This window comes from Hemitrygon akajei, chromosome 2 (assembly GCF_048418815.1).
Source record: "Hemitrygon akajei chromosome 2, sHemAka1.3, whole genome shotgun sequence".
In the NCBI taxonomy this organism is placed as follows: Eukaryota; Metazoa; Chordata; class Chondrichthyes; order Myliobatiformes; family Dasyatidae; genus Hemitrygon; species Hemitrygon akajei.
In genome coordinates this window covers 125,214,084-125,286,172 of record NC_133125.1, presented here as the reverse complement: position 1 = coordinate 125,286,172, position 72,089 = coordinate 125,214,084, and the positions used below count along the sequence as shown (strand labels likewise).

The window sequence follows — 72,089 nt, the reverse complement described above, 5'->3', positions numbered from 1 at the left end:
TACTGTAGGTATTCTTGTTGTCCAGGCTACCTGTGAATGATGCCCTAGTACTATAAGATGAGCTGTTGACCTGACAATCTACCTTGTTGTGATCTTGCACCCTGCTGTCTACCTGCACCACACTTTCTTTGTAACCATTAGACTTCATTCTGCATCCTGTCATTGTTTTACCTCAATACACTGTGCATTGAATTGATCTGAACAAAACAAGCTTTTCACTCCATATATGATAAGAATAAACCAATTGCAATTATATTTCTATATGTTCTATGTTACTTTCATTCCTTACCAATTCTTCAATAATTATGAATGCCAGAGATTTTTTAACAGTGAGTCTAGAGGTGGGATCTTAAATCTAGTCATTTTTTTTCTCTCTGTGTTGATCTGGCTGCTTGGTTTTAGTCACAACTAAATAACAGTATATCACACCATTGTAACAGTGAGTGGAAAGAGCCATACTAGATCAAGTGTAAGCAGCGAAAGCACCAGGCCTATGTTAGATCTGCGCTCTGTGTAGATAAATTCAAACAGGAGAGGGCCCTTGAGGATTTTCCATTCATCATGAATCATTCTAGAACATGGCTCACAGATAGTTAATTGTTTCATACACTTTATAAGAAGTAGACATGGTCAATAACTCCTAATAATGGAACAGAGACAGCTAAAGAATACTTTAAATACCTACCTTGGAGAACTTATAGCCCTCTCAAGAATGCTACAAGAAATATGAGCATGATTGAAAAAAATATCACGATTAGACTGCTTGCTGGTTTTCCAGCTTGGCTTCCATTTAACTGTTGCTCGGGTCTCTGTCAGTAACTTTGATTTATGAGTTTACTGACATTTTTAAGAGAAGAAAAGTGGTCATCTATAGAGGATCAATGTTGCTATGTAAATTACGGCCTTTCTTTTTCAGGACTATTTAGATCAGAACATAGAACAGTATTAGCACAGTGCAGACCCTTTGGCCTACAAGTTTTGCTGACTTTTTAACATACTCCAAGACCAATCTAAGAGACCAGAGAAGCAGGCCATTTGGCCTACCATTGCACTTATCCATCATTCGTTTGTTTTGTGTCATGTCATGTGACATAAGCAATCACGGTCTTTCCATGACCATGATTGTACTTGGCAAATTTTTCTACAGAAATGGTTTGCCATTGCCTTCTTCTGGGCAGTGTCTTTACAAGACTGGTGACCCTATCCTGTTGTTGCATGAATGAACTTAGCAGAGAAAAGTACTGGTAGCTATGAAGCAGCCTTTTTATTCATGAAAACAAGATACAGCAGGTATCATATGGAAATGCTTTTGGTGGCAAGGTCTGGCTGGCCCAATGTGGGTCTCAGTATTTTATGTGCTAAACATCAAAGGACACATATTTACAATGCATCTACAATGCTTTCTTTGGAACTACACACAAGCATTACACCTCCTGATTGGCACCCAGAGACATCTAAATGAATTTTAATCAGCATGGTCTGGCCTGTGATTCAAGGCTTTTAAGAACCTACTGTTCAGACCGCATCTTACATTAAATCTACAATCTACAGAATATTCAGATTCGAGAATTGGTGACTAAACCCCAAAATCAGTCTAACAGTCTCTCCTCTTGGCCCTCCAGGAAAATAAATTAGTACCAGGAAAGGCAAACTTTAGGGAAGATCTACTGAAACAGGGCAGCAGAAATCCTCTGCCCCAGAATTCCTCCACTCCTCCCCAATTATTTTATGTGTGTCTACATCTCACTTATCAACCTTAATGGGTACCTACAAAACGCTAAGTAGTGAGATTTTTCCAGAGGTTGGAACAGTAGTCTTTAGCAATGTGGCTTCGTTCGTATGCCTGTTGGCTCTTTCCCTGCTGGGCGATTGAAGCTTAATCACATTCCTTGTCTTCACCCCTTCATGCTCTGGTTGCTAAAACTCTCTCTTTCCAGGGATATGAGCAAGTTAAGTCCATTAGGCTCACAGACCTTCTTATTGATGTACAGGAAGGGGTTGGGGGTCATCGCCTTTTGAATAACTCCAAGGGCGTCTCCCTGGTAACTGCCCTTCCAGTCAATCACTGGCCCCAACCGCTGAAAGGGGCCAGGTCACTTGTATTCACTCCCTGTTCAGGCTGGAGGTGACTGCCTTGAAATGTTGTGTGCAATCTTCCTCAATCTGCCATGCTATCGAAGCTGTGGAACCTTAAATTCCTCCCCATCTATTTTCTCCAATATCCTTTCTAATCTATGCTATTCACCTAATCATCTAACTTCAGGAACCAGCCTTCATTACAAAGTACCATTACCATTATGCTTTACCATGCATGTCATGTGTTTCTGTCACACTCTCTGTGTCTTCTGCCTTTTCGTTTGCTGTGGGTGTGTTTCAATTAAATATAGTCGGGTCCGGTGTGGCCAGCTGGTGCTCATCTCTTAGGTTCTCTGTAATTATATGGTTACTGGGTACACTTGATCTCTTGCTCTGTCTCTGGAAGCAATAAGAAGGTGATTCAAACAGTTTAACCGGAGTTCAGTGTTGCCACTGGCTTCCTCATTGAGTCTGCATAGAGACACAAGTGTCACTTGTTAGAAGTATCATCTGTGGTCCTATCCATCTGGGGGCAAACCCTGCCCTTTCAGACAGCACCTTCACCATGACTTAGTCACCTGGCTGTGGGAGGACTATCTCCTTTCCCTTCGGCTCTCTCTGATCAGCAATGTGTTGCTGTTGCTTTGCTCCGTCCTTCGACGCTTTTTGGTTCCACAAGATGGTTACAAAGGTCTATCACATACTTTGTCATTCTATCCCTGTAAGCCCCAAGCTCGCCACAACCCGTTATTACCCTATAAGGGAGTCGCATTGCTCACTCCATCAATAATTCATAGGAGCTGAGACCAAGCATACGGGTTGGGGTTGCTCACAATCTCATCAGGATTCCTGATAATACATCAACCCATGTTTTTCCAGTCTCAGTTATAGTTTTGCCTAAAGCATTCTTTATTGTTCAGTTCATCCTTTCTACCATCTCTGAACTCTGAGGGTGGGAGTGTACTTGGAACCAATGTTGAATCTCTAACAGTCAGCCCATTTCCTTCCTCACTTTCCCTGTGAAAGGAGCTCCCTGATTTGAGCCCATCTGGACTGGGGTTTCCACCTTGGAAGGATTTCCTCAACTGGAATCTGTGCAACAGTGCTGGTGGTACAGTCTCTTGTTGGGAAATCCTTTACCCACCAGGTGAAGTGATCCATTATTACTAGACAGTAGTTTTTCATCCTGCTCTTTGGCAGGGTCTCTGTGAAGTCTATAAGACCATAAGACATAGGAGCAGGATGAAGCCATTCAGCCCATCGAGTCTGCTCTGCTATTCCATTATGGTTGATCTCAGATCCCATTCAACCCCATACACCTGGTTTCTCACCATATCCTTTGATGCCCTGACCCATCAGGGAATGATCAACTTTCACCTTAAATATATGCACGGACTTGGCCTCCACCGCAGTCTGTGGCAGAGCATTCCACAGATTTAGTACTCTCCGGATAAAAGAACAATTCCGCCTTACCTCTGTTCTAAAGGGTCACCCTTCAATAGTATCTGCCTAACACATGGTGGGGCTACCGAGACTCCATTCTCCCCATGGGTCCAGCTTCATCTGGTTCCTCCTTTGATCCCTTTCTCCTCCATTTCTCCTTCTCTTCTGCCTCTACCTCTTCATATAATTTTACTAAATTGGTTTTCGTAGTTTCTCCTAGCATATTGCAATTTCATCTGTCTCATGTTCATCTGCTGCCTTCTTCACACTGATGTTTCTCCACTCATTTCCTTTCGGCTCCTCACTCTCCCCTTTCTGCTGAACTTTTACTTTAATTACTGCTATCTCTGCTGGCCAACACAATACTTGTATTAGGTGCCCAAGCTAAAACCTTGCCCCTGTTGAGGTTGCAAATCCTCGTCGTACTCATGTCATCAGATAATTATGCACCACACGATCAGGGACACCAGTTCCACCAACTGAGCTGAGCAACCCCCTGGCAGTACTCCTGAAGCTAAATCTTCACCATGGCTCACCCTGTCTGTGCCTCCCTATCTATGTACCTCCGAGACCCATCTATAAAAATTTCCTCTGCTTCCTCTTCCAGTGGAGTTTCCTGCACACCGATATCTTCCTCCTGCTCCATTAGGTGGAAGAAGGCAGCATACACGAGGTTTAGGAAGCAAGGATCAGATGGGTCTATTGAGGAATATAGGGTAGCAAGAAAGGAGCTTAAGAAGGGGGCATGAGAAGGCCTTGGTGAGTAGGGTAAAGGAAAACCCCAAGGCATTCTTCAATTATGTGAAGAACAAAAGGATGACAGGAGTGAAGGTAGGATCGATTAGAGATAAAAGTGGGAAGATGTGCCTGGAGGCTGTGGAAGTGAGTGAGGTCCTCAATGAATACTTCTCTTCGGTATTCGCCACTGAGAGGGAACTTGATGACGGTGAGGACAATATGAGTGAGGTTGATGTTCTGGAGCATGTTAATATTAAGGGAGAGGAGGTGTTGGAGTTGTTAAAATACATTAGGACAGTTAAGTTCCCGGGGCCTGACGGAATATTCCCCAGGCTGCTCCACGAGGCAAGGGAAGAGATTGCTGAACCTCTGGCTAGGATCCTTATGTCCTCGTTGTCCACAGGAATGGTACTGGAGGATTGGAGGGAGGTGAATGTTGTCCCCTTGTTCAAAAAAGGTAGTAGGGATAGTCCAGGTAATTATAGACCAGTGAGCCTTATGTCTGTGGTGGGAAAGCTGTTGGAAAAGATTCTTAGAGATAGAATCTATGGGCATTTAGAGAATCATGGTCTGATCAGGGACAGTCAGCATGGCTTTGTGAAGGGCAGATCGTGCCTAACAAGCCTGATAGAGTTCTTTGAGGAAGTGACTAGGCATATAGATGAGGGTAGTGCAGTGGATGTGATCTACATGGATTATATTAAGGCATTTGACAAGGTTCCACATGGTAGGCTTATTCAGAAAGTCAGGAGGCATGGGATCCAGGGAAGTTTGGCCAGGTGGATTCAGAATTGGCTTGCCTGCAGAAGCCAGATAGTCCTGGTGGAGGGAGTACATTCAGATTGGAGGGTTGTGAATAGTGGTGTCCCACAAGGATCTGTTCTGGGACCTCTACGTTTTGTGATTTTTTATTAATGACCTGGATGTGGGGGTAGAAGGGTGGGTTGGCACATTTGCAGACGACACAAAGGTTGGTGGTGTTGTAGATAGTGTAGAGGATTGTCGAAGATTGCAGAGAGACATTGAAAGGATGTAGAAGTGGGCTGAGAAGTGGCAGTTGGAGTTCAACCCAAAGAAGTGTGAGGTGGTACACTTTGGAAGGACAAACTCCAAGGCAGAGTACAAAGTAAATGGCAGAATACTTGGTAGTGTGGAGGAGCAGAGGGATCTGGGGGTACATGTCCACAGATCCCTGAAAGTTGCCTCACAGGTAGATAGGGTAGTTAAGAAAGCTTATGGGGTGTTAGCTTTCATAAATCGAGGGATAGAGTTTAAGAGTCACGATGTAATGATGCAGCTCTATAAAATCCTAGTTAGGCCACACTTGGAGTACTGTGTCCAGTTCTGGTCGCCTCAGTATAAGAAGGATGTGGAAGCATTGGAAATGGTACAGAGGAGATTTACCAGGATGCTGCCTGGTTTAGAGAGTATGGATTATGATCAGAGATTAAGGGAGCTAGGGCTTTACTCTTTGGATATTATACGTTGGACCTGGAGGCTGGTGTGGTGGTAGGTGAGAACAAGGGGAACCCTATCCCGAGTGGGATGGTGGGCGGATGGGGTGAGGGCAGATGTGCGGGAAATGGGAAAGATGCATTTGAAAGCAGAGTTGATGGTGGAAGAAGGGAAACCCCTTTGTTTAAAAAAGGAAGACATCTCCTTCATCCTGGAATGAAAAGCCTCATCTTGAGAGCAGATTTGGTGGAGGCGGAGGAATTGAGAGAAGAGGATAGCATTTTTGCAAGAGATAGGGTGGGAAGAGGAATAGTCCAGGTAGCTGTGACAGTCTGTAGGCTTATAGTAGATATCAGTAGATAAGCCATCTCCAGAGATGGAGACAGAAAGATCAAGAAAGGGGAGGGAGGTGTCGGAAATAGACCAGGTAAATTTGAGGGCAGGGTGAAAGTTGGAGGCAAAGTTAATGAAGTCAACGAGCTCAGCATGCGTGCAGGAGGCAGCGCCAATGCAGTCGTCGATGTAGCGAAGGAAAAGAGGGGGATGGATACCCATATAGACTTGGAACGTGGACTGTTCCACATAGCCAACAAAAAGGCAGGCATAGCTGGGACCCATGTGGGTGCCCATGGCTACACCTTTGGTTTGGAGGAAGTGGGAGGAGCCAAAGGAGAAATTATTGAGAGTAAGAACTAATTCCGCTAGACGGAGGAGAGTGGTGGTAGAGGGGAATTGGTTAGGTCTGGAATCCAATAAGAAGCGGAGAGCTTTGAGACCTTCCTGGTGGGGGATGGAGATATACAGGGACTGGACATCCATAGTGAAAATAAGGCGGTGGGGGCCAGGGAACTTAAATTCTTTGAAAACATTCAAAGCGTGAGAAGTGTCACGAACATAGGTGGGAATGGAATGAACAAGGGGGGATAAAACAGTGTCAAAGGAGAAAGGAGTTCGGTGGGGCAGGAGCAAGTTGAGACAATGGGTCTACCTGGACTGGCAGGTTTGTGGATCTTGGGTAGGAGGTAGAAACGGGAAGTGCGGGGTGTGGGAACTATGAGGTTGGTGGCAGTGGATGGGAGATCCCCAGAGCTGATAAGGTTGGTGATGGTATAGGAGACAGTGGCCTGGTGCTCCTTAGTGGGGTCATAATCGAGGGGTAAATAAGAGGAGGTATCGGTGAGTTGTCGCTGTGCCTCGGCCAGGTAGAGGTTAGTACGCCAGACTACAACAGCGGCCCCCTTATCAGCAGGTTTTATAGTGAGGTTGGGATTGGTGTGGAGGGAGTGGAGAGCAGAGCATTCGGAAGGAGTGAGGTTGGAATTGGAACAAGGTGTGGTAAAGTCGAGACGGTTGATGTCCCATTGGCAATTAGCAAGAAAGAGATCCAGAGCAGGCAGAAGACCAGAGCGGGGTGTCCATGAAGAGAAGGAGGGTTGAAGATGGGAGAAAGGGTCATCGGAGGGAGTGGGAAAGTCCTTGCCAAAGAAGTAAGCTCGGAGACGGAGCCGGTGGATGAAGATATCAGTGTTGTGATGTATGCGGAACTCGTTGAGGTGTGGGTGAAAGGGGACAAAGCTGAGATCGACAGCCAGGGCCAATCCATGGTCATTGGAACCCGCATTGATGGTGCTGGAGTCCGAGTTTTGAATATGCCCTGGGTTGCTGGGGCAGCCGAGACCGACGGCGGGGGCTGTGATATGAAGCTCATGCCTGCTAGTGGTGGAGCCAGCAGGCTCTGGGGTCTGCAGATGGAAGATCTTGCGATCCTTGCAGGATGTGATAAAGTCAAAGAAACGGCGATTGCACGCATGGATCTGATGGAGGATGAAATAACGGACAGGTCCATTGCAAATGGAGAAAAAGGTGTCCCGGAGGCGTGGAAGGGATTGTGATCGGGACGCCAGGTACCTTCTCATGGCGGAGAGTGTCGCCCTCAGAGCTCGACGGGAGAAACAACGGGAGGCAGAGTCAATTAAATGTGAGTACCTGGGATCCTCAGAAGGTCCAAATTGAGAAGCTCGGAAACGGATCCTGAAGCCAACTGGAGTCAGTTGGTGGTGGAGACATGTTCCAAGGAAGGATATATGGCTGTAATAGCGGGTTTGGGTCAAAATATGATTGAAAAGTTGAAGGGCCGAAGAAATTATAGATGAGCAGCGAGAGAGGGTTTCACTGAACTCCCGTTGACGAGAAGATTTAAACTTCTTCAGTGTAGGCATCACTGGCAGAGGCTTTGCAGTAGTGAATTTAAAACACAAACACGAGGAAATCTGCAGATGCTGGAAATTCAAGCAACAACACACCAAATGCTGGTGGAACACAGCAGGCCAGGCAGCATCGATAGGGAGAAGCACAGTCGACGTTTTGGGCCGAGACCCTTCGTCAGGACTAACTGAAAGGAATTACTAACTGTAAGAGATTTGAAAGTAGGAGGGGGAAGGGGAAATGTGAAATGATAGGAGAAGACTGAAGGGGATGGGGTGAAGCTGAGAGCTGGAAAGGTGATTGGCAAAAGGAATACAGAGCTGGAGAAGGGAAAGGATCATGGGATAGGAGGTCAAGGGAGAAAGAAAGGGGGAGGGGAGCACCAGAGGGAGATGAAGAACAGGCAGAGTGATGGGCAGAGAGAGAGAAAAAAAAGAGGAGGGGGGAAAAAACTAAATATATCAGGGATGGGGAAAGAAGGGGAGGAGGGGCATTAACAGAAGTTAGAGAAGTTAATGTTCATGCCATCAGGTTGGAGGCTACCCAGCCAGTATATAAAGTGTTGTTCCTCCAACCTGAGTGTGGCTTCATCTTGACAGTAGAGGAGGCCATGGATAGACATATCAGAATGGGAATGGAATGAGGAATTACAATGTGTGGCCACTGGGAGATCCTGCTTTCTCTGGTGGACAGAGTGTAGGTGTTCAGCAAAACAGTCTCTCAGTCTGCGTTGGGTCTCACCAATATATAAAAGGCCACACCGGGAGCACTGGACACAGTATACCACACCAACCGACTCACAGGTGAAGTGTCGCCTCACATGGAAAGACTGTCTGGGGCCCTGAATAGTGGTGAAGGAGGAAGTGTAAGGGCAGGTGTAGCATTTGTTCCGCTTACAAGGATAAGCGGAAGGAGGGAGATCGGTGAGAAGGGATGGGGGGGATGAATGGACAAGGGAGTCGTGTAGGGAGAGGTCCCTGCGAAAAGCAGAAAGGGAGGGGAGGGAAAGATGTGCTTGGTAGTGGGATCCTGTTGGAGGTGATGGAAGTTTCAGAGAATTATACATTGGACCTGGAGGCTGGTGGGGTTTGTAGGTGAGAACAAGGGGAACCCTATCCCGAGTGGGATGGCGGGCGGATGGGATGAGGGCAGATGTGCGGGAAATGGGAGAGATGCATTTGAGAGCAGAGTTGATGGTGGAAGAAGGGAAACCCCTTTGTTTAAAAAAGGAAGACATCTCCTTCATCCTGGAATGAAAAGCCTCATCTTGAGAGCAGATTCGGCGGAGGCGGAGGAATTAAGAGAAGAGGATAGCATTTTTGCAAGAGATAGGGTGGGAAGAGGAATAGTCCAGGTAGCTGTGACAGTCTGTAGGCTTATAGTAGATATCAGTAGATAAGCCGTCTCCAGAGATGGAGACAGAAAGATCAAGAAAGGGGAGGGAGGTGTCGGAAATAGACCAGGTAAATTTGAGTGCAGGGTGTAAGTTTGAGGCAAAGTTAATGAAGTCAACGAGCTCAGCATGCGTGCAGGAAGCAGTGCCAATGCAGTCGTTGATGTAGCAAAGGAAAAGAGGGGGACGGATACCCGTATAGACTTGGAACATGGACCATTCCACAAAACCAACAAAAAGGCAGGCATAGCTGGGACCCATGTGGGTGTCCATCGCTTCAAATAAAGGGAAACAGTTCTCATTACAGGATCATTCTATATCAGGATTTAATACTTGCCGCCAATTATATAGGGCATTGTTGAGCAAATCATTTTTACATTGTAAATCTGATTTTAGATATCTTTTTGTAGCAGAGTTCCTGGTGGAAATTGGATAAGAAGTTACAAGAAGATAATTTGCAAAGCTGTGGGGAAACTGTGCCTGACTTGATTGTTTATAATGGGAAAGTATAATTTTAATGGGCTGATTGGCCTATTTTGTACCATTACAATGTAATTATTCTATCATTTTAACATCTCCACATCATTATGTCATAGCTGGCTCTCATGTAACACAAGTGAGCACTGCTCAAAATGGTGTTATAACCCCTCCAGTGAACAAGCCCCTCAAGTGGGTCTAGCCCCTATAAGCAGGCATCAATGGCAATTCAGGAATTCTGAATAATCAGCTTCACGTAAACATTTTCTTCTTCCCCAGTCTGTGAGGGACACTCCTATCAGCTGGAAAGTCAAAGGCAACAATAGAATCTTCCAATTATCTCTGAGCTGTTCCAACTTCCCAGCCCGACTGTGGAACATGGCCTGAAACATCACTGGTAGCCGAACCATTCAGTGCAGAATAGGCCCTTCTGGCATTTCAAGTGGTACCTGCCAGAAATCCCTTGACTTAATGCTAGCCTAATCTCAGGAGAATTTACAATGACCAATTAACCTACCAACCTCTACGTCTTTGGACTGTGGGAGGAAACTAGAGCACCCGGAGGAAACCCATGCAGTCATGGGATGAGCATACAAAAGCTCTTTACAGGTAACGGCAGGAATTAAACCCATGTCACTGGTACTGTACAGCATCGTGCTAACCACAATCTACTGTGCACATGAAAGATTGGAGCTGCAGTTCAGTTTCTTGTTCTTGAATGCTGGGGCACAGTAAGACTTCATTCTAAAACTTGCTATTCTTATCTCACAATATAAATCATAAATCCCTGCTGACACAAATTCTATGGAAAAAAAGTCCATGTAAGGTCAGCCAAAGATGTTATCTAAGGCTCGGTGCAACACGAGAGATATGATGATTATAGATGCTGCGATGCAATGGCCATATAAAGCAACTGAAAGTTATAGCATAGGAACAGACCCATCAGCCACTGACCATTGACCACCCATGTAGACTTACCCAACACTAACAATACTGTATTCTCCCCACATTCTTATCACTCGCTGCAAGTTTTACCACCAACCCACATGCACACTCAGAACAATTTATAAAAGTCAACTAGCCCACCAACCCACATGTAGGAGCCTTGCATCTGTTCTCCATCTGAATTGTATTCTGTGTTTCACATCCATTATGGTAATTAGTCACATGAGTGGGGGTGTGGTAAAAGTGAAGGGAATAAGTTTCGTCTTCATGCTTTGTTCATGGTTGTTTGTAGCAGCTTGAGACCAACGGATGTCATATCTTTTGCTGATCGCTTAAGAACGCTCAATATCATTCAGTTGCACTCAGCTTACACTTGGGTGTATTTAAGTTTCATTGCTTCAACACTGTATGTTTGTTAATTGCTAATAAAGGATAGAATAAATGATTCAACTTTTGGAGCAGTCATTGGGCTGTGCATGTCATGCAACTATAACAAATCAGGTATGGTTGCCGGCAGCAGCAATTGTTTTGGTTTAGGTTTGGTTTTGCCACTACACCACATATCTTTGGGATGTTGAAGGAACTGGGGTATATAGAAGAAATTCACATGGTTTCAGGCAAACTTGTAAACTCCTCACAGTCAGCACCTACAGTCAATTTGAAACCCGGATCGCTGGCATTTCACTGCAGTGGCTCTACTACCTGGGCCTCTGTGCTGCCTTAAGTTTGTTTTTGGCTTCAATGAACCATTTACCTGTAAATGATGCATTCGGAAATGGACTTGACAAGGAGTACAAATGAGAATGCTAGTTACTCTGAAACGAATTGGAGAGTTCATGGAAAATGTAGCCCAAGCACAAAATTGTTCCATTTTATTAATCAACTTCAGCATCCTCTCAATACATGTGTGAACCTTCCATTCCATGATTGAAACAAAAAATGCCAGAAACTGCCAGGTCAAACTGCATCTGTGGAAAAGCAAACAGAGTTAATAACAGAGTTAATAAGACCATAGGACCATAAGACGCAGGAGCATAGTAGGCTATTCGGCCCATCAAGTTTGCTCTGATTCGCTTTGGTGATTCTCTTTACCTCTCAACACCATTCTCCAGCCTTCTCCCTGTAACTTCAGAAACACAAGTTGATGATATAGGGTGTTTGTGCTACCTGATTTTATACATACAGTGCCTATAAAAAAAAATTCACCCCCCAGAAGTTTTCATGTTTTATTGTTTTACAACATTGAATCACAGTGGATTTAATTTGGCTTTTTTGACATTGATCAATAGGAAAAGACTCTTTTGTGTCAAAGTGAAAACAGGCCTCTACAAATGATTTAAATTAATTACAAATATAAAGCATTAATAATTGATTACATAAGTATTCACCCCCTTTAAAATGACACACCAAGTCATCAGTGATGCAGCTAATTGGCTTCAGAAGTTAAATGGACATTACCATGTGCAGTCAAGGTGTTTCAATTGATTGTAGTAAAAATACACCTGTATGTGGCAGGTCCAACTGCTGGTGAGTCAGTATCCTCATAAAAACTACACCAAGCCACTCTGCTAAAGGGTTATTGAAAATTACAAGTCAGGAGATGGATACAAGAAAATTTCCAAGTCACTGTATATCCCTTGGAGTACAGTTAAGTCAACCATCAAGAAATGGAAAGAATGTAGCACAGCTGTTAATTTGTCTAGAGCAGGCCTCCTCAAAAACTGAGTGACTATGCAAGAAGGGGCTAGTGAGGGATGCCACCAAGAGACTTCTGACAACTCAGGAGGAGCTACAAGCTTCAGTGGCTGAGATGGGAGAGACTGCACATACAGACTGTTGCCCGAGTGCTGCACCAGTCACAGGTTCACAGGAGAGTGGCAAAGGGAAAGCCACTGTTGAAAAGAAACTCACATGAAATCTTGGGTAGAGTTTTCCAGAAGGCATGTGGGAGATTCTGAAGTCAGCTGGAAGAAGGTTCTATGGTCTGGTGAAACCAAAATTGAGCCTTTTGGCCATCAAATTAAACACTATGTTCGGCTTAAGCCAAACACTGTACTTCATCAAATATACACCATTCTTATACTGAAGCGTGGTGATGGCTGCATCATGCTGAGGAGATGCTTTATTGCAGCAGACCCTGGAAGGCTTGTGAAGATAGAAGACAAAATAAATGCAGCAAAATGCAGAGATATCCTGAAGAAAAACCTGCAAGAGAAATGCAACTTGGGAGAAGATCTGTTTTCCAGCAAGACAATGATCCCAAGCATAATGCCAAAATTACCCAGGAATGGCTTAAAAATCAACAAAGTTAATGTCCTGGAGTGGACACGTCCGAACCTCAATCCAATTGAGAATTTGTGTCTGTACTTGAAAAGAGCTGTTCAGTCATGATCCCCATGCAGTCTGACAGAGTTTGAGCAGTATTGTAAAGAAGAATGGGGAAAATTTGCAGTGTCCAGATGTGCAAAGATGTAAATGCTGCCAAAGGCGTATCTGCTAAATACTGCCTTGAAGAGGGTGAATACTGTGTAATCAATTATTTTGCATTTTATATTTTTACTTTGGCATGAAAGAGTCTTCTCTGTTGATCAGTGTCAAAAAAGCCAAATTAAGTTCGCTGTGATTTAATGTTGTACAACAATAAAACATGAAAACTTCCAAGGCCATGTTGAATATTTTTTTATGGGCACTGTAGCCCTCCCAGTTTGTAATCTCAATCATAGAATTTAATCACTAGAGGAGATGAGTTGAAAGAAGCATTCCAGGCACCCACATTTGTGAGTCTTATCAATTAACTCACCAACCCATGTACCTTTGGGATGTTGAAGGAATTGGAGTACCTAGAAGAAACTTACATGGTCACAGGAAAAGCTGCACACAGTCAACATCTAAGGTCAAGATGAAACCCTGTGGCTCTATCACCTGTGCCTATATGCTGGCCCATTCTTGTTTTAGGTTGCAATTAATTATTTACCCATAAAAGATGCACCCAGAAATGAACTTGACCAAAAGTGCAAATGGAACTACAAGTTACTCTGAGAAGAACTGGAGAGCATGTAATGAATGTTACCCAAGCTCTGTGTGCAACTTTCAATATTTCCTCACTTTTCAATTTCTCTCAAAGGATCATCAACTTGAAACGTAACTCCTCCTGCAGATGTTGTCTGATCTGCTGAGTGCTTCCAACATATTCTGCTTTAATTTCAGGCTTCAAGCATCTGCAGTTTTACTTGTGATTTTCATATGGTAGTCCCTGATGGTAGTCATAAGAAGTTACCACTTGGTTCAAGAACATTTATTACCCTTCAATCATCAGGCTTCCAAAGCCGCGAAGATAACTTCACTCACCTCAACCTGAACTGACTCCACAACCTATAGGCTCACTTTGAAGCTCTCTACAACTCCACTCTACTCTTGATACCTCACGATGAGGCCACCCTCAAGAGAGAAGAGAAACTCCTTATACACCGACTGGGTAGCCTGCAACCTGATGGCATGAATATAGATTTCTCTTTCCAGTTAAACCACCCCCCTTTCCCCTCTTCTTCTATTCCCCACTCCGGCCTCTTACCTCTCCCCATCAGCCTATCACCTTCCCTTGGGCCCCCTCTTCCTTCACTTTCTGGTGCCATCCACCCTTCCTTTCCAGTCCTGAAGAAGGGTCTTAGCCTGAAAAGTAGACTTCATTCATTTCCAGAGATGTTGTCTGACCTGCTGAGTTCCTTCAACATTTTGTGTGTGTTGCTCAGGATTTCCAGCATTTGCAAACTTTTTTGTGTTTACTATCATTTGTTTACTTTCTATTATTTGCACAATTTGTCTTCTTTTGCATATTGTTTTTTTCAGTCTTTGTTATTTATATTTTTTAAATTAAATTATATCGTATTTCTTTATTTTCTTCTAAATGCCTGCAATAAAGAGAATCTCAAGTTAGTATGTTGTGGCATATAAGTACTTCAATAATAAATTTACTTTAAACTTTGACCTTTGAAGGGGGCATGTCCCAGATGGCAAGTGTTCTTAGACTGCAGACTACAATAGCAAAAAAGTCATAACAAACAATTAAAAATATATAGTTTGCCTGCAGCTACAATCTTGTGCCTGATTCTATGCAACTTTATGAAAAATAAGAAGTTGTATAGAGGACAGAGAGAGATTTGTTGCTGTGAATCCACAAGGTTGATTTATAAATTCAATGCCCTAAGCAAAATTACCTCTTTAAATCCTTTCTCTCCATCTTTCTCCCTGTTTTCACTACTGCCGAGGAAAGGCAGTATTTATTGAATGCTGGCTTCCCCTACTCAAACATTCAGACACACCAAAGGCCAATAAAGCTTTTTCTTGTCATGTGCCAGAAAGTTTGACAGAAAATCATTCCAACTGGGACATTTCCAGGTGGGGCTCTGATCGTTTGAGAGATTGGGTTTTCACTGAAATGAATCGAAGGTTGGCACTATAATTTGTTATTTGAAAGTAAAAACCATTTATAATGACAAATGAACAGAATAATTTCAGGAACAAGTTAAGCAATTAGATTAAGAATTTTTATCTCTTTTTCCAGTTAATTTAAGTTGTCAAACACATGACAGAACTTTGACCTTCATTTATCCAACAAAACTAACAAAACTATAACAGCTTTGGCTGTCATTACCTGAATTTTCTCTCAGGAATAACTATACACTGCCAGGACATAATGGTAGTGAGATTCATGTTATCACCCACCACCTTCATCATTTCCTCTTCCCCTTTATTACATTTCAAAAAATTAACAGAAGTGTTTTCCAGAGAAAGATTGATTAGTCCAGTTCTGCAAAACCTCGCAATTTAATTCCATTCTCATATCCTTTCATAATTTTCTTTTCCAATCAGCCAGTACAGTCATAGAGGACTCAATAGTATGCTGGCCTGCTGTAAAATTTTATGAGCTTAATTTATTCCATTGCCAATGAATGAATTTCTTTGATTTCTAATCCTGATCCTGCAACTAACAGTGAAATTGGGAATGATGACTGATAAATCCTTCCTAATCTTTCCAGTGCTTTTTTCATACATTATAAACTTCAATCAGTAATTATCTGATTTAAAAGAATATAATACTTATCAGAGAGTAATTCAACACAGAAATGGGCTTTTCAGGCCACCTCATCCATGCCAACTGTGGTTCCTGTCCATGCTAATCCCATCTTCCCACATTAAACCCATAACCCTCTTAGTCTTTTCTACTTAATTCATCATCATATGTTGTGTTTTATGACACAGGCTTCCTCAACACTACCTGCTCCTCCACCTATCTTTGTATTATCCAAAAACTTGGCCTCAAAGCCACCAATTCCATCATCCAATTCATTGTCATCATCATCATCATCATTATGTGCTGTATTGTATGACACGGGCGATCATTGTCTCGTGACCATGATTGTTCTTGGTAAATTTTTCTGCAGAGGTTGTTTGCCATTGCCTTCCTCTGGGCAAAGTTTTTACAAGTCAGGTGACCCCAGCCATTACCAACACTCTTCAGAGATTGTCTGTCTGGCGTCAGTGCTCACATAACCAAGACTTGTGATATGTACTAGTTGATCATACGACCATCTACTACCTGCTCCAATGGCTTCACGTGGCCCGGATTGGGGGCTTAAGCAGGTGCTACACCTTGTCCAAGGGCGACCCGTGAGCTAGCGGAGGGAAGGAGTGCCTTACACCTCCTTTGGTAGAGCTGTATCTCCAACCTGACACTATTGAAGGAACTGTCCAGAAGCCTTTTAAACATTTATGATTGCATCTGTTTCTACCATCTCCTGTATTACCTCATTCCAGATACTCACCACACTCTCTGTGGAAAACCTTCCCCTTATATTTCCTTTAAATTCCATCCCCTCCCCACCCATCCATCTCATCTTAAACGTTTGCTCTTATGTTTTATTTTAACCTTCCTTGGGAAAAAGGGAACTGACCATCTATCCTATCTATTTTCCCCCATAATTTTATGAAATTTTGTAAGTTCATCTCTCAGGCTCCTACATTCCAGGTTGAAACAAAGTCCACTGAGTTGGTATAAAATTGCCTTTTGTTTCTGCACATATAATGATGAAAATTATAAGCTGATTAAGGGGATTGTGCAGATAATTGATAGTTTTTTTTATTAATGAGACATCACAGCATTCTTTTTCACTCAGATTTTGGGGGCTAGAATAAAATTATAAAGAATCAAAATTATAAAAACAATTTAAACAGCTAGATTTTGAACTTCAGTTCAGAAGATCAGGTTTAAAAAAAAAATTAAATGCTCCACACCTTTTCTGGTATATCTTCTTATTGTCTGTGCATTAGGAAGGAAGTACTTATTCAACAAATGAAAAACATCACCGTAATGACAAGTGTTTTTTTTTCACTATTACCCATACAAAGATAGCAAGCATTTATTGACAAACATTACCGAGAACTGTTCACAATTTTTATGCATGAATTTAGTTTTTTCACACGTGCTTCAAAACTTATCTGTTTATCTGTTAAGTAGGAGGCCGTGCACAATCCTGATTTGATGGGGACGGACGTGAGAAGCACGGAGGAACATCTGGTGAAACTTCTGACATGCCTGTTTTGCTGCCGCTGCTACTGTGCGATCAGAAAAATCTCCGGAGAGGAAGGCCCCGAATCCTCAGCTTTGCCTGGTGCTTGCCGGCCAGGGCCGGGGTCAAAGTGCTCGGCAGAGATGGTGCTTGGTGCTCGGTGTCGGAGAGCTGGTCGGAGGCTCGAAGTTTTCGAACGGACTCAGAGTTGGCTGTGGTCGGATGCTTCCAGAGGCTGCATCGGGAAGTATTGTGGCACTAGAGGTTCATGGCAGGAAGAGTTTTTCTTCCTTCTACCATCTGCATGAGATGATGGGCTATCGAGGACTTTGAGACTTTTTTTTACCATGTCCATGGCCTGCTCTTATCAAATTACGGTATTGCTTTGCACTGTTGTAACTATATGTTATAATTAGAGCAAACACGAGGAAATCTGCAGACGCTGGAAATTCAAACAACAACACACACAAAATGCTGGTAGAACACAGCAGGCTAGGCAGCATCTATAGGGAGAAGTGATGTCGACGTTTCGGGCCGAGGACTAATGTTATAATTATGTGGTTTTTGTCAGTTAGTCTTGGTCTGTCTTGTGTTTTTGTGACATCATACTGGAGGAACATTGTATCATTTCTTAATGCATGCATTACTAAATGACAATAAACGAGGACTGAGTGTCCTCACAATCTAAAACTTGATCACATGGTGCTTTTCTGGGATATGCAATTGAAAATGCACTTAGTCTAGATTCAATCTCATTTGTACCTAATTCAAATAGCAATGATTCTGAATTTCAGCTCAGCACTTCAAACGATCAATTACACTTGTGTAAAATATAGAACATTACAACACGTGTCAGGCCCTTTGGCCCACAAGGCTTTACCGCCTTTTTAACCCAATCAAAGATCAATCTAACCCATTGTGTCAACATAGCTCTCAATTTTTTGTATCATCCATCTACCTATCGAAGAGTTTCTTCAATGCCCCTGTTATATATGTCTGCACCTCTGATAGAATGTTCCATGCACCTTCAATTTTCTGTGTAAAAACTTACATTTGATGTCTCCCCCACACTTTCCTCTAATCACATTAAATTTATGTCATCTCATGTTGGCCATTTCCACACTGGTAACAATTCCTTGGCTGTCCACGTGATCTGTTCTCCTTATCATCTTGTGTCTCTCCATTGAGTCATCTCTCATACTTCTTTGCTCCAAAGAGAAAAGCCCTAGCTTACTCAACATCCTCAAAAGCCACCCTTTCCAAAACTTCCACATCCTTCCAACAATGAAGCAGACAGAAATGAACACAATATTCCAAGTGTGGTCCAACAAGGGTTTTATATAACTGCAATATTATGTTGTGGCTCTTGAACTCATTTTAGGCCATATTCCTTCTTCACAAACCTATCAACCTGTGTGGCAACTTTGAGAGATCTATGGACATGGCCTACAAGATCCTTCTGTTCCACTACTCTGCCAAGAATCCTGTCATTAACACTCTATTCTGCCTTCAAATTCAACTTTCTAAAGTGAATCCTTCATACATTCTATTGATTCATTTGTAGTTTTTCATTGACTCTATTATATTTCTCTGTTCTTCTGTGAATGTCTGCAATAAATTTAATCTTAAGGTAGTATATGCTGTTATATATGTACCTTGACAATCAATTTTCTTTGAACTTGATCTTTTCCAACTTTTCTGGTTTAAACTCTATCTGCCACTTCTCAGCCCAACTCTGCATCTTGTAACTGTCCCACAACCTTCTGCACAATTGAAAACACCACCACCCCTTGGGTCATCTGCAAACTTACTAACCCACCCTTCTACGTCCTCATCCAAGTCATTTATAAAAATCGCAAAGAACAGAGGTCTCAGAACAGATATCCACAGAACAATAGTGACTTCCAGGCAGAATACTACAACTAACCTCACTCTACCTTCTGTGTGCAAGCCAATTCTGTATCGACACTGCTAGTGTCACACTCATGGAGTCTGGGTGCCCTCGCAGGTGGGCAGTTGAATGGGATCAGCAATTACACTTGTGAGCATGCACGTTCCTGTCAATTAGTGTTTCATTGTGCCTGCATTTAACTCCCCTTCTTTAGTCTCAGTCTTGTCAAATCGTGATCAAAGCACAATGATGGCAACACTCCTTGCTTACCTTAGACCACATTCTGGGAAGAAAGATTATTATTTAGATTGATGCTGCAAAGGAGCCTAATTAGTTTGGTATTAAGTCATTGCTTCTGAGCCGCATTAGATTTCATTTAAAAGATTTACATTCAAGTACAGTTAACAAAGAATATATAAAGTATACAACCTTGAGGTTTGCTTGCTCACTGGTAATCACAAAGCAAGAAACCTGAAAGAACCCAATCTAAAGACCTAAAAAGAATAAAAATAAAAAATAAAAATCCAACACTCGATGCACAAGAGAATGAAAAAAAAATACAAGTTATGCAAACAATTGAAGTGAACAACAGCATTCCAAATGAAAAATAAGTCCTCAGATCTGAACCATGGAGTAGGTCCAAAGTGTCGCTTATCAGTTCGTCATATAAACGGGGAACTCTTCATAGCCTTGGCGCCATGGAATTGACCATCGAGGAGAATGAGTGAAATCGGCTCTCGCCCCGATCAACACCTTGACTTTTCCGTCTGTCTAGGCTGGCATTTGAACTGACCCAACATCGGACTAGCAAAAGGCTCTAGTGCTCTGGAGAGAGGAGTGAATGTCTTGGAGAGTGAGTGTAATCGGCTCTCACCTCTGATCTAGGCCAGTATTTAAATAGTCTAAACAGCTCATAGTTTCTCGCACTAGGACCCAGGCACCGCTGATGTGAATATCCATGGGCCTGGACCACGCTGCCCGGTGGCTCGATCTGGGCTCAGATTTTGCCGCCCAATCTGAAGCTCCTCTTAAGCTCTTTCAATCAACTCGGCATCCAGAACAATCCAACCTTACACCTGGGCCAGTTGTATAAGCATCAAAATCGTATCTCCTCTGCCCGAGCCTCAACTTCTTACAGTGCCCAGAGTGACTCAGCCTTGCTCCTGAGCCAGATGTACAGGCCTTAAAACTCCATTTGCAGCGATTCATCCACACAAACTCACCTCTGCCATCACTCGCTCCTTTACTATTTGAGGCGATCACTTAACACAATTTACCTTAGGAAAGCTATTTATAGTGATGCTTTTAGTCGGATTTCTTAGCCTTTTGACTACCAAGAAGATGCCGCACACATTCAGTAATATCATATTAACCGGAATGTAAGTTGGCCTAGCATTTACTATTTTTCATTTTGTTCTGTACAGTTCCTATTCAAACTCTGAACTGTTCATTGTGCTGCCGTGTCTCTCCCTTTACACTTGGGCCTTCACCGAACATCGTGTCATCCTCTTAACTCATGTCCTCTTGTTTGAATCTCCCCTAATCTCAATGGAAAAAGCCTATCCATGTCAACTCTACCTATCCCCCTTATAATTTTAAATACCTCTAACAAGTCCCCCCTCAACCTTCTACACTCCAAAGAATAAAGACATAACTTGTTCAACCTTTCTCTGTAACTTAGATGCTGAAACCCAGGTAACATTCTGGTAAATCTCCTCTGTACTCTCTCTATTTTGTTGACATCTTTCCTATAATTCGGTGACCAGAACTGTACACAATTTTCTTTTTCAATCCTCCGGAACTGAACCTGAATCTATAGAACATTGGAAAATGATTACCAATGCATCCATGATTTCTAGAGCCACCTCCTTAAGTACCCTGGGATGCAGACCATCAGGACCTGGGGATTTATCAGCCTTCAGTCCCATCAGTCTACCCAATACCATTTTCTGCCTAATGTGAATTTCCTTCAGTTCCTCTGTCACCCTAGGTCCTCTGGCCACTATTACATCTGGGAGATTGTCTGTGTCTTCCCTAGTGAAGACAGATCCAAAGTACCTGTTCACCTCGTCTGCCATTTCCTTGTTCCCCATAACAAATTCACCCGTTTCTGCCTTCAAGGGCCCAACTTTGGTCTTAACTAATATTTTCCTCTTCACGTACCTAAAGAAGCTTTTAATATCCTCCTTTATATTCTTTATATTTATCTATCCTAATATTTTTCAAAGGTTCCAGCATATCCTCTTTCTTAACATCAACAAGTTCCAGCATATCAGCCTGTTTTACATAGCCCTCTTTCTGGTTAATACTGAAGCAAAATATTTATTAAGAACCTCCATTACCTCCTCCAACTCCAGCACTGGTTTCATCTTTTATTCCTGATCAGTTCTACCTTCACTTTAGTTATCCTCCTGTTTGTCACAGTCATGTAGCATTCCTTGAGGCTTTCTTTAATCCTACTCACCAAGGTCTTCTCATGTCCCTTTCTAGCTCTCCAAAATCCATTTGTTAGCCATTCCTAACCACTTTGTAACAGTCTAGAACCCTGTCTGATTCTTGCTTTCTAAACCTTAAATATACTTCTTTGTATCTTCCTGACTTGATCCTTCACATCTCTTGCTAACCATGATTCTGTCATCCTACCTTTCCCTACACTTTCCCTACCTCAATGAGACACATCTGTCCTAGAACCCCATGCAAGTGCTCCCTAAACAACCTCCACATTTTTGTTGTGCATTTCCCTGGGTATGTCTGTTTCCAGTTTATACCCCCAAATTCCAGCCCAATAGCATCATACTTCCCCCTCCCCCAATTAAATACTTTCCCATACCATTTGCAGCTACCCTTCTCCAAGGCTATAATAAAGGTCAGGGAATTGTGTTCACTGTCTCTGAAATGCTCACCCACTGAGAGATCTGACACATAACCTGGTTCATTGCCTAGCACCTGGTCCAGTATGGCCTTTCTAGTAGTCAGCCTATCTAAATATTGTCCCTCCTGGACAAACATTGATCCTGTTTACAGTTATTGTTCTATAGATTTGCTGAGTATTCCAGCAGGAAAAGGAATCTCAGTGTTGTATGTGGTGACATTTCTGTATTCTGATAATAAATTTTACGTTGAACTTTGTTAACAAGTTCTACCCTTACTAAAAGTTTTGCACTAAGGAGGAGCCAACAATAATGGGGAGGTTGAAATCCACTCTTGAACAACACTCTTACTTAAGCACCTTTCCAAAATTTCTCTCCCAATCTGTTCCTCAGTGTCTCAGCTGCTACTGGGTGTCTATGCAGTACTCCCAATAGAGTGGTTGCTCCCTTCCTGTTTTTGACTCCCTCCCTGTCCCTGTTGAAACATTTAAACCCCGGAACATCCAGCAGCTATTCTTGCCCTTGTCAAAGCCAAATTTCTGTGATGGCCACAACATCACAGTTTGATGTACTGACTCGTACTCAAAGTTCTTCTCTCTTGTTCCTGATACATCTTGCATTAAGATGGACACATATCAATATATCTCACTGACTGCAATTTTGCCCCATCAACTGCCGATCCTTCCTCACGGTCTCTACGTGCTGCATCTGCCTGGACACCAACTTCTCCATCTCTTGTTCCCATCCTCACTCTTGTTCCCATCCTCCCTGCCAAACTAGTTTTAAACCTTCCCAACAGCCCTTACAAATCTGCCCACATACAGGGAACAATTTCCATTCTGCACTTGCATGGGATACTGATCTAGGAGATTGTAGTGTGAGTCATTTACTTAAATCATTGGGGCCTATCCACCTTTGCAAAGAAGGTATTCACCTCCCTTATATCACTGATGTGCCATACTCTGGATGACTTGCAACCAGTGTTGCCACACTGCTAGTTCTTCTGACTCATCCTTCTCTCCTGATTCCAGTGCATCCAGTCACTGATTTTCACTTCTTCTAAACTGATCTTCCCAATCCCTCTTTGGCTGCCCCCTCAGTATTCAACCCTGATCCAAAACCTTCTCCTTGCTCTCTCCAACCACAAGCCCAACAGGCCACAAGACCATAAGACATAGGAACAGAATTAGGCAATTCGGCCCATTGAGCCAGCTCTGTAATTCCAACATGGCTGATTTGTAATCCCTCCCAAACATATTCATTGTCTCTGAAATGCACATCCACAGACAGATCTGGCACTTAACTTGCTTCATTACCTAGCACCAGATCCAGGCTTCTCCCGGTTTATGTTGCCTTTACTAATCACAAATCTTCCAACCTCTATTTTAAATATAACCAATGATTTGGCCTCCACAGCCTTCCATGACAATAAATATCGCAGATTTACCACCTTCTGGCTAAAGAAATTACTCCTCCTCTCTGTTTTAAAGGGACACTTTTCTAATTTGAGGCTGTGACTTTTGGTTTTAAACTCCCCCGTTATAAGAAATATCCTCTCCACATCCACTCTATCTAGGCTTTTCAATATTCAACAGGTTTCAATGAAATCCCTCCTCATGAATTGAATGCTAACTTTGCATTTGCCTTCCTTATCACCTACTCAACAAGCAAGCTATCCTTTAGGCAATCCTGCACAAAGATTCAGAAGTCCCTTTGGACCTCCAATTTCTGAATTTTCTCCTCATTTAGAAAATAGTCTACATCTTTATTTCTTCTTCCCTTGACTATAGTTCATCTGCCACATTGCCTATTCTCCTAATCTGTCAAACTCTTTCTGCAGACTTTCTGATTCCTCAACACTATTTTCCCCTTCACCTGTCTTTACATTGTTTGCAAACTTGGCCACAAAACCATCAAATTCCGTATCCAAACCAATGACCTATAATGTGAAAAGAAGTGTTTCCAACATCAACCCCTGCAGACAATCAGAAAAAGCCCCCATCATTTCCACTCTTTGCCTCCTGCCAGTCAGACCATCTTCTTTCCATGCTAGTATATTTCCTGTAATACCATGGGCTCTTATCTCATTTAGCAGCCTCATATGTGGTATCGAGTCAAAGGCTTTCTGAAAATCTAAGCAGACAATATTCATTAACTCTCTTTTGTCTATCCTGCCTGTTATTTCCTTAAAGAATTCCAACAAATTTCTTAGGCAAGATTTCTCCTTAACAAAACCATGTTGACTTTTATCTATTTTATCATGTTGCTTCAAGTTCCCTGAAACCTTACTCTTAATAATAGACTCCAATAACTTCCCAACCACTGAAGTTGGGCTAACTAGCCTATAATTTCCTGTCTTTTGGCTCCTTTTCTTGTTCAAATGTGGAATGCCATTTGCAATTTTCCAGTTCTCCAGAGCTATTCCAGAATCTAGTGATTCTTGAAAGATCACTTCTAAAGCCTCCCCAATCTCTCCAGCTACCTCTTTCAGAACTCTGCAGTCCATGTAGTCCAGGTGACTTATCTATCTTCAGACCTTTCATCTTCCCAATTAGTTTCTTCTTAATAATATCAACTACACTCAATTTTTTCCCTTGACACTCATGAATTTCTAGCATGCTGCTAGTGTCTTCCACCAACAGTGAAGAATGATGCAAAGTACTTAATGAGTTCATCTGTCATTTCTTTGCAGCATTACTTTCCTGGAGACCAATAACCACTCACGCCCTTCTTTTACTCTCTATATATTATATATATAGACAAAACATCTGCTATCCTCTTTTATATCATTGGCTAGAGTACCTTCAAATTTCATTTTCACTCACACCTTTCCTTATCACTTTTATAGTTGCCTTCTCTTGGCTTTTAAAAGCTTCCCAATCCTCTAATTTCCCAATATTTTTTGCTAAATAATATGCTTTCTCTCTTTTGCTTTTATACTGTGTTTGACTTCCCTTGGCAGGCCTTGTCTTGCCTTACCCCCTTCTTTGGGAGTTTTTATCCTGTGCCTTCGAACATGCTGCCAGAAGCTCCAGCCAAAAATAAGAGGTAATTCATGGTTATTAGATTGGCAAAAACCAAAGAAGACACTAAGACCATTCACACTGCAAGTCAAGCATGACGGATTCAGCTTTAAAATAATGCCAAGTCTGTGCAAAGCAATGGGTGAGAAGATCAAAACTGATTTGGAAGAACAGGCCATAATGACAGTTTCTAGGGCTCCAAATATTGGGTGGCTGTATAGTAGAGTAGCGGTTATCATAACAGTGTTACAGTGCCTGTGACCCAGGTTCAATTACTGCTGTTGCCTGTAAGGAGTTTGTACGTCCTCTCCATCACCACTTGGGTTTCCTTCAAGTACTCCAATCCTTTCCCTCATCCAAAGGCGTGCGGGTTAGTAGGTTAATTGATGACCGAGTGTAGTTGACCACAATAGAAAGAAAAACTGCCTTGAAACAATAGTAGTGTAAATGCAACTGTTCAGATGGACAAATTCCAGCTTCCAGTAGAGATAAAGCAGACTGTTTGTCCTTTTTGTTTTTCAAACCATTTCATTTCCACTGTTCACATCAAGGTTATTTTCCAGTGATGAATGACAAATATACATGTGAAACAATAAATCAGCCCAACAAAATTATTCACTGAAAGAGGGAATGATATTTTTTTCATAGGAGCCAAGAAATTTGGGAATGAATCTTGTTTTGCTTGCGGTGAAGAGCTTGAAAATGCACAAGAGAGTATTGATCATTTTATAAAATATAGGGCATGGGACATAGCCAAGATTGTTAGAGTCATAGAGCAGTCATAGCATGGATACAGAACCCTAGGCCCTACTAGTCCCTGTTGTTTACACAGCAAGTCCCAATTTCCTGTGTTCAGCACATATTCCTCCAAATTCCAACCTCCATATACCTATCCAAGTGCTTCTTAATGACACTTTTGTACCCAATATATTGATGGGGCTTAATCTGATCCACAAATGCAATGGCACTGTAGCATGGACAAGCTTATTGCAGTGTTGCACCTTGCTTTTGAGGGTTTGACCAGCAAAGGACAGTAAGTTCCACTGACTGCTAACTTCTATTATCATAACGTACTAATCACATACAACACAGCAATGTGGTCTTTGGCCCACCCACCTGACTGTCAATCATTCACTTACGTTAATCAGATACTAGCCTCAATTTTTAATCTTCTCACATTTTCATCAAGTCCCACCAGAGTCAGTGTCCATGGTCTTCTGCTGCTGTAGCCCATCCACTTGAAAGTTCAACATGTCGTGCATTCAGAGATGCCCTTCTGCTGTTGAGTCACTGCAGCTTTCCTGTCAGCTTGAACGAGTCCGGCCTTCTCTGACGTTTCTCATTAACAAGGCATTTTCACCCACAGAGCTGCCGCTCACTGGATGTTTCTCGTTTATTGCACCATTCTTTGTAAACTATTTTGTGTGAAAATCCTAGATCAGCACTTTCTGAGATCCTCAAACTACCCAGTCTGGCACCAACAATCATTCCACAGTCAAAGTCAATTAGTTAGCATTTCTTCCACATTCTGATGTTTCGTCTCAAGAATAACTGAACCTCTTGACCATGTCTGCATGCTTCCATGCATTGGATTGCTGCCCATGACTGACTGACTATAGATATATGCTTTACTCAGCAGATCTCTCTAATAAAATAGCCACTGAGTGTAATGTGGCCATTTAACCTTTCAGTAGACAGGTCACAGAGAGAAATGAAATGAACACAAATTTCCCTTCGTTTATACCACCTAAAGCTTTTCATGAGTTTAAATGCCTCATGTCATTTTAACCATCTCAGCTCTAAGAATGAAACCCCCACCCTATGAATAGGACTCACTACATTGCATTATTTATTTATTTATTTATTAAGATACAGCACAGAATACGGCCTTCCAGCCTCTCCAGCCTTTAACCTTACCTTAATCAAGGGATGATTTACCATGACCAATTAATCTACCAACCAGTATGTCTTTGGACTGTGGGAAGAAACCAGAGCACTGGGAAGAAACTCCTCACAGACAGTTGTGGGAATTGACCCCAGATCGCTGGTACTGTAATGCATTGTGCTAACCATTATGCTACCCTTCCACTTCCTATGTACCTTAACCAAATATTAGGTCAATCAACAATTAGCCACCTTATCCATGTTAGAGCTAAATTCATAAATGCTTGATTCTATCTTTATCTAAGCAATTATATAAAGAGCAATTTTCTCTCTCTTAACATCGTCAATTGTTTTTCAATATTATAAATTTGTCACAACAAAGAAAGATGCTTTGTTCTAAATTTATCTTAAGAGAAAAGAAAGGGTCTGGTCAACAACTCCTTCCACCCACCCACAGATGCTGATTGACTTACAGAGCTGCTCCAGCAGACTGATACCTGAAGGGTTGACAATCTTACCAATGATTCAAACCTTTGCTTCACATATTCATGTGTTGACAAGATTATTTGAGTCTTATGCCAGCAATGAGCCTGCTAACGAAATGTCCACAACCATCACCAATAATGTCTTCACAGACCCTGAATGATTTTTTTTTGCACAGTCACACTCTCATGCTGAGGATGTAAAGTTTTCCCTATAAGTTACATATGCTGTCTTGAAGAAGGCAAAATTCAGCGGCTCACTGTCTCTTTATAACTGTTATTTCGTAATGTGCCATTTTGTTTAATGTAGATATTCACGATCTTTCCATTGACCGTGATTGTTTTTGGTAAATTTTTCTACCTTCTACTGGGCAGCATCTTTACAAGATGGGTCACCCCAGCCATTATCAGTACTCTTCAGAGATTGTCAGTCAGTGGTCACATAACCAGGAATTGTGATATGTACCAGCTGCTCATATGACCACCCCCAACTGCTCCCATGGCTTCAGGTGACCCTTATCGGGGGGATAAGCAGATACTACACTTTGCCCAATGGTGACCTGAAAGGTAGTAGAGGGGAAGAGCGCCTTACACCTCCTTTGGTGGAGACAAATGTCCACTCTGCCAATCTCTCCTTATAATAAGATTTTACATTATGAGAATGATTTGTAAAAGGCAAAAATTGAACAACTTGGATGAGAGAGAAATTAGTGGAGGAAAGGTCAATTTAATCATTATGCTGTGATAAGACATGTCAGTTAACTAAATTTCTCAAGATATCTGATCTCACCAGATTTTACAAACACAAATTAATTGCGCTGTAAGAATCTGAGTGCTTTTCCTCTATTTCCCAAGCTCATTATAAAAAGGAAATAAATATATTAGTTTTGGTGGGGAAAAGGACAATTTATACCCATGTTAAACATCTATATACATGAATTCATAAACCAGCCCACACCCCACACCCTTCCTTTTTGAGAGAGCCCATCTTCCTTCTTATCCTTCCTTTTGAATATGGCTGGATTGTATTTTAAATAACTAGGCTGTTACCATTCTAACAGGAAGTGGATTCTGCAGACAGAGATTGATGAGGCTATTGGTAACAAGATAACAGCAAACAGATGGACTCATCTTACGTTTGCAACATACAAAGAGTGAACTTTCCTTAAGATGTCACAAATCTTTATTTAGATGTCTTGCAATTGAGTTAACGCTCTTAGAAATTTGTAACACTCTAATAGTTACTATAGCCAATAGCGTTAAAATTATTATGCTTTCTGAAAAATACATCTTAATTGGTTGCATTTACCACCACTATTATTTGCTACTGATTTACTTGAGCATTGAGTGCCATTTATAAGCTCTGTAATGGCATTGGATTATTTAAGTGTGGATCAGAGGAAAGACTTGAATCCTTGCAATATTTAATGCATTTTCCTTTGATTTAGCATACATTGTTTACAATCAGTCTAATCCTAAAAGGAAAACAAATAAAATTAATCATCTTGCTGCAACTGAAGTCATTTTGGCATAGATAACATGCAAGCAGTGTGATTTTATTGTATGGCAGAACTAGAACAAGATGTCATGCGGTTACCCCAGATCCTAATTGTTTCAGTTTCATATATCACAATGTTCTGATTGATATCTCTCGTCTTTCTCCCTCTCTCTCTTTTGTTCAATTTGATTGTTATCTAGGACAATTCCAAAGCCAATTATAATGAGGTTTGCATTCAACCTTGATATTTAGCTTTTCAGCTTTAAAAAATAAACCATGTTTTTTCCTGTAACCAGAGAGATAATGGATTAGTTGATGTAACTTGGTCATAATGTTTCCCTGACATTTCTGCCTTCTTAAAGTCAAACTTATTTTATTTTTCTGAGTGCAGGCTTACTTAGTCCCAATCTAAAGAAAGATGAAGCCATGTTTTTGCTAAATTCTAGGATGCAAAATAAAATAAAAGGAAAACTTCCAAGAGTTTGAAATGTCAAGCACTTATCCACCAAAACCCCATGACAAAAACCTTTTAACCCTTGTTCCAGCTAGGTATCATTGCTGACAAGCAGTCCTAAGCCCCACTGATTGCAGATGACATTTGTATTAGAACACAGTACAGTACAGTACAGCACAGGAATAGGCCCTTCATAGCACAATGTTATGCTAAACTAATTAAACTAGTCACTAAATGCCAAAGTAAACTAATGCCTTCTACCTAGGCAAGATCCATAACTCTCCATTCTCTGTGCATTTGTGTGTTTATCTGAGAGCCCCTGAAACACCTCTGTCATAATTGCCTCCAGTACTACCATGGCAATGCATTTCAGACACCCCCTTACGTTTCTGTAAAAACATGACATGACATGACACCCTCTCAACTTAAATACATGCTCTCTAGACATTAGACATTTCAACTCTTGGAAAATGATATTGACTGTCTATTCTGTCTATGCCTCTTATAAACTTATGAACTTTTAGTAGGTCTCACCTCAGTCTCCACCACTCCCAGGTTTGTCCAAACTCTCTTTATAGTACCTGCTCTTTAATCCAGGTATCATCCTTGTAAACTTATTTTGACCCCTGCCAATGCCTCCACGTCCTTCCTATAATCAAAAGAAAAATACAGGAGGCAGGAATACCTGTGTACATAGTTGTTCTCTAGTGAGGTACATACATATGATGTGGTGGCATAATGACGTGTGCTATTCATGTACTTTAGTCTAGATTAGTCTACTCTACTCTTCTGAGTAATCAGTGAGGTGAGACCTGCTAAAAGTTCATAAGATTATAAGAGTAATTGACAAATCCTAAAATAGATCTCAACTGTGACACATCCATTGGCCTTGAGCCATCCATCATCGATTGAGTTTTCTCAGCATACTTGTGCGATGTTTGTGCGTCAATGTTGTGACCACAGCATGATGTTTGGTTTAAAGAACTCATACTCATCACTTTGTGCTCTGAGCCCATAATCACATAATCTTTTTAACAATGTCTTGAGGTTATGGAGATATTCCTTGACATACTCACTGGTAGCAATGATGTTATTCAGGTAACACTGAGTGCCTGGGCAGCCTTGCAGCACCCGGTCCATAGTTTTCTACCAGAGTGCAGAAGTGCAGATGCAGGTGCTCCTCCAAGAATAAACCTATTATGCCAATAATGCTCTTTGTGAGTGTTTATGGTGAGAAAAACTTTGGACACTTCTTCCATCTCCATCTGCAGCTAAGCCTCAGTTAAGCCACTTTGTTGAACCGTTTGCAAAGATAACCTCTTTTCAGGCCAGAGTGTATTGATCTACCTTCAGTTCTGGGTTGATGGTTACCTTGCAATCACCACAGAGCCTGACAGACCCATCCTTTTTGGCTACTGGGACCACTGGCATTGCCCATGGGTCCTGCTTTATCTTGGAAAGAATTCCTTCAGCCTCCATACTACCTAGCTCACTGGCTACCTTGAATTATCTTTTCTCCAGTATAAGTACTTAGTTGGATATCTTCAGGCTTCAGTTTAGCATCTTTGAAATGCCATTCAAACTCATTTTGTGGAATGACTGAAACAGTTGAGCCAGAGTCCAATTGCATTTTATTTCATTTACCTTTCACTTCTGATATAATCTATACTGCTTGCCTCTTGTCAGTTTTCATATTGTAATTCTCAAGGTTACACAGTCATGTAGCAGAATCATCTTTATCAGATATTTCATCAACAACTTAAAGATTAGTGTGCTCTTTGAAACTGCAACTTAACTTATTATCTTTTTCCCTTCCCTTTGCAGTCCATTTATTTTCATCTGCTTGTCAGGCTCTTTGCATGTGTCATACCTTATTGCATTTTCTGCAAGTTACGCTCTGAAACCTACATTGGTCTTGTGTATGTTAACCCTTGCCACAATGGTAAAAGAATTTGTTCAGCCTGGTGGTTTTCTGTTTAGTTGTTACAATTTTGTTCATGCTTGCTTTCATTTCTGACTGCAACTCAAATGCATCTCTGACTACTGTTTCTATTGATACTGTGATTTCAAATATTCTTTTAAATATGAGTTGTGCTTCATTTAGGAGCCATTTTTGAGTTTTTTTCTTTTAAGATTTCACAAACTATACAATCTCTCTGTGTATTATTCTGCCCATTAATGAATTGTCAACAGTCGGACAATCTGTTCAATTCATCCACATAAACTAAAATGGACTCCCCTGCCTTTTGCTTCCACTTATGAAAATTAAAGTGCTCTGCAATCAAAAGTGCTTTTAGTTCTTAATGTTCCTGCATAACTTTTACAATATCAGCAGTTCAATTTGGCTGATTTGATTGGAGCAGTGAAATCTCTGAGCAGACCAGATGCCTTTCCACTTTTTCACTCGGCACACTGGCACGTGTTTCTCATTGGCTATTTAATTTTCTTCAAAATATTGCTCAATTTGTTCAGTATACATCATCCACTTATCTGTTGTGCAATCAAACATGTCTATATTTATGATGTAGCCGACCATTTCTGCTTTTATTTTTTTATTATTATTACTGGCTACTCATGGTTTATAAACCCATGGCCATACTTTTTGCTTCTTAATTTTGTCAATTTTCCACCTTTCTTTTTAAACTCGACCATCTCTCTCCCTTCTGAAAAAAAGTATCCTTTTTTAAAAACAACTTGGATGTCTCTCTCTCTCTCTCCTCTTTGAAGGAAATGTGTTATACTTCAGAAGGTAGCTCGTTGCCTTGGGTTCACTTTAAAACTACCTCAACACCACTGTTAAGTTTGGTAACTCCAGAAGCTAATCAAAAGAAAAATACAGGAGCCAAAATATATAACTATATAGCTTTTCTTTCTGTTTTTTTAGTGAGATGCTCACATACGATGTGGTGGTGTAATGACTTATGCCAATCACATACTTTTACATATAATCCAAAATGAATTACCTAAATAAACAAGGAATGCTTAATCAAACAACATAATTACAATAATACACAAATATCTCTATGATATTCTACACACTACACTGTCTCTTTGCATTTGAAAAAATAGTCTCTACTGAACACATAGCACTAATAGTTGTGAATGAACCAAAGGGAAAGATTTATCTTTGGCTTGTTTTAGTCGAAGAGTTTTCACATGAATGCACCAGATTAGTTATTGTTTCCAAAATGTTTCGAAGGTATTTTCAAGTTTGAATAGAGCTGCTTATTCCTTGGGAATCTATTCATTTCATTGACTTTGACTTGATCTGGATTCTCTTCCCTCAACAAACAGATGAAAAAACTGTAATGCATTGATCTATTTCTTTTAGAACAATGACCGTCCCCCATGGCACTACGTATAGATCAGCTGTCTGAGCATGAACTGTTGTCTACACATGCACATTGCTCTCTCTCTCTTTCTCTTGCAGCAATATGAATACACCAGTTAAACCAACCTCCCGTGTGTGTGGTTTTATTTAATTGAGATGTGGTTGTGCACAGACAAAACAAATTGGCCATGGGTATGAACCTGAATGTCAGGAAATATCACGAACTGCACCAACAGTTACAGAGCAAAACAGCGAGAGTAAAACAACATGAGAAAGCTATCACAAATACTGACAAACATGAGAGTACAGCGCATAGTAATAGTGAAAGACGTACAGGATTTAAAGAAAGTTCTTGCCTGATGGCCGCATATTTCCCCGTACTCCAAGCTTTCCTAACTTGTCTGTTCTTATCCCTCTCCAATGCTATGGTAAAGGAGATGGAGTTGTGATCATTATCTCCAAAATGCTCTTTCACTGAGAGATCTGACACCTGACCAGGTTCCTTTCCCAATACCAGATCAAGTACAGCCTCTCCTCTTGTAGGCTTATCTGCATATTGTGTCACGAAACCTTCCTGAACACACCTAACAAACTCTACCCCATCTAAAGCCCGTGCTCGAGGGAGATGCCAATTAATATCTGGGAAATTAAAATCTCCAACCACGACAACCCTGTTATTGTTACACCTTTCCAGAATCTGTCTCCCTATCTTCTCCTCGATGCTCCTGTTACTATTGGGAGATCTCTAAAAAGCACCCAGTAGAATTATTGCCCGCTTCCTGTTCCTAACTTCTACCCACAGAGACTCTGTAGACAATCTCTCCATGACTTCCTACTTTTTTGCAGCTGTGACACTATCTGTGATCAACAGTGCCACACCTCCACCTCTTTTGCCTCCCTCCCTGTCCTTTCTGAAACATCTAAAGCTTGGCCCTCGAAGTAACCATTCCTGCCTCTGAGCCATCCAAGTCTCTGTAACGACCACAACATCACAGCTCCAAGTACTGATCCACACTTTAAGCTCATCTACTTTGTTCATAATACTCCTTGCATTAAAATAGACACATCTCAAACCATCGGCCTGAGCGTATCCCTTCTCTATCACCTGCCTATCTTCCCTCTCGCACTGTCTCCAAACCTTCTCTATTTGTGAGCCAACTGCCTCTTCCTCCGTCTCTTCAGTTTGATTCCCATCCCCCAGCCAGTCTAGTTTAAACTCTCTCCAATGGTCTTAGCAAACCTCCCTAGCAGGATATCGGTCCCCCTGGGATTCAAGTGCAACCTGTCCTTTTTGTACAGGTCACAACTGTCCCAAAAGAGGTACCAATGATCCAGAAATCTGAATCCCTGTCCCATGCTCCAATCCTTCGGCCACACATTTATCCTCCACCTCATTCTATTCTTATACTCACTGTCACGTGGCACAGGCAGTAATCCCAAGATTACTACCTTTGAGCTCCTGCTTCTCAACATCCTTCCTAACTCCCTCTAGTCTGTTTTCAGGACCTCCTCCCTTTTCCTACCTACATCGTTGGTACCAGTATTAACTACAATCTTTGGCTGTTCTCCTTCCCACTTCAGGTTATCGTGGACGCGATCTGAAACATCCCAGACCCCGGCACCTGGGAGGCATACTACCATCTGTGTTTCTTTCCTGCATTCACAGAATCTGACCCCCTAACTATAGAGTCCCCTATCACAGCTGTTATCTTCTTCCTTTCCTTACCCTTCTGAACCACAGGGACACACTGTGCCAGAGCAGATAGGCCATCCCTCCCAACAGTACTCAAACAGGAGTACTTATTGTTAAGGGGGACAGCCGTGGGGGTACTCTCTAGCATCTGCCTCTTGCCCTTCTCTCTCCTGACTGTTACTCACTTATCTGTGTTCTGAGGCCCCGGTGTGACTACCTGACTATAGCTCCTCTCTATCTCTCCCTCACTCTCTCTGGCCAGACAGAGGTCATCGAGCTGCATCTCCAGTTCTATAACACAGTCCCTAAGGAGCTGCAGTTCGATGCACCTGGTGCAGATGTGGCCTTCTGGGAGGCTGGGAGACTCCAGGACTTCCCACATCTGTCCACATTAAGGTACAGGCTTGTGTGTGGCATGCATAGTCAAAGCACTCAAGCGAGTCTACTGGCAGAAGGAGAACTAACCTTGGAATGGGGATTAACCATTGCAATATCGTTAGAGAATGTAGCAGAGGATGCAGCAGAACTGATGCACCATCAATAATTCTCGGAGACAGGAGGCAAAAGATAGGCTTTTATTAGCTGCAAACGTGACCACAACATCTTGGAGACTGAGGGAGGAGCAGTGACACAATCGCCTTTATACAGGGGTCTGTGGGAGGAGCCACAGGAGCAGTCAGTAGAGGGGCGTGTCCAGACAGGTATACACATAGTTTACCACAAGAACTACAGAAAAGAGGTTAGGATGTGAAATGCACAAAGAGTCTCTGAATGGTTCTAAAAGCCAAAAATGTTATTGATGTAGCAAATTATTCCATGATGCAAATGACTGCTGGTTCAAAGGGAAAGACTGCAGAGAGTGTCACAGAGAATGTGTGCAAGGCAGACAGAAAGCACCATCAAGTGAAAATTCTCAAAGACAAAACTAAGCAAATGCATAAAGGTGAACTGTCGTGCCTAGAACTGCATCGTATAACTGAAGCAGATTACAGAATCATTTGGATCACAATAGATGTTTTCAGTGGAAAACTGAAAATGGAGGTAGCTACAGGGTCAGCTTTGTCCATAATTCCAGAAGCTGACTACACAGACTGTTTTCCAAGATACCATTAGAGAATATCTCAGTGATGCCAAAGACTTACTCAGGTGTAAAAGTGTCTCCCAAAGGCAAACTGAAAGTAAATGTGATGTATGGAGGTCAAAAACACCTGTTTGAGCGTTATGTATTGAAAAGTGGAGGGCCAGCACTTTTCCGCCATGAATGAGTGAGAAAAATCCAACTAGACTGGCACAGCTGCTTAATGCTTACGAGGAGGGGTTTGGTAACTCAAAGGCAGGAAGGCCAGAATTGAACTGGATGAAACAGCAACACAAGAATTCCATTAAGTACGTAGGGTACCTTACACACGATGTCCTAAAGTTGGTGCTGAACTGCAGAGCTTGGAGGCATCTGGAATTCTCTCCAAGGCTGAGTAGAGCAATTGGGTCATGCCCATTGTCCCAGTGATGAAGAAAGGGAAAACAGAGCTGTTCAGATATGTGGGGCTTTCAAGGTGAGCATCAACCCAGTGCTGCATTCAGTGCAATATCGCCTGCCAGGAATAAATAACATTTTTACATGTTTAGCAGGTGGGAATAAGTTCTCAAAGATTGACTTGTCACAGGCCTATCTGCAAATGGAGATTGAGGAGTCAAGCAGGAAGATCCTCTCAATGAACACTCACAGGGGACTGTTCCAGTATAATCGTCTCGTCTTTGGCATCACATCAGGTTCAGCAATTTGGCAAAGAGGAATGGACGAACTGCTCCAAGATATTCCAGGAACACAATGATACCTTGATGACTCTATCATGACTGGCAAAAATGATGAAAAGCACCTCCAGAACCTTGGTAAAGTGCTTACCAGGCTAAGTGAGTATAGTCTGTGCACAAAGTGAGAGAAATGTGAGTTTTTCAAGAATGAAATTTCATATTTTGGACATGTCATTGACAAGCATGGCTTACGTAAGTCAGAAGGGAAGGTTGAAACAGTGCTACAGGCACCCAAACCAGAAAATGTGTCACAACTCACTTCTTACTTGGGCCTTGTAAGCTACTACCCCAGGGTTCTCCCAAACATAGATAGAATGCTGCATTCTTTGAATGCACTGTTATGGACAGGAGCAAAGTTGGAATGGTCAGAAAGATGTGAAAGACCATTCAAGGAAACAAAAAGACTAATAACATTCAATGAACTGCTCTCCCATAGTGACTCATCCTAGCCCATCGGATTAGGGTGCGATGTATCCCGTTATGGCATTGGAACCGTTGTGTCACATGTTATGAAAGATAGATCTGAACATCTGATTGTGTTTGCTTCAAGATCACTGATGAACACAGAATGCAACTACGCCCAGATTGGCCGAGAGGCCCTTAGCCTAGTATGGGGAATAAAGATGTTCCAACGCTACCTCTATGGACAAAAGTTTATGATCGTGACAGATCACCAGCCCCTTGTTTCCATTTTCAAACTTTCAAAGGGAATTCCAGTGATAACTGCGACCAGGTTACAACGTCGAGCTCTATTCTTAACAGCCCACTCTTAGGAATAATTCAAGGGTACCAAACAACACAGCAACACTGATAGCTTGTCACGTCTTCCATAATTGACAACTGAAGAAGGCAAGTCTTCAAACTGTGACCCAGCAGAAGTGTTTCACACTGCATTGGTGGACCAGCTGCCGAAAACAAATTCCAAAATACAAAGGGAAATAAGTAATGACCCAACATTGTCAAAAGTCAATGATATCACCATCCAAGGATGGCTAGTTCATGGTAACGCTATGTTTCCAAAGTTCTTAGCGAGATGAGACCAACTGTTGGTACGTCAAAGGACACTGATGTGTGGATCTTGTGTTGTGGTTCCCTCTAAAATGCACACCAGAGTGTTAGAAAATCTGCATGAAGTTCACCTGTGCAGTCAAAATGAGCATGCAGTGGCCAGGAGTAGATAAACAGATTGAAGACATGGCCAAAAGCTGTTCAGGATGCCAAAAAAAGTTCAAAATGCCCCCCCGCAGGCACTGTTACACAAATAGGAGTGGCTGTCTTCAACATGGCAAAGAATACCTGTTGACTTTACTAGGCCATTCATGGACTCCATGTTTCTGATTGAAGTGGCTGGAGGTTATACCAATGAAATCAACCACCTTAGCAAAGACTATCTCCATCCTGAGGACTATCTGCACCAGAAATGGCTTACCAAAACAAACTGTGAGTGACAGCAGGCCACAATACATGTCATAAGAATTCCATCTGTTTATGAAGAAAAATGGCAACAGACATTTCAAGTCATTTCTCACCGCCCAGCAATGAATGGGTTTGCTGAAAGGTTTATCCAAACCTTCAAGAAGTTCATTAAAGTGATAGACAAGGAGGACATTTCTCTGTAGCACAAGGTGGAGAACTTGCTTTTGTGTTCATGCGACAACAAATCAAACCCCTGCAATGCTGTTTATGGACAGGAATCTGAGATCTCGCATAGACCTCCTGAAAACTGATCTACGGTGGGAAGTGCAGAATAAACAGTTCAGCCAGTTGCCAAGTGAAGCAGCAAGGAGCTTCAAGATTGGACAGGAAGTCTATAGCATGTTATTACTGAGAAGACAAGTGAACACCTGGAAAGATAGTTACAAGAACTGGACCACTGATGTATACATTGTATGTTTGAGATCAGACATGGAGATGTCATTTGGACCAGATACTGTTGCTCAACCAAAGAACACACCTGAGGTGACTGCATCCATCAAGATGTACACATTACAGTCACTGGACTTACCTCTCGGTGATTATGTCACTGACAGCAATGTTACACCAGAAACTGCGAACATTGTCTTAGACAAGACACTTGCCAAACCTGCTGCCACTCCATAGGTCCAGAGGCGCTATCCTGAAAGAAACAGAGCGCTACCCAAAAGACTGAATCTTTGGAACTTTGAAGTTAGTTATGTATTTTTAATGTGAAAGCATGCTTATTTGGAATATGGGTTTATGAAAGAGAAATTAAAAGTTTTGTACATATACAGTATTATGTTGCATTAATCTAGGCAGGGAGGAAGTGTTATGTATGGAACTGTTTGTTTTAGAACGATGACTTTAGCTCTATATATTGATCTGTTGTTTGCACATTTGCTGTTGTCCACGCATTGGATTGTTCTCTCTCTCTCTCTCTCTCTCTCTCTCTCACTCTCTCTCTCTGCAATGTGAATACACCTTTGAAAGTAATCTCCTGTGTCTGTGCTTTTATTTAATTGATACATATTCAGCTGTGCACAGTCACAACAAAAACGCTGAGGGAGAATTTTATATTTTTGTCATGATATCAGGATGTCAGGATACTTTTCATGGATTATATCTGAGCATTTAATACCATCATCCCACAATCCTGATTGAGAGGTTGCAGAACCTGGGCATCTGTATCTCCCTCTGCAATTGGATCCTCGACTTCCTATCCAGCAGACGTACCAATCTGTACGGATTGATGATAACATCTCCTCGCTGACGATCAACACTGGCGCACCTCAGGGGTGTGTGCTGAGCCCACTACTCTACTCTCTATATACACATGACTCTGTGGCTAGGCATAGCTCAAACACCATCTATAAACTTACTGACGATAAAACCATTGTTGGTAGAATCACGGGTGGTGATGAGAGGGCGTACAGGAGTGAGATATGCCAAGTGGTGGAGTGATGCCGCAGCAACAACCTTGCACTCAACATCAGTAAGTTGAAAGAGCTGATTGTGGACTTCAGGAAGGATAAGACGAAGGAACACATACCAATCCTCATAGAGGGATCAGAAGTGGAGAGAGTGAGCAGCTTCAAGTTCCTGGGTGTCAAGATCTCCGAGGATCTAACCTGGTCCCAACATATTGATGCAGTTATAAAGAAGGCAAGACAATGGCTATACTTTATTAAGAGTTTGAAGAGATTTGGTACATCAACAAATACACTCAAAAACTTCTATAGATGTCCCATGGAGAGCATTCTGCCAGGATGCATCATTGTCTGGTGTGGGCAGTGGGGGCTACTGCACAGTACCCAAAGAGGCAAGAAGCTGCAGAGGGTTGTAAAGCTCCATCTTGGGTACTAGCCTACAAACTACCCAGGACACCTTCAGGGAGCGGTGTCTCAGAAAGGAAGCGTCCATTATTAAGAACCTCCAATACCCAGTACATGCATTTTTCTCACTGTTACCATCGGGTAGGAGGTACAGAAGCCTGAAGGCACACACTCAGTGATTCAGGAACAGCTTCTTCCCCTCTGTCACCTGATTCCTAAATGGATATTGAACCCTTGGACACTACCTCACTTTTTAAAAAATATGTAGTATTTCTGTTTTTTGCATGATTTTTAATCTATTCAATATATGTATACTGTATAAAGTACTGAATAAGATTTACTTATTTTCTCTTCCATATTCAGACCAAGATGAATAATATTTGGAAGCTTTAATTGAGCTAACATGAAACAGATGCAGTCAGTACAGTCACCATGCTATCACAGCAGTTAGTCCTTCACTTTACAGTTCATCAGACCATCAGATATAGGAACAGAAATATGCCATTTGGCCCATCGAGTCTGCTTTGCCATTTCATCAAGGCCGATCCATTTTCCCTCTCAGCTCCAGTCTCCATATCCCTTCATGCCCTAACTAATTAAGAATCTGTAAGCCTCCTCCTTAAATATGCCCAATGACTTGGTCTCCACAGCCGATTGTGGCAATGAATCCCACAGATTCACCACTCTCTGGCTAAAGAAATTTCTCCTCATCTCCATTCTAAAAGGATGCCCCTCTATTCTGAGACTATGTCCTCTGGTCTTAACTCCCACACTATAGGAAACATCCTCTACACATCTACTTGATCAAGGCCTATCATCTTTTGATAGGTCTCAATGATGTCATCTGTCATTCTTCTGAATTCCAGTGAGTAGAAGCCTAGAGCCATCAAATGTCTCTTCATATACAAGCCTTTGAATTCTAGAACCATTATCGTAAACTTCCTTTGAACCCTCTCCAATGTCAGCACATCCTTTCTTAGATAAGGGGCCCAAAACTGCTCTCATTACTCCAGGTGCGGGCCCACCAATGCTTTATAAAGCCTCAACATTACATCCTTGCATTTATGTTCTAGTCATAACAGTCACCATATGGGGTTTAATTCCCACTCACCACTCTCTGTAGGAGTTATCCTAATGCACTCCCCATGGTTTTCCTACTGGTGCAGAAGTTTCCTCCCACTTTCCAAATATGTACAGTTATGGTTAGTGTTAGTGAGTTGTGTGCATGCTACATTGGCAGTGGAAGTGTGATGACCATTGTGGGTTGTCCCCAGCACAGTGCTCAGTCTATGCAGGTAATTGATACAAAATTTTGCATTATGCTGTATGTTTCAAAGTATATGAGACCAATAAAATCAAAGTAATCAAACATCAACAAAAAAATTATAATCAAAGCTGTCAAGTACAAATCATCCTACGATAGATTACAAATTTCAAATTGCTATCCTGCACTTCATTTCTGATCTTTTCTTGCATTATATCATAATCTTTGTCATTTAATCTCTGCAGATCTCTGCACATTACAGACTTTACACTGTCTTGTCTCTACATCTTAAAACCTGTATATTTCCACCAAATCCCAAAATAGAGGAAAGGTCATTGACTTGAAATGCTGATTCCATGTTCTCTCCTTGGATGTTGCTTGATCTGTTGTGTACATCCAGCAGATGTCTAAAGTTGTAGTATTTTGCCTTAGGTGGAGAAACCAATTAATTGTTAATGGACACTTAGTCTCTGGGGATCTTCAGGCTCTGAAGTTGTTCAAAGGATCACATTCTGGGCACCTGCTTCAAAAGTCTAAGATATCAAAAGAGATCAAGAAAGAAATAATGAGTCTTACAATCCTCAGAGTTGCTCATTGGGTAATGGATCTCTAGATCCTCACACAAGAACATCAAAAAGTCATCCGGGGATATGTCACATATTGGTTAACAGAGTGGTGTAGCTGTCAGCTGCTGACTCAGCTTTCTCCTGAGCTGAGTTCAGTCTTGACCTCTGGTCAAGCCTATTGAATGTCATTGCTGTCATGCCAAGAATCAGAATCAGAATCACAGTTTTATTACCACTGACTTAGATGGCATGAAATTTAATGTTTTGCAGCAACTTTGCAATACAAAGACATAAAATTACAGTAAATGACAAAAGTAAATAAATAATGCAACAAAAAGAAAAGCAATATAGTGAGCAATATGCACAAAATACTGGAGGAACTCAGCAAGTTAGGCAATATCCAAGGAAAGGAATAAACAGTTTCAAGCTGAGACACTTCATCATGATGAAGTAGTGTTCATGAATCCATGGACCATTCAGAAATCTGATGCTGAGAAAAAGAAGCTGTTTTTCAATTATTGTTTGTGGGTCTTCAGGGTCTGTTCCTCTTCCCCAATAGTAATAATGAAAAGAGGACATGTCTTTGATGAGTGTCCTTAGTGATGGATGCCTCCTTCTTCAGGGACATATCTGGTGAACTTTCACTGCACTCCTTCCACAGTAAGAACATCCTTCTTCAGCTACAAAGACTATCATTGCAAAATCATTCAGGTGATTTTGATGGTTTTATTTTTTCTCAATATTACAGACACTTTAAAATATTAACAATGCCTCATGGCATTGATGGAAGGTATCTAGCTATAAACCCACTCTCTAATTTACTGAACCAGATGAAAATTGGGTATCAAATCTTAAACAACAAAATGAGTTATACCTTGACACATCTTCCTTAAGTGGATGATTTGAAATTATATTTTCCTTCATCAGTAAAGCCAAAACAACGTATTTAAATAGTAGAACTGTTTTCTAAAGATATAGACATGAACTTTGGACTGGATAAATGTAGAGCATTAAAGAAAAAGAAGGGTACAATAGAGTTAGTAGAATATAAAACAGAGCAGCAGGATACAATACAACAGATGGATAAATATGAAACGTAAGTATCTTTGATGTCAGCAAGCAAATAAAATAGATCACAGTGCAATAAAGGAAACATTTTGACTAAATTTGCTTCAAGACAAAAAAATCTTCCAATCAGAGATCAACAGTAAAAATATTTGAAAGGCAATAAACATGTTATTGATTATTTCCTTTATGTTATGTTAATATATACCTATATTAATGTATTCTTTTGGCATAATATCTTGGTCCAATACTGATTTGGAAAATTTACAAAGAAAAATAACAACTGAAATGACAAATTTCAGAAAACATTATGTATATTCAAATGCACTTAGATTAATACTATCTTGGACAGAAAGCGGAAGAGGAATAACAGACAAAGAAATTATATAACAGTCAGATGAAACTTAGACGGATATATTTTCATCAATAAAAACAGGATTCAGCACTCCACATGAACATATACAATTCTGATAAGAAGTACATACCACTCAACTTAAATGAGAGCATAACCCAGAAAAATGAAGAAATAATCACTTTTGAAGAAAAAGTTAACCAATGGAAGAGCATGATCCCCCATGGAAGACATCCCTATGATCTCAGCAGACTGGATCTCAACAAGGAAGTGTCGAACAGTTGGCTCAGAGTTGGAGACAAGGAGCAGGTGGGTTCCTTGTTGCATACAGGACCAGGTGGTTAACACAGAAAACTATCAAAAATACACAATAAAAGGCCAACAAATTCATAGTGATAAATGTAGAAAATGCCAAAAAAAAAATCAGAAACAACACAATACAGGATCTTGCAGCAGTTTAACTAAATCTGATTACCTATCAGGCACAATTAAGTGGCAAACATTATTCACCAAAATCTTGCTTTAAAATGCAAAACTCATTAAAGGAATCATACTTTACAGGGAATACAAGCCTGATCCAGGTTTAGAGTCAGAATCCCACAAATTATAGCACGACTGATCTATTATTACAGATAGGACAATCCATAGATGCCATCTGGATATAGTAATACAGGATAAATAAGCAAGAACAACTTACTTATTCAATACAGCCATTCCAAATACACATAACTTACAGAAACCAATAAGTGAAAAACACCAAAAATATTCTGAACTAAAAGAGGAAATTAAAATACTATGGAACATGAACAGGGTATGCATAGTCCCAATAGTAATATCTACAACTGGTATCACCCTAAAGTCACAACACAATAACATTGAATAATTAGGCCTACACTGCAATATTTATGTAAATATCTGGAAAGCCACAACACTAAACACCACTGGAATAGTCCAACCGTTCCTAGTAATTGAGAAATGAGTGTGCTTGGCTGTGCCTGTAGCTCAGGTTTTACCAGCTTGAGCTGAGAAAAAAATAATAATAATAAACAATAAATATATCGAAAACATGATATGAAAAGTCAGTGAAAGTGAGTCCATAAGTTGTGGGAATTCTGTCAGTGATGGGACAAGTGAGGTTGGTGAAGGTATCTCCTCTGGATCAAGAAGCCAGTCACAGATGATCCACAGCTTCAGTCTGGCCTGGTGCTTGAACCTGCCAAACCTTGGGTTATTCCCCACTCTCAGGCCTGGGTCCTGCTGCCTCGCCTTTGCCTCAGCTGATTTCTGCTGCTTCGACTTGCCTCCAAGTCCGCCCAACAGCCAAACATTAGCTCACTCCCTGCTTTTGGATCTGAGCCCCACTGTCTCAGTTCATTCCGTTTACATCACGCCGCAACCATCCTGTTGATTGCGGAGATTGTTTCTTAGAAAAGGTGTGATTAATAGAGTAGTTGATAGTTGTGTTTGCTGCCAATAAGTCATCGCTGTACTTCAGTAAGTAAAATAAATAATGTGTTTTGTACATCAGTGCAAGTTTATTGAAATATGAGCATTCAATAGTGGAACATTGACTACAGTAATGTAGTTCATTGTTGATTCATCAAATGTGAACTCACTCACATTTACTTGTTCGGGTACAATAGACCAAAGCAGCTGAGGATATAGTGAGGTCTCAGGGGCAATTAGATCTTAGTAGATGCACTGCTGAAGTTTGCCCCTGCAGACCATGACTGCATTTAACTGCGGTAAGGTTGTGGACAAAGCTTCACATTCTGTCAGCAGCAGGAAGCATCATAAACATTTTAAATATCTATTCCACTGAAAAGCATAAAAGGTGTTACATCATTCAAATAGAGACAAAAATAACATTATTTTTAAATGGTGTAATAAGATTGATTAATGGTATGTTATAACAACAAGAAATAGTCTGAACTAAAGCAAAGTCAGTGAAAAGAGTAACAAACAATCTGCTGGAAGAACTCAACGGGTCAAATGACATCTGTAGGAGGGAGTGTATTGTTGATGTTTTGAGTTGAAAACCTAACCTCTTCTTGCAGATTGTTTGCTGACCCAGATTCCAGCATCTGCAAGCTCTCTGTCTCTGATGTAAGTAAAAACTGGATTTTCTCTAGACTAAGAATTCCCATTCAAATAAATGAAGATTAGGGATGGATTGGTGAGGTGGATTTATTGTGAGGAATGCCTGTGACATGGCCTCCACAATTATCTATGTAATGAATTTCACAGACTCACCACCCTCTGGCTATAGAAATTCCTCCTCATCTCAATTCTAAAGAGACGTTCTTTTATCTTCAGGCCGAGGCCTCTGGTCTTGGATTCTCTCTACATCCACTCTATCCAGACCTAACAACATTCAGTTAGTTTCAATGAGATCCCCTCTCATTCTACTAAACTTCAGTGAGAACAGGACCAGGACCATCAGTCACTCCACAAATATTAACCCTTTCATCCTTGGATTCAAACTTCCTCTGGACTCTCTCCAGCACATCCTTCCTCAGATACAGAAGAAAAAAACTGTTCACTAGAGTGTTCTGATCTTTGCATTATAAATCCTTAGCATTACCTCCTTGCTTTTTTTGTAATATTCCTCTCAAAATGAATGCTAACACTGCATTTGCCTTTCTCAATACCATCTGCACTACATCCACTTTCTGAGTTCTCTCCCCATTTAGAAAATAGATGACCATACCCTTCCTTACATTGTATTCCATCTGTCAGTTCTTTACCCATTCTCTCAATTTGTTCAAGAACTTCTACAGACTCCCTGCTTCCTCAGCATCACCTGATTTTCCACCTAGTCTTTTATCATCTGTAAGCTTGGCCACAAAACCATTAATTTCCTCATCCAGATTATTAAAATATAAGATGAAAAGTAATGGACCCAACAACAACCAATGCAGAACACATCTAGTCACCAGCAGCCAAGCAGATAAGGCCTGTATGTTCCCATTCCTTTCTTGGGAGGATTGGTTGCCTTCTACAAGACAATCATTCTTCTATCCAAGCTAGTACCTTTCCTGTAATACCATAGGTTCTTATCATGTTTAGCAGCCTCATATGCATAGCTTGTCAAAGGTATTCCGAAAATTCAAATAAACAACATCCAGGAATGCTCTTTAGTCTATCCTGCTTGTTACATCCTCTGAATCCAAGTATTCAGAGTCAGAATCAGGTTTGTTATCAGCAACATGTCTCGTGAAATTCGTTAACTTAGCAGCAGCGGTTCAATGCTATACAAAATATAGAAGAAAATAATAAATTAATAAGTAAATCAATTACAATATATGTATATTGAATAGATTAAAATTTGTGCCAAAAACAGAAAAAATATATATTAAAAAAGTGAGGTAGTGTTCAAGGGTTCAATGTCCACTTAGGAATCAGATGGCAGAGGGGAAGAAGCTGTTCCTGAATCACTGAGACTCTGCCTTCAGGCTTTTGTATCTCCTACCTGATGGTAACGGTGAGAAAAGTGCATGCCCTGGGTGCTGGAGGTCTTTAATAATGAACGCTACCTTTCTGAAGCAGCACTGCTTGAAGATGTCCTGGGTACTTTGTAGGCTGGTACCCAAGATGGAGCCGACTAAATTTACAACACTCTTCAGCTTCTTTCGGTCCTATGCAGTAGTTCCCCCATACCAGACAGTGATGCAGCCTGTCAGAATGCTCTCCACGGTACATCTATAGAAGTTTTTGAGTTTTGTTGTGTGTGTGGCCTGGTTACACAACAATGCTATTAATAAAAATGCTGGAGACAGGAGCTAAGTTTCATAGTTCTTTACTGACATAATCCAAACTCTGAGCACACATATATACAGATCCATACGTGCCTAATAGCGCATGCAACAACGTGTTACTACAACACAGAGTAGTCCCCTATTATAATATAGGCAATACGGTACACTCCTCCCCTTTTACTTTAATAGTACATCAGCTGTAGTTTTTACTGGGGCACTATGCTAAACAAATATGTTTACCCTTAATGTACAAACGCCTACCATTTGTTTAGTTAGTAACTTAATAATATCAAATTATAACAAAGTAACATAATAATATCAAATTATAACAAGTCTTTCTTATTACTTTTGGTCTAAGACCCATTTATAACTCAAGTCTCTGTGGGGTCTTCTCTGTCTCTCCGGGTAACGTCTGTCAATAAACTTGTTTGTTTTAATACAGATTTCCATATAAAAGCCATGAGAAGTTGACCTCTGAGCCTAGGGAGTTAAGAAGATGTGTGCCTCCAGCTTGCTAAGAGTTCTAGGCAGCAGATCGCCTCTGTAAAATGAAGATTCCTCTGTGCAGCTGTCCTGTATATATATGCATCTTTGTGCTATCACTTGTCTTCCTTACCCGTATCTCGTTTGTTCCAACTGAGCTAATTACACAATCTTCGTATTTTCCTTAGATTCCAAATAGATATCCTGACCTTTTTGATACCATCTCTTATCGTAATATAACTTTCCGTCTTCATTTGTTCTTCATATCTTTGTGCTGGTGATTCATCAGGAGTGCTGGGAAGATGCTCAGGAGAAGACGGAGATGTTAGTCTTTTCGGAGATTTAAGCTTATTGAGAGTTCACAGATCTTCCAATATCTGTTCATCTCTTAACAAGTAATTTAACTGCGCAGGTGCAGATTTTCGTCTTTTGTCTGTGTTATGCCCGCAGCCCCCTCCTTTGTGAGAATCGCAAGAGCACTAGTGGGTTGGGTCAAAGGACCCAGGAAATGAGGGAGAGACGTGCAAATTGCCTCGTTCCCCGGCGATGTAAAGTCACGCGACATTGGCCATTGTCTCTTGGAGACACATTTGTGGATTGGGGACTAGGCTATGTGCAAGCCCTCGGGCAAAGTGGGCTGGTTGAGAGAGAGATTGCCTCACCCCCAACCTGATTGACATCTACTACCCTGCGAGTCAAGATAAAAGAGGGGCTGTAGAGACGGCCCCTCAGACGCACCAGAAGAAACGCTAGCGATCCCGTAATAGCGGGCAGCCATTTAAAGGAAGCCACGTGCGTTCGGTTCCCTTGCCTGGGAGCCGGTGGCGGGTACCACAGAAACGATTTTCTTGAACTAACAACGGGGAACCAACTCCCCCGACTCAAAGGATTGGCCTCATCAAAAGACCCGGGCAAGTTTCTTTTCTCACAAATCTCTCTCTCTCCAACAAGTGAAAACCCAGCGGTCCCCAAAGGCTGAAGCCTGCAGGAATGGAGTGACTTTTATATTTCCATCGGACAATATATTATCCCCTAGACAAACGACAGAGCTATTTCTTATTGATGATTATTACTATATCCGCGCTTTTAGATTGAGTATTGATGACGTATATTATCTGAATGTTTGTATTAACCTTATTTTTGTGCCCCTTTATAAATAAAGACTTTTAAAAATAGTACCATCAGACTTCAACGGACCTCCCTATCTTTGCTGGTAAGTGACCCAGTTACGGGGTACGTAACATCTGTAATTGGAACAGGGTCATTAGGTCTCCTTCTTAGTTTCCTAGTCATTATTGGCTTTTCCTCCAAAGAATCTCCTGTGAGTTCCATTGTTAATCTCTCATTCTCAATCATCTTTTTCTTTTTTCTAACTCAATTTTTTTATCTTTAAATTCCTTCACTGCTGCTTTATTCTCTTTAATATAATTCATTTCCACTTGTTCTGCCTCCAGTTGTAGAAAAAGCTCTGCATTTTATATTCTTTCCTTGTATTGTTGATCTAGTTTCTTCATCCTTCTCTGATACTCCTGCCAAGTGGCTTCCTGTAACTGCTGCAGCTGTCTTTTGAGAGATGTCCATTTCTCCTGGTACATCTGCTTTTTTACATCCAGGTAGTCTTCATCATCCTGCTTATTGGCAATATCTTTCTCCCTTGCATCCTCTGTATCTTCATCTGAGTCACGGTCACGGATACTGCATTTGTCCTCATCGTCGACGCTGTCTAGCTCCTCATCTCATTGTAATAGTCGACAGTGGGTGAGAGGACAGCTGTGGAAATCTTCCCCACTGAGCTGCCCTCTTTTGTTGACACATCTACTACCTTGATGATGTGCCAATCCAACTGGATTTTCCTGAGCCAATCATTTCCCAGCAATGGTAGTCCTCCATTTTTCAGTACATAGAGGTTCAGCTGCTGTGTTTTGTCTCTGTAGGTCACCATCACTTTAATTTTACCTTTGGGATGCACTCTCTGTCCTGTGTAAGTCTTTAGCAGTAGTTTAATTCATTTCAGAGGTATGTGAGGAAATAGTCATTTGTAGTCTTGTACAGAGATCACTGTTAAAGCTGAGCCTGTGTCCAACTCCATTTTCAGTCTCATGCCTGCCACTTGTGGAATGATCCTTATAACTTTTTGATCACCTGTCTCTTCCACACTGTGAAGTGGCAGACAAGACAATTCACTTTTGTCTGCATCATTTTCATCAGAACTGCTTTCTTCCATTTCGTGTACATTGCTGTGTTTTCCTTTCTGGGGTTTCTTGTTTCTCTGTATTTTGTCCTTTTTCTGCTGTTTACTAGCTTCGCATCCTCAGCCTGTGTGGCCCTGTTTACCACAGTTTCTGCATTTTTGTCCTGCCGAAGGGTCTCGGCCCGAAACGACAATACTTTTATCCATAGATGCTGCCTGACCTGCTGAGTTCCTCCAGCATTTTGTGTGTGTTCATTGGATTTCCAGCATCTGCAGATTTTCTCGAGTTTTTGATACTTGGGGTACAAATGTTTTCATATTCTGCCTTGAGATTCTTACAGATATTCACAGGAAAAAAGAAATACAATAGAAATGGAGGTAAGGGAATAGCAGTTGTGAAGTGCCAGTGGAGTGGTCATTCCGTACACAGGTTCCAGTAAAATTATTGCCTGAGAAATACTTAATTGTTTTAATTGATGAGGTTCACCAAACAAAAGTAACACATTAAAAATTGACTTCCTATTATGTGTGAACAATACATGAACTTTGGTTCAAGGCCGGTTTTATGGATGAACGTTCATATAAAATATGTTGTGGACTTTGCACCACCACTTTTAACTCCGGCTTTCAGGGGTAAGTTTTTTACACAGAGTTTTGAGTACATGGAATGGGCTGCTGGCAATGGTGGTGGAGGTGGATACAATATGGTCTTTTAAGAGACTCCTGGATGGGTGCATGGAGCTTAGAAAAATAAAGGGCTATGGGTAACCTTAGGTAATTTCTAAGTTCAGCACAGCATTGTGGGCCGAATGGTCTGTATTGTGCTGTAGGTTTTCTATGTTTCTATTCTAGTCTGGCTCACTGTAAATGTAGTTGACGGGATGTTCTTTATACATAACTTATGAAAAGCAAACTCCACAAATAAAATTACAGTTTGTAGATTTTCAACCAAGTACCTCTTTAATCATATAGAAAGTGTGCATCGTTAAGAATGAGCCCCTATTTTAAAATGAACTATTGGAAGGGCTAAATCTGTTTCTTCAGATTTTAATTACAATTGGGCATATTGGCTCCTTCATATACATGAGGAGTAAAAATCTTTATGCTATCTGGGCTCTGAGCTGATTGGAAGAGCTTAAGAGTGGCTTTGGACTGGCTGACAAAATCTGGCCCTGGATAGAGTCACCGGACAGCCTGGTCTAGGCCCATGGATATTCACAGCAGTGGTGCCTGGGTCCTAGTGTGAGATGCTATGCGCTGTTTAGACATTTTAAATGCCAGCCTAGATCAGAGGTGAGAGCTGATTTCACTTACTCTCTGCGATGTTCACTCCTGTCTCCAGGGCAATTGAGTCTTTGGTTGTTCTACATTTGGGTCAATTAAACTGGGACAAGACAAGATAGGCTAAAGCCAGCATGGTTTCCTGAAAGGAAAATCTTGCCTGACAAACCTACTGTGATTCTTTGAGGAAATTACAAGCAGGGTAGACAAAGGAGATGCAGTGGATGTGATGTACTTGGATTTTCAGAAGGCCTTTGACAAGGTGTTGCACATGAGGCCACTTAGCAAGATAAGAGCCCATGGAATTATAGAGAAGTTGCTAGTGTGGGTGGAGCATTGACTGGTCGGCAAAAAACAGAGAGTGGGAATAAAGGGATCCTGTTCTGGCTGGCTACCAGTTACCAGTGGAATTCCACAGGGTTTGGTGTTGGGACTGCCCCTTTTTACGATGTATGTCAATGATTTGGACTATGGTATTGATGGACTTGTGGCTAAATTTGCCGATGATACAAAGATAGGTGGAGGAGTGAGTAGTATTGAGGAAACAGAGAGCCTGCAGAGAGACTTAGATAGTTTAGGGGAATGGGCAAAGAAGTGGCAAATGAAATGCAATGTTGGAAAGTGTACGGTCATGGACCTTGGTGGAAGAAATAAAGGGCAGACTATTATTTAGATGGGGAGAGAATTCAAAATGTGGGGATGCAAAGGGACTTGGGAGTCCTTGTGCAAGATACCCTAAAGGTATCCAGGTTGAGTCGGTTGTGAAGAAGGTGAATGCAATTTTGGCATTCATTTCTAGAGGTATAGAATATAAGGGCCGGGATGTGATGTTGAGGCTCTACAAGGCACTCATGAGACCACACTTGGAGTATTGAGTGCAATTTTGGGCTCCTTATTTTAGAAAGGATATACTGACATTGGAGATGGTTCAGAGAAGATTCACGAGAATGATACCAGGAATGAAAGGGTTACCGTATGAGGAATGTCTGGCAGCTCTTGGGCTTTATTACTTGGAGCTCAGGAGAATGAGGGGGGATCTCATAGAAACATTCAGAATGTTAAAAGGCCTGAACAGATTAGATATGGAAAAGTTACTTCCCATGGGAGGGGATTCTAGGACAAGGGGGCATGACTTCAGGATTGAAGGACATCCTTTTAGAACTGAGATGAGAAGAAATTATTTTAGTCAGAGGGTGGTAAATCTGTGGAATTTGTTGCCAACAGTGGCTGTGGAGGCCAAGCCATTGTGTGTACTTAAGGCAGAGATAGATAGGTTCTGGATTAGCCAGGGCATCAAAGGGTATGGGGAGAAGGCAGGGAAGTGAGGAATGACTGGAAGAATTGGATCAGCCAATGATTGAGCGGTGGAGCAGACTCGATGGGGTGAATGGCCTACTTCAGCTCCTATTATCTCATGGTCTTTTGGCCTAAATGGTGGCCTAGATAGACTGAAAAGACAGGGTGTCAGTTCGGACAAGAGCCGATTTCGCTTGTTCTCTGCAATGGTCATCTCCATAGTGCTGAGGCTGTGAAGACAGCCCCACTCGATGATCTGATAAGCAAGATTTTGGGTTTATTCCGCCTGCTCCAGTGTGTGGATCTGAGGACCTATTTTTTGTTTGGAATGCTATTGTTCACTTCAATTGTTTGCATAACTTGTATTTTTTTCCTTTCTCTTGCACATCGAGTGTTGGTTTTTATTTTTATTTTTATGTATTTCATTTCTTTAAATTGGGTTCTTTCAGGTTTCTTGCTTTGTAGTTACCAGTGAGCAGGCAAGCCTCAAGGTTGTATAATTTATACATTCTTTGATAATAACTGTACTCTCCTTCTAAAGAGATATCGGCACGCGTGATATCCTTAGATGCTGAGAAAGCCTTTGATTGGGTTGAATGGAATTATTTATTTAAAACTTTAGAAAAATTTAACTTTGGGCCCAATTTTATTCAATGGATTAAATTACTTTATCTATCTTCCTCCGCTCAGGTTCTTACTAACTCTCAGAATTCTAAACCTTTTAATTTTCAACATGGAACTAGACAAGGTTATCCTTTGAGTCCTTTGCTTTTTGATTTGGTCTTAGAACTTATCGCTATTGCTTTCTGGGAATGTAATGATATCACTAGCATTTTAAGGAGTGGAATTACCCACAAAGTATCGCCTTATGCTGATGACCTTTTGCCCTGCATTTCTAATGTGAAGTCTTCTTTTCCTTCCGTACTTTCTTTACTCTCCTGTTTTAGTCAGTTTTCAGGATATGAACTTAACTTTCCTAAGAGTGAACTTTTTCCTTTGAATAATTTGGTATTAGTTAATACTAAACTTCCTTTTAAAAATGCAAGAAATCAATTTACTTATTTGGGCATAATGATTACTAGAAATTATAAATTCCTTTTTAAAGAAAATATTTTACACTTCTGAATTATGTTAAGAAGGCAGTATCGAATTGGTCACCCTTCTCCTTATCATTGATTGTCCAAATTAATTCTATTAAAATTAATATTTTGCCTAAATTTTTATATTTATTTCAGAACATACCTGTTTTTATTCCTAAATTCTTTTTTGATTATTTGGATTCTATTATATCTTATATATGGAAAAATAAAATTTCTTGATTAAATAAAGTTCATCTTCAAAAAGCTAAAAGGAATGGAGGTTTAGCCTTACCCAGTTTTAGGTTTTATTACTGGGCAGTCAATATACGGAATCTTACATTTTGGTTATATTGTATTAATTGAGAGGATTGTACAGTCTGGGTTTCTTTAGAAGCTAATACTGTTGGTAAATTTTCTATCATTTCTCTTCTCAGATTGTCAGTTCCTTTATCTTAAAGTAATTTAACTGATAATTTTGTAGTTAAACACATGTAAAAGGGGTTTCTTTTTTCTTTGTTACTGTGTATGTAATCAAAATGGCTTCTTTGTTTTGTTAAAAGTAGGAATGCTTCTTTGTTGCAAGAGAGTACTGGAAGCTTGTTTGGGTTAAAATTTACTGATAACGAGAATTGTATTCCTTTGTAAACCAATTGGGATTAATGTTTTTCTTTCTTCTGAGTCTGTAAGCTATTGTTGGCGGGATTTTGGGGAGATCGGCGCGAGGGGTTGAGAGAGAGAGGACGTGATGCTGTAAGCTGGGCGAGGAACGGACCCCAAGCGGGGGTCTAAGGCCAAGAGGTACTCCGAGGAGAGGAGATAAAGCTAGATGTGCTTGGTTGACCACTTCGGGTGGTCCTAAGCTGCGGGTCGAGGAGTTCGGAGGGGATCGAATGGTGGCCAGAAGACTTCAGTAATTGAGCTCCAACGGTTGTGCACGAAGTGGTTTGGACTTTGATAAGTTTGGCGCCTTTTCTTTATTGTTTTTCCTTCATATAAACTGTATCGTTATTAATCACTTAGTTATAGTAACCTTTATAAATTGTACTCATTTAATCGCATATGGTGTACTGTCTGTTTTTGGGCGAGGCGGGGGTGTTACGAACCCCATAACTGGGTCACTTACCAGCAAAGATAGAGAGGTCCGTTGAAATCTGATGGTACTATTTTTAAATGTTTTTATTTATAAAGGGGCACAAAAGTAAGGTTAATACAAACATTCAGATAATATACGTCATCAATACTCAATCTAAAGCGCGGGTATAGTAATAATCAACAATAAGAAGTAGCTCTATCGTTTGTCTAGGGGTAAAAATATTGTCCAATGGAAATATAAAAGTCTCGCCAGTTCATGAAGGCTTTTAGCCGTTTTGGGGACCGCTGGGTGTTCACGGGTTGGAGAGAGAAAATAAACTTGCCAGCCTGTTGAACTCAAAGCGTTGAATCGGGAACGTGAGTTCCCCGTTGTCAATTCGAACTCCTTTTTGGGGTTATCAGCCACTCTGTTCCCAAGCTAGGGGAACCGAATCACACGTGGCTCCCGAACAGCTTCCCGTCCTTACGGGAGCGATGAGCGATGGTCTCTCCATCTGGTGCATCGCTGGCGTACTGCCTCCTGCTGTCCCTTTTTATCGTGACTGGCAGATTTGTAGATGTCAATCAAGGCAGTGGGATACAATCCCCCTCCACATTGCCCGAGGGTGTCCATGTCCCTGAGAGCTGGCACGTAGCATCGAGTCACAATTCACACAAGTGTCTCTAAGAACAATGGTCAAATCCGTTGCATTGTCTCTCATTTCCTGGGTCCAAGACCCAAATTAATAGTGATCTTGCGATTCTCAGGAAGGAGGGGGCTGGTCCCACACCCTTCGGCCCCTCAGAGCTGTGGTACATTCATAACAGGGACATCACACAGCATCCACACCAGCTGATTACCCAGTTTGGCAGGGCCGAAGGCTGCTCCCCCTAGACGAGAACAAGCTGAGCGAGCCTGAGGCGACCCAGGGGGTTACATTTTGGGGGCTCGTCCAGGATTGATTTCTGTGGAAGCTGTATGATCACCCTCTTTAAATTATGTCTGTGGCGAAGAGCTGGTGTGCCTTTGCGGGTGTGCGATTGCTGGTTATCTCTGCATGTGTGTTGGGTGAGTGGCAGTGCTTGGCTGAGGGAAAGCGACAGGGATTGGTTGAAAGTTTGAGTAGGCAGGCTGGTGATGTTGTTAAAACTGTCGGGTACAATTACCTCGAAGTGACAGCTGCCAGTTCTGGGAAAGTGTGGGAAAATGCGTGTGGTTCGACTGGAAGTCAAATGCTGCAGCTGGGGGGCTTATCGTATCCGTGGCAGGAGATTGGTGGAAAGTTTTTAGGGTATCCCTTTTGGCTAGGGGGGCAGATAAATTGCTTGCAGTGCCAGGGGGATCTGTCAAGGGGATCAGCTCCTCCCTCAGTTGTTCAGCTGATTTGAGAGCTGTCAGGAAACTTAGAGGAGGCCCAGTGGGGGAATGGCTTGGGGTCTCTGGGGGAGCACGTTCCCAGCAATGTACCAAGGAACTCCCGAAAGGAACAGACCCTATTCCTGAAGGCTTAGAGGGACCACGCAGTCAGGTGTTGTTACGGATGGGTGGAAGTCAAGTTAAAGCCATCCTCGGCATCGGCGCGCCAGTTAAGTTGCTGTACAGTTTGTTTTATAACCGTTATTGGAAGCATTTACCCTTGACGACATTGAGGGCACTGGAGATTTGGGGTACCAGTGCCAGTGTTTATCCAGACGACGGTTGTTGGTCAGTGAAAATTGAGTTCTTGGAGGCCAATGTGGAGGTGACTGAGGTTCGTGAATCGTTAATGCTGATGTGTCTGGACACTGTTGAGACGGGCAGCGTTTCGGTTCTGGAGAGAACCAATATCCTGCTGGTGTGCTTGGGGCCTGCCCAGAGGAGGCGGGTGAGCGCTGTTTGGAGGCATTGTCGATGCACCCAGAGTTTCGAGCTGCTTGTGCGGACGTGTGTAGCAGCATTGGGCCGATACCGAATTCAAACAAGAGCCGGTGGTGGTACGGCCTGGGGGAAGTATCTGAAGGTGAGACCCTCTTAGTGGACGCTGCGAAATACCACGAGGGAGGGGAGTTGACCGCTGAAGACAACTCGGAGAGAGAGAAGTTGCGGCGACTGACCCCTGAAGCCGTGAAAGACGTAGGCAGCGTGTGTGTGGATTATATTGCGCTGAAGAGGCGCACTGTCAGTGACCAGAATATGGCCCCGAGGGCCGAAGAGGCGATGGCCTATCTGAGTGGTGCGAAGTGGTTTAAGGTGCTGGATCTGAGGAGTGGATGTTGCCAGATCCCAATGAGTGGGGCCGACAAGGAGAAGACGGCCGTTATAAATTCCCTAGGAGTCTTCCGGTCCGAAAAGATGCCACAGGGCATATTTGGAGCCCTTGCAACCTTCCCGCAGGGCATGTGGAAGACCATGGGGGATGTGGAGGTGTTTGGAGTTCTGGTGTATGTGGATGATCTCTTGGTATTTGGATTTGCCTCAGGAGAATATGAAGTGAGGTCGTTGCAGGAGCGGCTGAGAACTACAGAGTTAAAGTGTTTTCTGGACACGTGCCAGGGCTGGCGAAGGTCGCAGCTCGTGAGTGACTGTCTCTACGGAATCAAGTTTGAAATGAAGATGGAGAGACTGGAGAAAGTGAACTGGAACCATTTGGAAGACTTACAAGTTGGAGAGAATGAAGAAAGTTGTCTGACTGAGGGCAACAGCAAACTGAGAACCTGGAGAGGGGAGTTTGCGGAGGTGAAGAAATTACAGACAAATCTTGGAAGAGGGAAGCGGAAGCTTGAAGGGAACCTGAAGATGACCATCGACAGTTCAAATGAAGTGCAAAACCTAAAAGTTGATCTGGAAGAAGTCATGAGGAAGAAAAAACTGGAGAGAAGTGCAGTGAATACTGAACTGGAGGCTGACCAACCTTTAACTGCTGCTTTTCAAGTCGGGGTGGAAGAATCTGTTGGAATAACTGCATCCCAGATTGAGATGGCCGGGATGCGTGAGTCAGAACTGCTGAGCCTGTGGAGAGAGTTGCAGGGGCCAGAGAAGAAGCTGATATCTCAATTGCAGGAGGCTGAAGAGATTGCAGGAACAGTGCAGGCCACGTGTTTCCGGTTGGAGAAGATCAAACAGCAGCTACCGATCGCAGAAATGAGGAAGAATATAGATTCGATGGATAATGTGCTGGATGTGTGGTACATGCTGCCTTTTGCTGACTTTCCCTTGATTGAGGAAGAGACCTTTGGCCCGTCTCCCACTGAGTCAGGTGTAGTGGGGAGGGTTAGCTGTGTGCAGTGTGGGGCTTGAGTGAGAGGTTGAGAGAGGAGTTGGTAGCGGGCCCGAGGTATCCCCAGTTGTGTCCGAGCCTGAAGGGTTTCGGTGAGGGGGTACGGAGGTCTCAGGAGGGTTAGGGAAATCCCAGATAGTTGGCCAATGTAGCGCCTGAGGAACAGGGCGTGAGGTTTACTGTGTGGGGAGGAGATGTCACTGTTTGTGCTTGGGTTACGGTGTGTTGGCAGGAAAGGTGGCGAGTTATTTAATAGTCATGAGGACATAACTTTTATTTGGTGAGGGGAGAGTGTAAAGGGGGTTTCTTCTTTTTTCTTTGTTACTGTGTATGTAATCAAAATGGCTTCTTTGTTTTGTTAAAAGCAGGAATGCTTCTTTGTTGTGAGAGAGTGCTGGAAGCTTGTTTGGGTTAAAATTTACCGATAACGAGAATTGTATTCCTTTGTAAACCAATTGGGATTAATGTTGTTCTTTCTTCTGAGTCTGTAAGCTATTGTTGGCGGGCTTTTGGGGAGATCGGCGCGAGGGGTTGAGAGAGAGAGGACGCGATGCTGTAAGCTGGGCGAGGAACGGACCCCAAGTGGGGGTCCAAGGTCAGGAGGTACTCCGAGGAGAGGAGATAAAGCTAGATGTGCTTGGTTGACCACTTCGGGTGGTCCTAAGCTGCGAGTCGAGGAGTTCGGAGGGGATCGAATGGTGGCCAGAAGACTTCAGTAATTGAGCTCCAACGGTTGTGCACGAAGTGGTTTGGACTTTGATAAGTTTGGCGCCTTTTCTTTATTGTTTTTCCTTCATATATACTGTATCGTTATTAATCACTTAGTTATAGTAACCTTTATAAATTGTACTCATTTAATCGCATATGGTGTACTGTCTGTTTTTGAGCAAGACGGGGACATCACACAGCATCCACACCAACTGATTACTTAGTTTGGCGGGGCCGAAGGCTGCTCCCCCTAGACGAGAACGAGCTGAGCGAGCCTGAGGCGACCCAGGGGGTTACACACACTTTGAGGATTTGGGTACATTTTAGAAAATATTTTTGTTTATTGAGTTTTTCACTTTCAAGTCCCATATTTTCTAACTTTTTTTTAAACCTTCTATGACTGATGTAGTTTTCAAAGAGTGGAATAGATTGGGTATTAAATGTTTTCAGGATTTGTTTGTTGGAGACAGTCTCTCTTCATTTCACCAACTGTCGGCTAAGTATAGCCTACCCAAAACACATCTTTTTCAATATTTACAAATTAGAGACTTTTTGCGTTCTGAAGTACATATATTTCCTAAAAGTCCAGATAAGAATTTACTTGATACAATTTTTAATTTGAAACCCTCCCATAATGGATCAATATCGAATGAGAAATATTCCTTTAGACACAATTAAAAATCTGAGGGAACAAGATTTACAGATGCCAATTTCTGAGGATACTTGGAATGAAATTTTCAAATTAGTTAATACCTCATCGTTATGTGTCCGTCATTCCCTTCTACAACTTAAAGTAGTTCATAGGGCCCACATGACTAAAGATCAGCTGTTTTCATTTTTATTCTGATATATCTCCTTATTGTGGTAGATGTAATAATGGAGAACCTTCACTAATCCATATGTTTTGGACTTGTCCGAGTCTTGAAAAATATTGGAAAGAAATATTCCAAACTTTTTTGGTGCTTTTTAAAGTAAATTTTAAACAGAATCCTTTAACTGCCTTATTTGGTATTGTTGGATGAAATGATATTACTTTGGAGACACAGGATTTGTACATTTTGGCTTTTATTTCTCTTATAGCCAGGAGGGCATTGTTGCTTAGGTGGAAGGATGCCACTCTGCCTACTCATACTCAGTGGTTAAATGATGTTATGTCATGTTTAAATTTAAAGAAGATCCGCTGTTCAGTTTCTGAACCTAGAAAAGATTTTTTAACATTGTGGGGACCATTTTTGAATTATTTTCAAAATCTGTGATTTGCTATTAAGCATATATGTTGGCTAATAATATATTTTACTATATGTTAAGGATTTTTGGCTAATAATATGTTTTACTATATGTTAAGGATTTTTCCTTTTTTTTAACCAAACAGATGTTTTTTTCTGGTAGTGGATTTAGATTATTTTGTATAATAAAATTATCTTTCTTCAGTATTATGTTTAATTTTAATTTTTATGGATATGGGGCAATGAGACTATATTTGTGATTCCAATATATTGTAATTGATTATATTGTACTCTGTATTCTTTTATGTAAGAAATCAATAAAAATCTTGTAAAAGAAAGAAAATCTAAATCTCTTAAATGAGATCAAATGCAGCTCAGAAGCAATGACTTAATACCAAACTAATTAGGCTCCTTTGCAGCGTCAATCTAAATAATAATCTTCTTTCCCAGAATGTGGTCTAAGGTAAGCAAGGAGTGTTGCCATCGTTGTGCTTTGATCACGATTTGACAAGACTGAGACTAAAGAAGGGGAGTTAAATGCAGGCACAATGAAACACTAATTGACAGGAACGTGCATACTCACAAGTGTAATTGCCGATCCCATTCAACTGCCCACCTGCGAGGGCACCCAGACTCCATGAGTGTGACACTAGCAGTGTCGATACAGAATTGGCTTGCACACAGAAGATAATAGTGTGGTTAGTTGTAGTATTCTGCCTGGAAGTCATTCATCAGCATTGTTCTGTGGAGATCTATTTTGAGACTCCTGCTCTTTGTGATTTTTATAAATGATTTGGATGAGGAAGTAGAAGGGTGGGTTAGTAAATTTGCAGATGACCCAAGGGGTGGTGGTGTTTTCGATAGTGCAGAAGGTTGTGGGACAGTTACAAGATGCAGAGCTCAGCTGAGAAGTGGCAGATAGACTTTAACCCAGAAAAGTAGAAAAGGATCAAGTTCAAAGAAAATTTATTGCCAAAGTACATATAATACCAGCATATACTACTTTGAGATTAAATTATTTGCAGACATTCACAGTAGTACAGAGAAATACAATAAAGTCAATGAAAAACTACAATAGAATACCATACAATAATGTATGATGTGATTCACTTTGGAAAGTTGAATTTGAAGCCAGAATACACTGTTAATGGCAGGATTCTTGGCAGTGTCGTGGAACAGAAGGATCTTGGAGGTCTTATTGATAGATCCCTTAAAGTTGTCACACAAGTTGATAGGGTTGTTAAGTAGGAATGTGGTGTGTTTCCTCATTGGAGGAAATGAGTTCAAGGGTTACAATGTAACGTTGCAGTTATATACAGCCTTTGTTAGATCATACTTGGAATATTGTGTTTAGTTCTGGCTGTTTCATTGTTGAAAGGATGTGAAAGCTTCAGAAACAGTGTCTTTTGAGGATAGAGCAAAGAAGTATGAATTGAATTGAATTGACTTTATTTCTTACATCTTTCATATACATGAGGAGTAAAATTCTTTATGTTACGTCTCCAACTAAATGTGCAATGTGCAATTTTTAGTAATTTATAATAAATAGTATGTACAACAGGACAGTCAATATAACATAGAAATACAATTGTATCAGCATGAATTAATCAAAGGCTGTTCAAGGTCTAGTCAGGAAGAAAACAAAAGCTTCAAAAAACTAGGGAATGAATTGAATTGAATTGACTTTATTTCTTACATCCTTCACATACATGACGAGTAAAAATCTTTATGTTACATCTCAACTAAATATGCAATGTGTAATCATAATAATTTATAGTAATTTATAATAAATAGAACAGTCAATGTAATATAGAGAACACTGAAATCAGTGTGAGTTCATCAGACTGATAGCCTGGTGCAAGAAGCTGTCCTGGAGATTGTTGGTCCTGGCTTTTATGCTGCAATACCACTTCCTGGATTGTAGCAGCTGAGATAGATTGTGGCTGGGATGGCTTGGTCCCCAGTGATCCTACAGGTCCTTTTTAAACACATGTCCTTGTAAATGTCCAGAATCACGGGCAGTTCACAACTACAGATGTGCGGGGCTGTCCGCACCACTCTCTGCAGTGTCCTGCAATCAAGGGGGGTACATTTCCCATACCAGGCAGTGATGCAGCCAGTCAGGATGCTCTCAATTGTGCCCCTGTAGAAAGTTATTAGGATTTTGGGGCCCATACCAAACTTCCTCAACCATCTGAGGTGAAAGAGCTGCTGTTGTTCCCTTTTCACCACACAGCTGGTGTGCACAGACCACATGAGGTCCTTGGTGATGTGGATGCCAAGGAACTTGGAGCTGTTTACCCTCTCAACTCCAGATCCATTGATGACAGTAGGGGTTATCCCATCTCCATTTCTCCTGTAATCCACAACCAACTCCTTCGTTTTTGCAACATTGAGGGAGAGGTTGCTTTCTTGATATCACTGTGTCAGAGAGATGACTCCTTCCCTGTAGGCCACCTCATTATTGTTTGAGGTAAGGCCAATCAATGTAGGGTTGTAGATTATAAGGCTAGCAGGGAGGAGCTTAAGAATGAAATTAGGAGGGCCAAAAGGGCCGAGGAGAAGGCCTTGGCAAGTAAGATTAAAGAAAGCCCCAAGGCATTCTACAAGCATGTGATGAACAAGAGGATAAGACGTGAGAGAATAGGACCAATCAAGTGTATCAGTGGAAAAGTGTGTATGGAACCGGAGGAGATAGCAGAGGTACTTAATGAATACTTTACTTCAGTATTCACTGCAAAAAAGGATCTTGACCATTGTAGGGATTGCATACAGCAGACTGAAAAGCTTAAGCATATAGACATTAAGAAAGAGGATGTGCTGGAGCTTTTGGAAAACATCAAGTTAGATCGGTTTCTGGGACTGGATGAGATGTACCTCAGGCTACTGTGGAAGGTGAGGGAGGAGATTGCGGAGCCTCTGGCAATGATCTTTGTATCATCAATGGGGACGGGAGTGGTTCCAGAGAATTGTGGAGTTGCAGATGTTGTTCCCTTATTCAGGAAAGCGAGTAGAGATAGCCCAGGAAATTATAGACCAGTGAGTTTTACTTCAGTGGCTGGTAAGTTGATGGAAAAGATCCTGAGATGCAGAATTTATGAACATTTGGAGAGGTATAATGTGATTAGTAATAGTCAGCATGGCTTTGTCAAAGGCAGGTCATGCCTTATGAACCTGATTGAATTTTTTGAGGATGTGACTAAACACATCGATGAAGGTAGAGCAGTAGGTGTAGTGTATATAGATTTCAGGAAGGCATTTGATAAGGTACCTCATGCAAGATTTATTGAGAAAGTAAGGAGGCATGGGATCCAAGGGGACCTTGCTCCATGGATCCAGAAATGGCTTGCTCACAGAAGGCAAAGAGTGGTTGTAGATGGGTCATATTCAGCATGGAGGATGGTGACCAGTCATTCGCCTCAACGGTCTGTTCTGGAATCCCTTGGTCTTTTTATAAATGACCAGGATGAGGAAGTGGAGGGATGGGTTAGTAAATTTGCTGATGACACAATGATTGGGGGTGTTGTGGATAGCGTGGTGGGCTGTCAGAGGTTACAGCGGGACAGCAATAGGAAGAAAGACTGGGCTGAGAAGTGGCAGATGGAGTTCAACCCAGATAAGTGTGAAGTGGTTCATTTTGGTAGGTCAAATATAATGGGAAAATATAGTATTAATGGTAAGACTCTTGACAGTGTGGAGGATCAGAGGGATCTTGGGGTCTGAGTCCATAGGACACTCAAAGCTGTTGTGCAGGTTGACTGTGTGGTTAAGAAGGTATATGGTGCATTGGCCTTCATCAACCATGGGATTGAGTTTAATAACCGAGAGGTAATGTTACAGCTATATAGGACCCAAGTCAGACCCCACTTGGAGTACAGTGCTCAGGTCTGGTCACCTCACTACAGGAAGGATGTGGAAAGTATAGAAAGGATGCAGAGGAGATTTACAAGGATGTTGCCTGGATTGGGGAGCATGCCTTATGAGAATAGGTTGAATGATCTTGGCCTTTCATTCTTGGAGCGGCAGAGGATGAGAGATGACCTGATAGAGGTGTATACGATGATGAGTGGCATTGATCACGTGGATAGCCAGAGGCTTTTTCCCGGGGCTGAAATGGGTAGCACGAGAGGGCACAGTTTTAAGGTGCTTGGCAGTAAGTACAAAGGAGATGTCAGGGGTAGGATTTTTACGCAGAGAGTGGTGAGTACGTGGAATAGGCTGCCGGTGATGGTGGTGCAGGCGGATACGATAGGGTCTTTTAAGAGACTCCTGGATAGGTACATGCAGCTTAGTAAAATGGATGGCTATGGGTAATCCTAGGTAATTTCTAAAGTAAGTACATGTTCGGCACAGCATTGTGTGCTGAAGGGCCTGTATTGTGCCACAGCATTGTGTGCTGAAGGGCCTGTATTGTGCTGTGGGTTTTCTATTTTTCTATGTTTCTATGTAATCAGTCTGATGGCCTGGTGGAAGAAGCTGTCCCAGAGCCTGTTGGTCCTGGTTTTTATGCTGCAGTACCATTTCCCGGATGGTAGCAGCTGGAACACTTTGTGATTGGGGTGACTCAGGACCCCAATGATCCTTCGGGCCCTTTTTACACACCTGTCTTTGTAAATGTCCTGGATAATAGGGAGTTGACATCTACAGATGCATTGGGCTGTCCACACCACTTTCTGCAGAGTCTTGCAATTGAGGAAAGTACAGTTCCCATACGCAGGCAGTGATGCAGCCAGTCGGGATGCTCTCAATTGTGAACCTGTAGGAAGTTCTTAGGATTTTGGGGCCCATACCAAACTTCTTCAACCGTCTGAGGTGAAAGATGTGCTGTTGTACTTTTTCATCACACAGCTGGTGTTTACAGTCCACACGAGATCCTTGGTGATGTGTACTTCCGAGGAAATTAAAACTGCTCACTCTCTCAACCCCAGATCCACTAACCAGCTCCTTTGTTTTTGCGACTTTGAGAGAGAGGTTGTTTTCTTGACACCACTGTGTCAGGGTAATGACTTTTTCTCTGCAGGCTGCCTCATTATTATTTGAGATTAGGCCAATCAGTGTAATATCGTCAGCAGATTGGAGCTGTGGGTGGTGACACAGTCATGGGTATACAAGAGTAAAGGAGGGGGCTTACGCACAGCTGTTGAGGGTCAGAGGCCAGAGGTGAGGGAGCCCACTCTTACCACCTGCTGGCGATCTGACAGGGAGTCCAGGATCCAGCTACACAAGGCAGGGTGAAGGCCGAGGTCTCTGAGCTTCCTCTTGAGCATGGAGGGAATTATGGTGCTGAAAGCTGAACTGTAGTCCAAGAATTTAGACTCTTCTAGTATTTTAGACTTTTAAAAAAATTTTTACATTTTGTCCCACCTTTTGTAGCCCCTGTAATCTAATCTTCTTCACTCTGTTCCTCTTTTTGCTTTGACATTCAGTTCACGCTCTGCAAATGAAACTTATTGCTCAGTATTCCTTTTCACTCTTTCAATCCTTGATGGGCAAGAGCACGCAGTTACTTTCCTGCTTGCTTGGTCCTTAGATGGCTGCTTTCCTTTAGAAACCTGTCACGCTAAAAGGAAATACTTAAAACACCCTGATGCACCATCAATAACTCTCTCTGAGATGTAAAGGCGAGATATCGGCTTTTATTGACTGGAAGAAGGAACAAGCAATGGTTGACCACCATACTACATCCTGGAGACAGAGAGGCCAGGCTCAGACCTCAATCGCCTTTATACAAGGGTCTGTGGGAGGAGCCACAGGAGCAGTCAGCAGGGGGCATGTCCAGACAGGTATATGTAGTTCACCACACACCCAAATATTGAAATGTAATTCTAGATAACAAGAGGCATTGTTCATTGCCCTACACAAATTGGGATAAAATGCTGAAGTCACTTAAGACTGTGTGCTGATAACAAATAGGGTTTGCTTAAAAATGTTACATGAAATCTTTGCCAGTATATTAATGTGCAATTCATATGGAGCATAAAATTACTTATGACTTGCATGTAACTAAAATGTTCAATGTTCAAACTTCAATGTAAAGTTATCATGAATGTGTTGTACGGACTTGTATATATTACCATACACTACTGTGGTTGCATTTTCTTTCAGGCATTTACAGGGAAAAAAATAAATAGAATAGATTTTTAAGAATAACTATAAATAAATAAAAATTAACAAACAACCAATGTGGTAAAAAAGACAACTGTGCAAATACAAATTATCCTAGAAACAAAAGTTGTAATGAGTCTTTGAAAATGAGTCTGCAGATCATAGAATCCGTTCAGAGTAGTGGTGAAAGAATATATCTACAGGGTCAGGGCCTGATGACTGTAGTTGAATAAATGCTTCTAAACCTGATGGTCAAGGACCTAAGGCCAAGCTACTACCATCATGTACCTCTTACCTGATGGTTGTAGCGGGAAGACGTCATGGCCTGGATGGAGGGAATCTTTGAAGAAATGATGCTGACTTGTGGCAGTGCATCTTGTAAATGTGTTCAATAGCTGGGAAGCCTTCTTCTGTGATGAACTAGATCGTATCAACCACTTTCTGTAGCCTTTTCTGTTCTTGGACGTTGGTGTTTCCATAACACATGGCTATCTTTATTTTGCAGTGAAATGAAGAAGTATCATCACCGATATCAAGCCCTTAGGCCCAAAAGAGATAGATCTGGAATTTCAAATTACTGTACCTTATGGAATCTTTGGAAAGGATATGAAGGATTGACTGCTGACTACTTAATGAATGAAGTCTGCACAAGCTCATTCTTTTGTTACAAGTTGTGTCATATCACGTGGGCAACCATGGTCTTTCCATGACCATGATCGTTCTTGGCAAACTTTTCTACGGAAGTGGTTTGCCGTTGCTTTCTTCTGGGCAGTGAATTTACTAGACAAGTGACCCCCAACCATTATCCATACTCTTCTGAGATCATCTACCTGTTTCTCATGGTCACATAACCAAGACTTGTGATATGCACCAGCAGCTCACATGGCCATCTCCACCTGCTCTCATGGCTTCACATGACCCTGATTGGGATGGGGGGGGGGGGTGCACTAAACGGATGCAACATCTTGCCCAAGGGTGACCTGCAGGCCAGTGGAGGAAAGGAGTGCCTGACACCTTCTTTGGTAGAGATGTATCTCCACCTTGCCATCGAGCTGCACAAACTGATCCTGACAAATCTGGATAATAAATGATTCAAGGATAAAGCGTCCAGGAATATAGCAAAAAGTCAGCTGGGAAGAGTTATCTTAACCATGATCCTCATGAATGAGGGAGAAATGAATGTTTTGTCTGCACTTACTCTTTTTTCTTAGGTTCTGTGGTCAGAGGTGCTTATTAGTATTCATTTTATCAAATTAAAATATATTAGGAGCATCCTGAAATCTGGTCTTCATGATTGGTTGAAAATAACACAAAATACTGTAATGGATTAAAATTTACTAATTATTCTGGACAAATTTCATATGTTATTTATTTTATACTCACAGCAGTTGAACTTCTCTCTAACTCTATTTAGAAGCTGATGTGATCTGGAATGACAATGTAAGGGATGAAACTGCTTAATTATTACAAGTTTTGTCTACTCGTATACTCTATTTTCTGACCTTGCCAGAAAATAACTGATAGCAAACATACAAAGAGTAAAATATTTGATGCAAAATATAGATGTCATATAGAAAATTCACATGTGAAATATTTTGCACTTTAATGAGAACCAGAACTTTCAAAAAGTTTTCTGGTTAATGAAATACAAATTTATTCTTGATTCTGTATGCAGCACATTGCCCCACAAAAGCTCAAATACAGCTTCATAAATATTTTAATGCCAAAGGTGTAATGTGCCTCTTCTACCAGTTGAAGGCAGCATAACTCCATTAAACCTTTTAACTCCATTAACTCTTAAGCCTTGTTAGTCCTGTCTGGAGCTCAAATTGCATTGATATGCAATTAAACTTCTGCGTGTGTTGATATCCACAACACACTAATATAATGAAGTCACACACACAGACAATTGGTGAAAACTGATTTGACTGGTTTATACAGTCATTGTTTTGGAAATAAAACTATTTATAATAACTTCATTTACAATGATTTATTGATGCAAAGAGGTTAAGTTCATTCGGCATTTGTCAGCAGTTGATTTTGGAACAATTTGTATTGATTTCTTTGTTACTTGCACTCGATGTAATCACTGTTCAAAGAAACACAAAAGGAGACAAAACTTAAAGCATCGATTTTGACTCGGCTCTACTGAGATTTTGGTCCCTGAGGCTTACATGAGAGCATCTTTCAGGAAGGTGAACACATGGAAAGCATCTAGCCCAGCTGGGATATCTGGTTGTGTACTAAGATCCTGAGCTGATCGACTGGCTGGAGTGTTCATAATATATTTAATCTCTTGCTTCAGCAGTCTGAGGCACCCGCCTGCTTTAAGTAGGCTTCAATTGTACTAGTGCCTAAGAAGAAGGTGGTAACCTGCCTCAATACCTATCACCTATTTGCACTTGCATCCACTGTGAAGAAGTGTTTTGAGAAATTTGTGAGGAAATATGTCAACTATTACCTGTGAAGCAACATAGATCCCGACACTCCAATTTGCCTACCATCATGATAGTTCAACAGGAGATGCCATTCCATTGGTTCTTCACTCAGTCCTGGAACATATGGACATCAAAGATGCATACATCAGGATGCTGTTCATTGACAATAGCTCATTATTCAATACTATCATTCCCTCAAAACTAAGCAATAAACTCCAAGACCTTGCCTTCAATACATCCATGAGTAACTGGATCTTCGATTTCCTCACTTGTAGAACCCAGTCAGTTTGGATTGGCAACAATATGTTCAGAACCACCTCCATCAGCACAGGTGCACCACAAGGTTGTGTGCTCAGCTCTACTCATGTTATACTTACGACTGTATGTCTAAGCACTACTCCAATGCCATATATATGTTTGCTGATGACACCACTGTTGTTTCCTGAATCAAAGGTGGTGACAAATCAGCATACAGGAGGGACATTGAAAATCTGTCTGAATGGTGCCAAAACAACAACCTCACATTCAATAACAGCAAGACCAAGGAGCTTATTATTGACTTCAGGAGGAGGAAGAGCAGAGGTCCATGAGCCAGTCCTCATCAGGGGATCAGAGGTGGAAAGAGTCAGCATTTTTAAAATCCTCAGTGTTATTATTTCAGAGGATCTGTCCTGAGTCCAGCATGTAAGTGCCTTATGAAGAAAGCACAGCAGCAACTTTGCTTCCTTAGAAGTTTGCAAAGATTTAGCATGTAATCTAAAACTTTGACAAACAGATGTGTATTGGAGAGTACATTGACTGGTTGCCTCATTGTTAGTCTGAAAGAACTTTGAAGCCATTCACAACAATAAAAACATTAAGAACAGGAAGAGGACATTCACTGAATAAGATCACGGCTAATTACACATTTCCTCCATTGCAATCCCTATTTCTATATATGCTCTGTGGAATCTCTTTCCTGATATTTCTCCACCATGTTTGTAAAACCAAGATGAGTAGGAATGAATTGGGATTGGGGAGCTGGTAGCTCACATCCCTTTCAAAGTTACATCCATTTTTTAATACAAATTAAATGTTTTAAATTCAATTCTTCTGCTTGTGCATAAAAATGTCAACCTATCTGCCAGCATTAAAATAAATCAAATTCAAGTTAAAAGAAGTTTTTAAAAATACTGCGATAGACTGCTGAAAAAGAACTGCAGCAGGCAAAGTTACATAATAGTAATTTGAAAACAATTCTCTTCTGCAAAATGGATGGCATTCAATCTATTTTGTGTGTTAGAACAGCCTCCCCATTACCATGGAAACCACACTGTATTTTTTAAAAGAAGTTAATTTTATTTGAATTCCTCAGGCAAAGCTCTTTACAATATAATATGTATTACTGTAAGTCTTGGCACACATGTATTAAAGTACTTAATTGTAATATAGTTAACAGTCATCCATATAAATTGCAGTAAAATTCTAATTTGTTAATACTGAAAGAATCGTCAAATAGGTGTTTCAAATTTAATTCTTCTGTTAGTTCGTAAATTTAAGACATTCAAACTCTAATAGAAATTTTCATTACTAGGTGAAAAATTCTGTTTTGTGAAATTTATCTAGTATTTGATATCAGTGGCTCATTAAACGAATAGTTTCTCGCTTGTTTCTCTCTGTCCACTTCTGATGAAATTATTCCTCTCTTTTCTAAGAATGCAGCATTTTGCTTTTTTTTAAAAAAATTCAGGTTTGTACTGCTGACTTATATTTTCACCCAGACTGTTTACAGCCTTCCACTGTGTAAAATTTGCAATGAAGTGTTATAAAAGTTGCAGAAGCAGATGCATAAGATGAAGTTCAAGGTTAAATATTCAAAGTAAATTTTATTATTGAAGTGCATACATGTCACCATATACAATCCTGAGACTTATTTTCCTGTGGGCATATACAGCAAATCTATAGAATAGTAACTGTAACATGATCAATGAAAGATTAACAAGAGACAACAAACTGTGCAAATTCAAATATAAATAAATAGCAATAAATAACAAGAACATGAACAAATGAAATAAAGAGACCTTAAAATGACATTATCGGTTGCAGGAGCATTTCAACAATGGGGCAAATGAGTGTAATTATCCCCTTTTATTCAAGAGCCTGATGGTTGAGGGGTTCTTGAACCTGGTGGTGCGAGTCCTGAGACTCTTGTGCCTTCTATCTGATGGCAGCAGTGAGAAGAGAACGTGACCTGTGTGCTGGAGCAAAGCTGGGAATAACGGGACAAAAAAATGCCAGCTTAATGTGCATCTGAAACTCATAAGTTTTTGAGGCAATGCGCTGAAATTGCGAAGAAAGATAATCAATGTACCTGAAATTCCTTTCTTCTTGTGCCTCATTTATCTGAAGGGCCCAGTTTGGAGACGTATATGTTTTATATCTCCATTCAAGACGAGGTACTGGAGGGGCAAGTTATTATTGTGTCCATCAGCGGATGGGAGCCATAGTGCCAATGAGTTATATAACATGCACACAGGCCATTCTTAAACCTTATTCATGCTGACCAAGTTTCCCACCTGATCTGGTTCCATTTGTCTGCTTACATCCCTCTAAACTTATCCTATCCAAATGTCTGCTCAAATATTTTTGATCGTTCTCTTCTTTGGGAAAAAAGGACGGGGACCACCTACCCTGCATAATTTTACAAGCCTCTATGAGTTCATCCTTTGCTCTCCTTTGGTCCATGGGTAACAGTCCCAATATATCCAGCCTTTCCCTCCAACTCCAGTCGTTCTGAAGGAAGTTGCTTCCTAGCCTAGTGGGACTCTTGTTCATGTTTTGCCAAGTTTGTTGCTTAAGCACACTTGTGGGATCAAATACACGTAAGCAAACTTCCAAATAGATGTTTTGTTTAGCTTCTGGTCATAAATGGGAGTTAGTCTTCAATTATTGAAATGTAAATGGAAACCAATAGTCAGTTTGAATTTATAAGATAATGGGTTATTTAATTTGGTTTGTCTCAAAACAGACAAATTTGACAAAGTTGCTTAGTTCAAAGAAGCTTCCAGACCAAAAAGAATAACATATCAATAACTGATGTGTTTAGGGCTGGGATTTTATTTTGTACTCAGGGAATTAGCTTAACAGCATTAATTATGGGTACCTGGGATCTATGTCTCCAAAAAGCTTTTAGACATTTTTTGTAAAAAGGATATCGGAGGAAATATTAATGGAGTGTGAAGTCACCCAAGCGGCAAAGAAAAAGGGTATAAATGAAAAAAGTAGTTCAGGCTCAGGGCAAGGAAGCATGAAAGAAAAACATGGTAAACTAGAATCCATTTGTCTGGCTTCAATTGCTTCAATGGATGATTTGTTAATCTGCATCATTGCTATTTCTTTTTAATTTATAGGAATTACTGCATCTGCATTTTGGAAATCCTTTGTGTTTTGAAACTGCTTTGTAAATTGAAAATGTTTCAGATAGAAATCCTCTCTGAATTTTAAATATGTTTCAAGAATGTTGTTTTGACTTAAATATGTGTCACAGAAGATAAATCTTCTTCTTGATAGGGAGAAGGGACCCACTGCTCAAATAGTGGGTGGCAACTAAATTCACAGTGGAGAATAAACAGGGTAGTGAACTAGTCTTTGAAGATTGGGTAGTTACTGTATAATCTCCCTTCAGTGAGGGTGCTCAGGGGTATTATGAACGTGTTAATAATATATCAGAAATATTGGATAATAGCCTGTCTGCTCCTTGAATTGAATATGATGAATATTTTATTCTTTGAGTCAGAGACTGGAATAATGAAGGGATAGAACATAGGTTGTAGATTAGATAGACCAAGCTCCACTGTGCGTCATGCAGGACTCAGACCATTACAACTAGTACCAGATCCCAACAATGTAGCAATAATTTGTGCCTGGAGACAACAAATTGGTTCCTTTTTAGATAGAAACCAAACATCCTGGAGGGGATCACATGCTTATGTGATAGAAGCTGGTGACTCCTTCTAGACACCTGAGGTAGCACCCACACAGGTCAACCCTAGAGGTAATAATGAAGTCTGGAGTACAGATGCTTAAGAACATTCACTAGAATTACTAAAAAAGTTGACTATAGCCAGTAAAAGAATACAGGGTCAGGTCCTGTACACGGAGCCACTACAGCTTCTCCAGTACAAAGTTCCCATCAAGTTTATGGACCTTTGACTATTCAAAATTTGCAGGCAGTGTGTGCCACGCTTCCATCTAATGCTGGGAAGTTATAGGCCTTCTGGGCCATTCATGCTCTCCAACATATTCAATGATTCTTATTAATATTATTTCCCATAGCTTTGGCACTACCTCCACTCAAAAGTGGAAACCTATGTCAGATAAGTGTGTGGATTTATGAACAAATAAATTGTGGAGTTGTCCGCAGAAGAATTAATGTTGTTGTTCG

The 72,089-nt window shown here is 41.3% G+C and overlaps 1 pseudogene; it reads right to left on the bottom strand.

Moving 5' to 3' along the window:
• Positions 1-47,054: 47,054 nt before the first annotated feature.
• On the bottom strand, positions 47,055-49,238 carry LOC140738346 (sin3 histone deacetylase corepressor complex component SDS3 pseudogene; annotated as a pseudogene).
• Between the last annotated feature and the right edge of the window lie 22,851 nt (positions 49,239-72,089).